General features: G+C 42.8%; 1 protein-coding gene across 1 annotated transcript; it reads left to right on the forward strand.

Moving 5' to 3' along the window:
* Window positions 1–14,442: 14,442 nt before the first annotated feature.
* ATP1A2 (ATPase Na+/K+ transporting subunit alpha 2) lies at window positions 14,443–60,068 on the forward strand. Its single transcript, XM_020979578.2, has 23 exons — window positions 14,443–14,597; window positions 19,148–19,252; window positions 19,448–19,507; window positions 20,573–20,776; window positions 22,019–22,132; window positions 22,392–22,526; window positions 24,326–24,443; window positions 28,466–28,734; window positions 36,849–37,047; window positions 37,519–37,628; window positions 38,480–38,614; window positions 40,081–40,270; window positions 40,433–40,608; window positions 50,307–50,443; window positions 51,068–51,218; window positions 51,876–52,044; window positions 52,794–52,948; window positions 53,323–53,446; window positions 53,815–53,960; window positions 54,431–54,561; window positions 56,869–56,970; window positions 57,166–57,257; window positions 57,988–60,068. The coding sequence occupies exons 1-23, from the start codon at window positions 14,586–14,588 to the stop codon at window positions 58,014–58,016; spliced, it is 3,063 nt and encodes a 1,020-aa protein (XP_020835237.1). The 5' UTR covers window positions 14,443–14,585; the 3' UTR covers window positions 58,017–60,068.
* The last annotated feature ends 12,021 nt before the right edge of the window (window positions 60,069–72,089 follow it).

The raw sequence follows: 72,089 nt of genomic DNA on the forward strand, positions 1-72,089 counted from the left end.
CATGTGGAAGGTTTCAGCTGCAAGTCAGATGGCAAAGTCCCATGGTCCTTAGGGTACAGTGGCAAAAGAGATGTTTAATGTCTCTTCTTTAATGTTATTTGCACTGATAAAATCACATCAGATTTTGATGTTGAGCTATTTGATATTGCCAAGAACTTTGGTGGCAAGAACTTTTTTTTTGGGGGGGGGTCTTCAGTACCTGACAATAGCTCCTGCAGGATGCCCACCTGCATCTCTACAGAGGTCTCCTCCCAAGATGATGTCTGAGGGCACTGGGTGGGAAGCATTGCTATTCTCAAGGCTTTGGGGTTCAAGGTCCTGGGCTGTCCCCATCTGGGTCCAAGGGGAGATAGTGGTCACGGACTGGCATGCCTGCCACAAGCTGCCACATATCTCTCCCTCAGGGTGCCCCCCTGCTTCTGCTAGGCTAGTTTTCCTGCCTGGCATGTTGCAATTGGTTAGCAGTTGGTAGGGATGGCTGTTTCCCTTTTCCACTGAAGTAACTTCTTCAGATGATAGCCATGTGGGCTGGACTAGAAGTAGGAGTGGTGATCTAAGTGGTGCTGCCGCTCCCAGGACTTCTGTGCCTATTGATGACACAATTAGTTAGCGATTATTCTTGGTGGTGAGGAGGAAGATGGACCCCCTCCTCATAATGATTTCTTCCCTTAATGATGGCTATGGGGCACATCTGGTGGCCTGAGGACACTGCTATTCCTAAGGTTCTATGATTCAGGACCCTTGGCTGTTCCCAGAAGAGTTGGAGAGGAGATAGCGGTCAAGGTGGTGATGGAGTTTTAACTTACCTGGCACATGCTGCCTCCTGTCTTACCCTAAGGGTGCCTTACTGTTTCATCATGTGATAGCCCCTTTTCTGCCTTCCTTTCCCTATTTGGGGAGAGGGTGTGGGGAGAAGACAATTTCTGGTTAGACAAGTGGTTAGATAAGAACATGGGTGAAATCATCTAAAGCTTCGCAGCAACCAAGAGGCTTCCTGATTGGCCGAGAGTGATCCCAGCATTGGAAATTAATGAAAGAGCTTGGTACAGTGAACCTATGCAGGCCAAGCCCAAATGGCAAGTGGGTCCAGGTCACTCAAACTGTTTGATTTTTTTTGGGGGGGGTGGTCACAAGGGAGCAATATACTTAGTATGTGTTTCAACCTAGAAAGGATCAGGGGACCAGTCTGGGCCTGCCAAACTTTACAGATTAAATTAGCTGCTTTAGACAGCCTGCAGTCTAGACTAGAATATTGTACATACATTTTTTTATTGCATTTAATACTGACCTTATGGCAGCTAGATGGCACAGTAGATAAAGTGCTGGGCCCAGAGCCAAAAACATTTGAGTTCAAATCTAGCCTCAGACACTAGCTGTGTGACCCTGGGCAAGTCACTTAATCCTGTTTGCCTCAGTTTCCTCATCTATAAAATGAACTGGAGAAGGAAATGGCAAATCATTCCAGTACCTTTGCCAAGAAAACCCCAAATGGGGTCATAAAGAGTCAGACATAACTGAAACAACTGAACAACAATATAATTTCTGGATACATCTTTCTTTTTGTGAATAAGTCATATTCTTGTGGTTTGTTGCATGTGGTGACAGAAAGAGAAAGGAAAAGAAGGAGTGTATGATTGAATGAAGCATCTAGTTACAGTATCAGTAGCAGAATATTGGGCTTGGATGTGACAGATCTCTGAGGCTAGTGAACCCAGGAACATGTCCAAGTCTAGGGAGGAATATGTCCAGGTCTGTAGGGTCCCAAGACCTCTGACCTAGGTATACCTGGCTCAGAAAGTATTGTCAAAGAAGTAGCTGTCACTGATTCCAAAACACAGAGTTCCCACTGCCCAACTCTGTGCCTATAGCTTCTCGATCTCAGCACAGCCCAATGCATAAAACATTCCCCAGGGAACAGCTGGAACATGGAAACACACACAGACTCACAGTGAAAATTATCCTAATGATCAGACTTCCCCACATTGCACTGCTGTGCTCTTTCCAACAACATCCCCTCTCCAACGACAGTCTGAGGACCAGTTTAAAGAGCACCGGTCTAGATCTGCGGCCTTCATATACTGCCTACAGCCACCTCCAGAATGGGAGAGAGGTTGGTATCCTTATTAGGGCTACTGGCAGTGATTCCTGCCTTCCTCTCCAACTGCTGTGCTGCTTCTTGATTGGAGAAAACAAAGCAGGAACAGGGAGTTCCATCAGTCTAGCCAAGTGTAAAAGATCCGGGATGTTGGGAAATCCACAAGACAACAGCACAGTTAGGTGGATTCTGGACTGGAAGAATGTCAGAATAGTATCAACCTAGCTAGAGGTCTCAAGTGGAGTGCCCCAGGGATCTATCCTTGGCCATGTGCTGTTTAACATTTTTGTCATTGACAAATTTGGCTAGCATACAAGTCAGATTTGTAGATGGTTAAAAAAAAAAAGGGAAGGAAAATGAACACACTGAATGACAAAGTTAGGATCAAAAGAAATTTCAACAATGTTTGAAAGAACTAAAAAGATAAAATTTAATAGGAATAAATATAAAAACTTATACTTGGTCTTTTTGTTATCAGTCAGTCATTTTCAGTCTTGTCTTACTCTTCATGACTCCATTTGGGGTTTTCTTGGCAAAGTTACTAGAGTGGTTTGTTTTTTCCTTCTCCAGTTCATTTTACAGATGAGGAAACTGAGGCAAACAAGGTAAAGTGACTTGCTGAGTTCACACAGCTAGTAAGTATCTGAGGCCAGGTTTGAACTCAGGAATATGATCTCCTGGCTCCAGGCCCGGTGCTGTACCACCTAGCTGCTGCTTAGTCTACTCCACAAATATAAGATGGGAGCACAGTGTCGAGAGAGTGGTTCATCTGAAAAAGATCTGGAAGGGTTAATGGAAGTGTCTGTCCTAGGCCCTATGCTTTCTCCTCTGTGCTATCTCCCTTGCTGATCTCATCAGCTTCCATGGATTCAATTATCATCTCTATGCAGATGCTTCCCAGATCTATATATTGAGTCTCAGTCCTAGTCTCACTTGAATTCTAGGCCTGCATCACCATGCCCCACAGACATTTAAAACTCACTTTGTCTCTAACTGAACTCGTTATCTTTCCTTGAAAACCCTCTTCCTTCTGAATTTCTTCCCACTAACCTGGGTGGCCAGCCTTGGTGTCAGCATGAACTCCTCACTCTCCCTCACTCCCCTCGTATATCCAATCTATTACCAGATTTTGTTATTTCTACCACCCTCACAACTTCTCTCGTAGGTGTCCTATTTTTTCCATACACACACAGCCACCGCCCTGGTTTGGGCCCTCATCGCCATCTCTCATCTGGACTATCACAACAATTTTCTAATCATTCTCCCTGCCTCAAGTCTCTTCTCATGCCAATCTTACCTCTATTTAGAGGCCAAAATGATTTTCCCAAAGCAGAGGAAAATCTGACTGTATCGCTGCCCAACTTAACTGACTCCAGTTGCTTCCTATTATTTGCAGGATCAAAAATAACATCCTCCATTTTGCATTTAAAACTCTTCACGAGGGGATCAGCCCCCTCCTATCTTTTGAGTAGGCTTATGCTTTCCTTTCCTTTTGGTGTACGGGCCTACTCATTGTTCCTCTCTCACAATATTCCATTGCTGCCTCTTAAAATCTCTGGATTCCTTCAAGATTCAACTCAAATGATACCCTCTGCAGAGAAGCCTTTCCCAGGCCCCCTGACCTGCCAGAGGCTTACCTTATAAGACTGCTTTTCTTATACTCTCTATGTATCTTATATGTACTTGCTTACTTACACATTGACTCCCCCATTAGAATGTAAGCTCCTTGAGGGCAGGGTCTATCTTTGCCTTTCCTTTTAAATCCTCCCTTCCATGCCCGACTCAGCCCAGTGTCTACACATAATAAGCATTTAATAAATGCTTGTTGAACACCGAATGAATAAATACTCAATTTGAGTCAACTGTGTAATATGGCTGCCAAAAAAGCTGATAAGATCTTGGGTTGAATTATGATACCCATGGTGTTCAGAACAAAGGAATCTATAGTACCACAATATTTTGCCTTAAAGATAACCTCTGGAATATTGTGTTTAGTGGGGAGCCACATTTAGAAAAGACACTGCTGAGTTGGAGAGTGTTTGAAGAAAGGTGTCTCATATAGTGAAGGAGTCCCATTATCATGGCAAACAAATGTCTGTTGAAAGAACTGGAGATGTTTGGCCTAAAAGAGAGAAGATCAGGGGGCGGGGAGGGGGGAATAATAGCTGTTTTCAAATATTGGAAGGCTGCAATATGGAAGAGAGATTAGGTTGGGGTTTTGTTTTGTTTTGCTTTGTTTTGTTTTTGGCTTGGCCCCAGAAAGCAGAACTAGGAATAACAATCCATGGAGAGGCAGATTTAGGTAAAATATGAAGAAAAACTTCCTAACAATTTGAGCTGTCCAAAAGTGGTACGCCTGCCATGGGAGAAAGTGGGAACCTCCAGCCTGGAGGGCTTCAAGCAAAAGTTAGGTAAACATTTTTTAACAGTATTATAGAGGAGATCCTTCTTTTAGCATAAGCTGGATTCAATGACTGTTGAGGTCCTTTTCAGTCAGATTCTGCGCACTGATGAATGGGGAGCCATCTTGGGAATTCTTCCCTACCCCCAAGTCTTTCCTCCTTAGAGGCCTCACCCAGAGTTTCTTCTTGAATATCTCAGAACATGCTTCATGTCTAGTTTTCTACTGATGGGAAGTAAAAGGGCACCAGTTCCTGCGCAAGTACTCAGGGTAACATTGTATTTATTTAGGTACATGACAACCTTTATCTCACCTTCACAGGAAACATAAAACAACAGAACAGTAATTCAATAAAGGATCAATATAATGCTCCTTTAACTTCATTGAGTCACAGAACCAGAGCCAATATTATGTACATTACATTGAGTCCCTTTCTATCTCTGTTTCCCTTGTCTGTGGAATGGGGAAAACTGGCGTTGTTTTCTATGGGAGTCAGGCAAGGAGGCAGAGCCCAACCATCAATTACTCTAGGTTGAGGCTGCTTAATCTGCCTAATCATACACATCAGGGGCTCGGGATGTATAAGACAGAAAATGAGAGGATCTTGTTGGGATACTAGGAAGAATTAGGGCTGAGATATATGTAATGTTTTTGCATTAAATAAATCAGATACAAATAAAATCTTCCCCTTGAAACCTCCTTGGATTATGGAGGAGGAAGCGACCCTGAGTTTTCAAAGGTTATGCCAGAGGAACTCAAGGGATGGCAGATCTTAACAACTTGGGAAGAGTCACAAGACCATAGAATTAGTACCGGAAGGGACCTCTCAGGGGCCAGCAAGTTCAGTCCCATCATTTTATGGATGAAAAATCTGAAGCTCAGACTCACAAAGCATCAGAGAAGAGATTTGAACCTGATTCCAATTTCAAAATGTGATCCTGAGACAGGTGGTGACAGAATAGATAGAAGGCTGGGCCTGGAGTCAGGAAGATCAAATTCAGCCTCAGACACCTACAAAATGTGTGACCCTGCGCAAGTCACTTAACCTGTGTTTGCCTCAGTTTCCTCAACTGTAAAGTGGGCATAATGAAATGGGCATAATAATAAACCCTACCTCTCGGGGTTGTTGTAAGGATCAAATGAGATAATAGTTATAATGCACTTACACAGTGCCTGCTACATAATAAGTGCTATATAAATGCTTATTCCCCATCCCACCCCCACCCCCACCTCCATCTGTGCTACAGCAATTTCATGGGTTGGGCTGTGTGTCTGCTATATGAGAATCAGCCTGGCTGCATCTTGGAGAGGCTCCCAGATGATGAGTTTTCCTGGTCATAGCTACTTATTAAAGCAGAGGTTCTTAACCTGGGGTTCATGAACTTTCTCTTTAAAAAAAAATTAATGACTTTACTTCAATAAATTAGGTTCCATTTTAACCTTAGGTGTTTTATTTTATGCCTTTTAAAACATTCTGAGGAGTCCATAGGCTTCACCAGACTTCCCAAAGGGTCCATGACATAAAAATGGTTCAAGAATCCCTGCTTTAAAGTATCTACTCAGATATCAGAGGGTGGTGAAGTATTTGTGGAGAGAGAATATACAGTGATAAAATCACAGAAGGAAGGAAGGAAGGAAGGAAGGAAGGAAGGAAGGAAGGAAGGAAGGAAGGAAGGAAGGAAGGAAGGAAGGAAGGAAGGAAGGAAGGAAAGATGGAGGGAGAGAAAGAAGGAAGAAAGGAGGAAAGGAAGGAAGGAGGAAAGGAGGGAGGAAGGGATTTATTAAGCATCTACTGTGTGCCAGGTACTTTACAAATATTACCTCATTTGATCCTTACAACAACCCTGGGAGGTAAGTGCTATTATTATGTCCATTTTAAAGATGAGGCTAGCAGGGGTTGAGTGACAACACAGCTAGTAAGTGTTTTGAACTCAAGTCTTCCTGATTCCAGGCCCAACATTCTATTCACAGTGTCACTTAAATCGATACACTTTAAAATTAACTAGTTTTTTTTGGACTCCTAAGAGAGTGGCAGGTATATAGAGAAAAGAGTCAGAGGTGAGATGTATTGTCCTCTCTCTGATGAGAAAATGAAGCACCAATTAGGAAACAGGCTCTAGCAATGGGACAAGAAGGCCATCTTCCCAGCTCTCAGCACCCCTTGGGGAGGGTCCTATTCTTTGAACTTGAAGTCCAAGATCCCAGTCAAGAAAGACAAATGAAGTTGTATCCAGGGCTCGAGCTTGTGTGAGGCCGGTGGAGGAGCGGAATAAGCCGGAGGGAGACAACAGAGCCTCCTGATAGGAGGAGCAGGGGAGGCGTGGTGCTCTGGGCCAGCAGTTGGGTCAGATCTCTGGCCAAAGCAAACCCTCCTCAGGGGTAGGGATGCCGCTCCCTCCCTCTCCCCTCAGATATAATCAAAGGCAAACAGGAACCCTACAGGGACCAGCTGTATCCCTTGATCCCCATGCCCAGCATGGACCATTAACCCCATCTTTCCTGCAGCTGATACCATGTCTTTCTTAGCTTACAGGAACTTTGGAATCAAACTCAACCAGTGTTCATTGTTATATGAATCACTTAATGTCGGAATGCACAAAAGGCCTCCAGTTCCACCCCCTCTCATAGTGTCCCTCTTCCCTCTCAGTGTCCCTCTAACTCTTTTTGGCCTGACCTGTGTACTTTCCCTTCATTATGCCCCTAGACTATCTCCCTCTCTCCCAGGGTTCCCCTCCCCCTCCTCCAAGTGTCTACCAGTCTCTGCCTCTTTCCCTTCAATGCCTCTCCAGCCTTTGACCCCCTACTCCAGTTTCTCCCAGTCCCTGCCTTTTGCCCCTTAATGTCCCTCCAAAGTTTATCACTTCTCCCCCGATGTCCTCCCCCAAGCCATTCTCATCTTCCCCTGTATCTTCCTGGCTTCCTTCCCCAACCACAGTCCTCCTAAGCCTCTAATTTTCTCCCCACAATCTTTGTTCCTCTCCTCTCAATATTGTTCCAGGTCTGCCTCTGCCCAAGCTCCCTGCCACTGCCAGTTACTGAAACTAAAGATTAAAAGGTTTCTCAGAGTCCATCTAGTCTACAACATTCCTGACAAGAGCATTATCCCAAAGACCTCCAGTGAAAACTACCACCTGTAGAGGCAGCCATTTTACTGTGGGACAATGGTAAATTATGAGAAGTTTCCCTTTCTGTTAAGCAGAAATCTTCATCTGTACAACTTCCTCCTACCAGTGACTCCTCATTCTGCTCTCTTGGGCCAAGGAGAATAAATATAATCTTGCTTCCATGTGACATCCCTTTGAATACTTGAAGACAAAGATCATGGTCCCCCAAATCTTCTCTTTTATATTAAATCAAGGACTTTCACCATCCTGTTACGTTCCTCTGACTGCTTTCTAGCTCATGTATGGCTTTTGTCCAGACTTACGATTTTATCAGGAACTTCTGGTGTGGAAACTCCCTCCAATAAGACCAAAACTTTTATCCATCTATAGGTCGTATCAATTAACAAACATGTATTAAGTGCCTGCCTGTGCTATGTGCTAACCACTCTGTGAGGCCTTGGGGAACTTATACTCTTGTAGGCTTGCCTGCCCTGCTAAGGAATTAGTTGAAGTAACTTCTTGTGGTCACAGTTTCTATGTGTCAGAGGCAGGATTTGAACCCAGATCTTCCTGACTTCAAGGCAGGCCCTCTATCTGCTAGCTTATCAGTATCTGCAGTTAAATATGTCACCCAGTACTTTAATATGCCTTGAGTCTCTGTCTCTCTCCGATCTGGTTTCCATCCCAAAGACAGCTGCACCCACTTCCACAGATTCTCCCCTTCAATGACAGTGCTCCAACCAGCAAATCTTTCGCGTTAGTACTGTGCCTACCAGTCTCTTCCTCTTTCCCTTCAATGCCTCTCCAACCTTTGACCCCCTACCCCAGTTTCTCCCAGTCCCTGCCTCTTGCCCCTTAATGTTCCTCCAAAGTTTATCACTTCTCCCCCAATGTCCTCCCTACATAGTAGGTGCTTAATAAATGCTTGTTGATTGATTGATTCAGGCAGGCTAGGAAATGGTTCCAGGATAGGCCCTCTATTTTAGTAGCAGAGCTGAGCATTAGCATGAGTGGTGGGTAGATGGGGAAATGGAGGCATTATTCATGTCAAGCCCAAGGGAGCAAGTTTGCCCTGTGGCCATCATGACTCCTGAGACATTGGAGTTTACCTTTCCCTCTGTCTCTGTCTCTCTGTCTGTCTGTCTCTCCCTGTCTGTCTCTCTCATTGTCTGTCTCTCTCACACTCTCTGTCTCTTCTCTGTCTCTGTCTCCCTCTTTTATGTGTGCCTAAAAGGAGAAAAATAACAGAAAGAGACTGAGACATGGAGAGAAAAGTCAAGGATGTAAACAGAGAAAAAGTGAGAGCCAGAGAAAAATAAAGATATTTGGAGAAGCAGAGATACTATGGAAAAGACTGGGGAGACAGTGAAAAGTAGAGACAAAGAAGAAAAAAGGAGAACAGGAGAGAGGCTGTGACAGAGGAAGTACAGAGAGACACACAAGAGACAAAGGAGAGGGAGAGGAGAGAGAAAGCAAGACAGATACAGGCAGCAAAAGAAGGGTAAGAGAAGAAAGAAGTTTAGTCTAGGCCTAGGAGGTGGGGGTGCGGATGATGGCAAGACCAAAGATGGGTGAGACTGGGGGAGGCTGGGTTAAAAAAGGCTAGAAGAGCTCCCTGCACTCCGTTCTTCCCCAGCCCCACCTCTTTCCCTCCCTCTCTCCTTCATGATCTTGAAACAACCTTCAAGTCTGGGCTGGAGGCCCCAGGAGGTCAGTCACTTAGGAAACAAAACTGTTTCTTGGAGACCTCGAAAGCCCATCTGCAGCCGATGCACGTCCCCAACCCCCGCTTCCCTGGTGTGTGCCTGCACACACATACACATTCTCTCATAGAATCTCACGTAGACACCCAGACTCTCTCACAATCACTCAGCTGCGCACACACACACACACACACACACACACACACACACACACACACACTTGCCCACTCTACTGTACACACTCATCCAGCATCACAGATTCTCTCATATTCCAGCACATTTAGACTCATACTCTTACATAATAACACAACATACACACACACACACACACACACACACACACACACACACCGCATTACACAGATTCTCACATACTCCCGCACATTAGGCCCAGGTTTTTACATGCTAACACACACACTCATACTCACACTCACACTCACACACATAAGTACACATACATACACACACTCCCCTTGTATTATGAGGTCTGGCTACAAAGTGGAGGCAGTGGGACATATAGCAAGCACTGAACTGGACTTGGAATCAGGGGATGGGGTTCTAATCTCAGCTCTGCCACTTACTACCTATGTGACTCAACCTCAGTTTCCTCCTATGTAAAATGGGGGTAAAAATACTTTTGCTTACTTACCTCAAAAAGTTGGTGTGAGGAAAGCATTTTGTAATGCCTAAAGTACCATAGAAATGGAAATTTATTTTTAGTAAGTATTTTGACTTAGTGCTTGCTAGCAAATGAGTTTTCTTCTCCTTCAGAAGTAGTCCCCCTTGGGAGATCGCAAACTTACTTCATTCAGATTTATAATCATTGCTCAAAATCCCTTTGACCTCTTCTGACATTGCTATCTCCTGTGTGAATACCTCCCTTGATCCTCCCTTTCTCCTCCACTCACCTATATTTTAAAATTCTCTTCCATATTCACATATTAATACGTTAGTAAGCTAACATATATGTATGTCTATGTACTCATTCTCACATATGTTCTCATTCACACTCCCAGTTAGCTCATCTGCTCCTTAGCTCTTTCCATAGCAAGTCAAGCAAAGATGTCCCCCATCCTATCCTTCCTCCCTCTACCAAACCAAATACCCTTTTCCCCCTTTCCATTCCTCCCAATGCAGAGCTGCCTCCTGTCCTGGTTTTCTCAGCTCTGCTTCTCCTTCCAGCTTCAACCCACCCCCCTGTCATTCTGGACCTTTCCCTTCCCCCCTCCTCTCACCATAAATTCCTCCTTACTCTCCTCTAGAATCCTACTTTGCCAAAGGACCCAGTCCAACCAGATGCCCAAGGGGAGAGAGTAGACTGAGCCAGGTAACCAGACTCAGGACGGTGAGAATGCCCATGCTGTAGTCCCAGATCCTGGAGACTCTGTCGGGGGCGGGGGTGAAGGGATCCCTCTGAGTAAGGAAAGAAGGATACCGAAGTCCAGAGCAGAGAATATAATCTCCAAAGTGGAGACTGGGAGCCAGGAATTCCATACTTAGACTGCAGGACTCCATGCCCATGGTGACCCTTCTCATCAAGTGCCATAGAAGTCCATGTGAGCGGCAACACAGAATCCATTGGATTTGCTTTGGGTTTGAGCTGGCAAATGTATGGGATGATGGTGCTGACCCCTAACAATGTCCATTGAGCAAACAGGAGAGGACGTAGCCCTAGCCTTTAAGGGGGCAGTTAAGAAAAGTCAGTTTTCCTTGGGGTCATTATTACTACTATAACCCTGGGAGATAAGTAATACAAATATTATTATTTCCATTTTACAGGTAGGGAAGCTGAGACTCCTGGAAGTTTAAGTCTTACCGATGGTCATATAGTTAGCTGCAAGTAACAAAATGAGGATTTAACCTAGGCCACCTAACCAGCTCTCTTTTTGTTATTCCATACTGTCACTAAAGGATGTAGGCATTGCAGGGTTACAAGTGGGATCACACTGGTTCTGGTCTCAACACCTGGGCCTAATGTTTTTTGAGAAGAAGTATAGTACGGTGGAAAGAACTCTGGTGTTGAGAGTTGGATAACATGGGTCTGTGGCCTACCTCTTCCTCTCACTAGCTGTGTGACCTTGGGCAAGTCACTTTCCCAATTTGGGCCTCAGTTTGCTCATCTGTAAAAGGAGGTGTATAAACCAGATGAACTTCTTTTCCAGGTCCTATGGTTCTCATGGGGTTATTTTTAACAGTGGGAGAGATTCTGAGGCTGGAGATCGCCACTATCTTTATTCTTCACTATCCCCTCAAAGTAGAGAAACAGAGGTCTAGAGAGAATGAAGGACAGAAGAGAATCCTAGTGCCCTGTTGTTCCCAGTGAAAGGCCCAGAAGCAGAAGACATTTTAACCTAAGCTGGTCATTTAGTGTCTTCCTCTAGACAAGGTGATTTCTTCAATCACCCTAGTGACTGTAATACAAAAGCGATAGCACCTGCAATGTGCTAAGCATTATTCTTGTTTCCCAAATATTATTTCATATTATGCTCTCAACAACTCTGTGAGGTTGGTGCTAGTATTATTCCCCTCTAACAGCCGAGGAAACTGAGGCAGACGGAGGTGAAATGACTTGCCCAGAGTCACACAGGTCCCACCACACAGCACGCTATGCCACCATCTGCCTCTAGTTCTTCTCATTTCCTTGTTGCAGGGTCTCCTCTAACAAGATGTCCTTCCTGGTGTACAATATCTGTCCCTTCATTTTCACCCTCTCCTCATGCACCCATAGATAGCTCTTTAGAGAGCTAAAACTAAGATTCCATCATCCCTCTGCACCTCCAACCTTCTTTCTTTTCTTTTCTCTTCTCCAGGCTATATTACCGGGAAATCATTTGCCAGGGAAAGGGAGGGCACCAAGTAGGGGTGGTGCAGAGGACTTATGGGTTCTGCTCTACCTCCAGCAGGCATGTCTGTTCGGAAGTGGGCTGTGCCCCCACCGGATCCCTGTAATGGAAAATCCCAGCGGCATAGCAGGAAGGGGGGGCAGTTATTTGGGGAATTCAGTCAGGGGCCTTGAACACAGAGATCGGATTTGCCAGAGAGAACAGGCGATAATCTCTCTGTGGGGAGCTCCCCTCTGGAGTCAGAGACAGACTGACTCAGCCTTGGAGGGGCCCATGCTCCCTAGGACCTCAGCCCCTAATGACATACTCCTCCTTGCTTTCTTTCTCACTGTTCCCTCTCCCTCTGCCCAGAATGCAATCATTTTCTTTGTAGGTATCTCAGTCTCTCACTCTATCTGGAAAACCAGGGATATATTACTATAAAGTCTTGCCCTATCACAGCCCCTCTCCCCCTCCCTACTTTCACCCAACTCCCACTCCAGAAGAAGGAAAAGTCTGTCAGGGCACAGTAGGTATTCTTTTACCTTCTTTCTCTTCCCCTCTCAGCTCTTTTCTTCATCCGTCTCTCTGTCCCCCTTAAAGCAAAAATGATGTTACCAGACTCTAGGAGCCAGTGGTCTTTAATCTATCCTGTCTCTAGAGTTCACACCATCAGCCTTGATCGAGTTAAAGGCATGCCTACCAGAGATTACTCACTCTCCGTCAGTAAAGACAGCTGGGCTCAAAGACTGGGTTCAGATGACTGTAAGCAAGTCATCTCACTTCAGCATTGTAAAACTGCATCGGACGAAAAGACCTCTAAGGACCCCTCCAGTTCTAAATCCTCTGACCTGTTGCAGAATCTTATGTTACTCCCTAGTAGGAAAGTCTTAATGTCTAACCTCAGTCATTCAAGCTGTAGCATTTTAGCTTTTTCTCTGACGGGATCCTCACTGGAAATAACATAATAGTGATAGTCAACATTTTTATAACACATTAAGGTCTGCAAAGCATCTTACAAATATCTCCTTTTATCCTCATAAAAACCATAGGAAGTAGGTGCCATTATTATTCCCATTTTACAGATGAGGAAATGGAGGTAGATAGTGGTAAAGTGACTTGTCCAGAGTCACACAACTAGGAAGTGTTTGAGGCCACATTTGAATTCAAGGCTTCCTGACTCTAGGTCTAGTACTCTATCAATTGTACCATTGGACTGCCTCACTTACCCTTGTGCCATTTTGTAGATTCAAAAGCTGTTATCAAGTTGATTTTCTGACCCCCTTCCTATTCTCCATTTCTCCTTACTCTTTAGTGCCTCCTTCCCATCCCCCTTCCTAACTCCCCTCTCCAAGCATTCTCTCTCCTCTTGATTTTATCCCAAATGCCAAAACAGGGACTGAGCATTAAACTCTTGGTTTCTAAGAGAAAGGAACAGGAAAAGAGGTCTACCTCATATGCCACCCAACTGAAATGAATCCAGGGGCACCCAGGTATACTTTGTGGCCTTGGTCTGCCCTTTCCACATCATCCCTCCATCTTGAGTCCTGCCTGCTCCCCTGGGAAGATTAGATGCAGGATTTAGAGGTCCTTGTCACTGTTTCTGTAGCATAGTATTTAGCTTAGGGACCTGGTGAGGAAGGCAGATGTGTCTACTTTTCAGCCCTTGAGAGAGGGCTGGCGAAGCCCTTGCTCCCCAATCTCTAGGCCTGGGGCAACTTCTCGAGAGGCTGCTCCAGTTTCCATATCTGGTCTTTCCTTCAATGTGCAAAGGCATCTCATGATCTAATGAACAGAGTGCTAGATCCGAATTCTGATCCTGACCATACCACTAACCTGCTGTGTGAACTTGGGCAAGTCACTTAGGCAGTTTCTTCTTTTGTAAAATGACTAGCTTCAGGCTAGACAGTCTCTTCTAGCTCTAAAATTATTTAGTTGTATAGACTCCTATACAGGTGAGGGCTCTGGGTCCCCAATTCCTCTCTCCCTCTACACCCCACTCCTCCACCTTTCTCTTCCCTTTTCATGGGGCTTGAGGGTTGAGGATCTAAATGAACAGACCTCCCCCTCCAGTCCTTTCTGTTCTAGGAGAACTATTTTGAAGAAGTTCCACCTTCTCCTCATCTCCAACCCCCCCCTCCCAAGATCCCCCCACTCTCTTGCTTCTCTCTGTTGGTAGCTGCCAAAGGCAAGTCGGGGAGACAGAGAGAAATTGGGGAGGGAGGGCAACCATCAGGACAAAGGCACTAAGGGGCTGGGGGGAGGAGCCCTCAGGGATCCTATTTCAACAAGCGGCTCTTTCCCGAGCAGGAGGGGGGCGAGAGGGGGAGAGAGACCTATTTAAAGCTACCCTGTTACTTCGGCTGTCTCTGTGCTTCTGACTCGATCTCCGCCTGTCCGAGTTGACGATCCTTCCCATTGGCCTCTCCGTTCTCAGTCCCAGCACTCCTTTGCCCCAAGATGGGCCGCGGGGTGAGTACCCCTGAAAGCTGAGCCCACCCTCTCTGCTACCATGTCTCTTACCAAGCATGGAGCTCTGAGGAGGGAAGGCTGGTAAAACGGGGACCAAGGATGGGGGTGGAGAAGAGAGAGTTGGATGTGGTAAAGAAGACTCAGGGAGGCAGTTCAGAGGTGGGCACACACACACACACACACACACACACACACACACACACACACACTGTCTCTCTCTCTCTCTCTCTCTCTCTCTCTCTCTCTCACTCTCTCTCACAGATACTCACACAGACACACACACACTCACACATGAACTCATCCCCTTCACACAACTCCATTCATGTTACAGTCCTAGACCTCATCTCCCACGCTCCAGTCCACCCCGAATTAATCCTCTTCTTAACACTCCTGTATCCCCATTCACTTGCTGTTCTTCTTTCTCCCACCCTAAGTAGCCAACTGAAAGGTCATCTGGTCCGGTTTGTTCCCAGGACCCAAAAGACAGCCCCCTGGGACTGCCAGTCAGAGAGGGTAGAGAACACTTTGGCTTCTTGAGGGCTGGGAGGGGCGGAAGCTATAGGGATTCAGCATCTCATTCCCTGGGTAGCCAAGCAGCTCTGGACACCCCGTTCCCTGGGCACTGAGTGCCAGGGACAGCTGGGAGACGTGGGGGGGAGGAGTGAAGGCCCCCCCCGCCATGTCCTGGGCAGCATTGTCCTTGGGCTTAGGGCTATGCTCAGCAAGGATTTTTCCAGTGGTTAGTGAGAGGAATCTGCCCCCTTGTCTCTGCCCATGGCATTCTCAGGCAAAAAGAATGCCTGCTGAGCAAATTAAAGACCTCCTCTGGGCACTATCTTTTGGACCCCCAAGGGAAACATGGTCCAAGTTTGGTATAGTTAGAAGTATAATTTCCATCTGTGGAGAACTGACTCTACCCCCTTATACATCACAGCACTGCCAACCCCTTTCCTCTGGGAAAGGGCATAGTAAAGGATGGGAGGCTTCTAGAGAAAACCCAGAGTCAGTGAAAGGGTCTCTCTCTGCTGAGACTTCCCAGAGGACAAGGGGACCATGAAGGGTCACACCAGGACACATCTGAGTTCAACAGCTGAGAAAGCTGTGGGGTGGGGACACCAGGGTTCCTGGGCTTGGATGAGGGCTATAAATAGATAGTGAGGGAATCACAATGTGTGTGTGTGGCCCTGTGTTTCTATGTCCATGAAAGCATCTGTGTGTGTATATGTGTATATGTGCTTGTACATGTGGGAGGATGCGCATTTGTATCTGAGTCTTTGTGAAAGTATGTCAGTGGAACTCCGCTTGTGACAAGGCCCAAGTGTAGCTGCTATCCTGCCTTGGTGTGTGAATGAGTGTGTGTGTGTGTGTGTGTGTGTGTGTGTGTGCTTGCATGCACATTAGTGTCTCAGATACAGAGATGTCTTTGGGACATTAGATGTCTTTGGAAGCTTATGTAGTCCTGAGTCCTCAGCTGAGCTTTGGATTCTATAATAACAGGAGGAATAAATCTTCTGGAGGAATGAGTTCCAGGGAGATTGCCAGGAGTATTTGGTGTAAAGAGTGGATGGGAGATAGTTCAAGGATGGGGAGAGGGTAGGCAATAGGCCTCACAGGCTGGGGAGACAAACTCTCCAAATGATTTTCATATTAGGACGCTCGAGTTTCCTTCCAGTCCAAGAGGTACTGCTAGGAAGACTGGGGACCCAGGAATACCAAGTTACAGGAAAATGGGTTTTATGGAAGCTGTACAATTAATTCTACAGCCCAGCAACTAGCCCCAGCTTTATTCCCTCACCTCCCCAGTGTCTCTGGATGACCCTAAAACTCCCCCTTTAGTGGTTTAAGTTATGATAATAGCCAGGTGGGGAAGGAAAACAGGCTCTGTTTGAGCTGAAAGAGGCAGAGTGAGATGAAGGTGGCTGCCGCTTGGATTCTAGCCCATCTGGAAGGACCACCCTATTCTCTGCAGTAGAACAGACTCCCCCAACTCTGGTTTCTAGGGTGCTGTTCCCCAGTCCAGAATTGTCAACTTCCCATCAGTCCTATAAGGGGAGGGTCCTACTGGTCCCCAGCCCAGAGCTGGTCTCATCTCATCACCCCACAGCCATGAGGGATGGCCCTGGAGGTGGGGGAGGGATAACAGTGTTGGGAGGGGGATGCCGGCCTTCTCCAGCTGCAGTGGGGAGGTAGGGTGGGGGAGCAAATTGGGCTGATTTCCAGCCGCCCCCGCTCTGTCCAAGCCTCTGGCTTTCTCAGAAAGAACTCTCTGTTCTCCTTCCGCATTCAGGACCCTGAGAAGGGGAGAGTGGGTAAAGGGGAGGGGGGGGTTAAGAGGCAAAGGGTCCTTCCTTCCTCTCTCCCTTTCTTCCCTAGGCTGCCGCTGGCCCTGGCTCTCTGCGGGCTCCTGGCTCCAGAGCCTGAGATGCCTGCCAGGACAGGAGGAGGGGGGAGAGGGGGCAGTCTGTCCCAAGCTCAAGGCCTGCTGGGGAATGGAGTGGGATGGTGGGGGAGAGAGGAGGAGCTGCTAAGAGCAGACTGCATCCTATGGCCAAAAGTTTCTAGACTGGTGATTTTTTTAAAAAAATATACACTTGAAACTAATTATTTCTTTCATGTCAAAATAGGTATTAAATGTCCCTAACCTCAGTCTTTGTCTCTCCACCCCAAGTACTATCACCTTTCCCTAAAGAGTTTGTCCAGCCTAGAGAAATTTCTACTACCTTAATCAATCCTTAATCAACGCCCTCTTGCCTCCCCAGCCAGCCACCTGCCTCCCACAAAGTATAAGGTCAGAGAGTTCAAAGAACTAAGGTTCTCATTTATAAAATCAGTCCAGTTTGATAAGTTGTTCACAGATCTTCCTAGGAAATATGGGGAAGGTAAAGGTAGGACTAAGGGAGAACCAGTCACAAACCCCTCCACAGAGTGCTGAGGGAGGAAACTGAGGCATGAAGGTGGAAAGAATCTGGGTAGCTTCTTAATGAGGTTGGATCAGTCCCCTAGAATGGAGCCAAGAAGTCCTGACTTCCAAGCAAGCCTTCTCAGCCCAGCTTTCTCACCACGAGGTCACTGTGTCCCTGAGTGAGGGTGGGGAGAACAGAACGGGGGAGGTTGAAGTGAAAAAGATCCCTTTCCGGTGAGTTCTTGTGCCCACACCGGAGCTGAGTCATCCCATATACTCTCGCTATTCCAGAAATATGCCAAAGTGGACTTTTGGGCCGAGGCCGCCTGGGAGGGAAATGTTTCTGACCTTGGGACACAATCTTTTCAACTTGGACCCCAGGAGCCCCGTGGATCCTTCTGTGACCAAAGCCTGTTATTCTAAAGACCAGTCTACTTCCTGGTGCCTTCGTTCAGTACCGGGCACAGAGTGCTTAATACACACTTGCCGGTTTGACTGTCATTTGACTAATGGCTTCCCACAGGCTGGATCCTGAATCTGGAAATTCTTATGTTTGGGGAATATCAGGGCTCATTTCTCACACTGCTCTTGTCTATGAGTAGAAATGTGACTGACTGAACCAAAATGAGGGCACAGGACTTAAGAGACTCATGGGTGTTACCATATCCCAGGAAAGGGAGGTGAAAATGGTAGCCAAGGGAAGGCTTTCAGAGGAAACAGGGCTCCCAGAAGAAATACCCTTCTCTGTTCCCATTCCCCAGATTCCACTCCTCCATTCCTCAGACCTCTCACCCCTCTCATATCACTGGACTGCTCTCTCAGACTTGTCAATCATAAACTCTGATCCTCTTTCCCTGTAACCCCACAGACAGAACTTCCCACTCTACTCACCCTTGCTTCTCCCAAAGCCTGTCTCTTCTCCAGCACTCTCACTTCCCTTGTTTCTCTCTCAGATGCCCCCAGATAGATCCGGTCAAAGGACAGAGAAACCCCAGGGCCAAATACAATCCTCTTTCTTGCCACCTTCTACTCTTCTCCTAAACGGCAAAGGATTTCCTCCAGGCTCGGTTTCAAGACTAAAAGATTACAAGTGCTTTGAGGACAGGGACTTGGCCATCTTTATCTTTGTAGCTATCCCTTGTTCCTTGCTCGTAGTAAATACTTAATAAACCTTTATTGAATTGGATTGAATTCATAGGATTGTAGAGCTAGAATGAACCTTAGATATCACCTAGTACAAATGACCCCTTTATTTTAACAGGTGAGGAAAACCCACAGGGGTAAAATGACTTTCCCAAGGTCACATATGTAATACATAGCAAAATCTGGGATCAAACCCAGCTCCTCTTGACTCCAAATCCTGTACTCATTCCACTGTACTCTACCTCCTTCTGAACCTCATAGAAGGGCAGTTAGGTGGCAAAGTGGATAGAGCACTGACCCTGGAGTCAGGAGGACCTGAGTTCAAATTCTGACCGCAGATACTTCGTAAGTATATGTAAAGAGCAAGTCAATTAACCTGGACTGCCTCCAAAAAACAGATTCTCGTAGAAAATCCCATTTTTGGATCAGCATCTTTATCCTTAAAGGAAGCAGTCCCTCTCTCCTTCCCTCCTGATTCCCTGGAATCATTTCACTCCTATCCTAGGCTGGCCGAGAGTACTCACCTGCTGCCACCACCACAGAAAATGGGGGTGGCAAGAAGAAGCAAAAAGAAAAGGAACTGGATGAATTGAAGAAGGAAGTGGCCATGGTGAGGACAACTGCCTGCCCTGGGATCTGGCCTGTTTTTTCCATCCTTTGAGATGGTTCCTTCCTAAAGGGGGGAGAGCTGTGTCATTCTGAGGGATGGCTACTAGAAAAGTCCTGGGTTCCTTTCATGCCCACAGGTCCCTCACTTCCCTGAATTCTTTTCTTCCATCATAGTAATTGCCTGCTTTCTCCTTAGGATGATCACAAGCTGTCCCTGGATGAGTTGGGCCGAAAGTATCAGGTAGACCTATCCAAGGTGAGTTGGGGGATTTCCTTGGGGGTAGGAAGAGGAGCCCCTGCCTTTGCTCCTGGTCTCCCTCACTCACTTAGCATAAGATGGTCTCTATCCTCTCAGGGTTACAGTCTAGGAAGGGTTCACAGAGTGTTAGAACTAGAAATGGAAAAGGCCAAAGAGATTGATCGACTTGCCCAGAACAATTGTCTCTGGTCTCTTGATTTCAGTGCCCTTCCCACCTTGCTGTCATTCCATGTATGAGATGATAGTAGAACAAGGAGGTATTGGGGAGAATTTCAGAGGCAGATTTAGTCTTGAAGTAAGGGCAGGGGAATACCCTAATGATTAAAGCTAGTCAAAAGTAGATAGGGAAAAAAAATTAAAAAAAAAAAAGAATTGTTAAAAAAAAAAAGTAGATCGGGCTTTCCTAGGGAATAATGGATTCCCCCTCATAGGAAGTCTTCTGGCAGAGGCTCAGTGATGTTCCATTGGGCATGCTATAAAGGGGATTTCTGTTTAAGTCCAGATTGGACTATGTAATTCCTGGAATCTCCTCTAGCACCCAGATTCTGTAGTTCTGTCAAATGACAAACTGTGCAGTCCTGACTCTGTGTACAACAGATTTCTCCTAAACTTCCCTGGTGAGTGGAAAAGAAGAGCCAAAGGGAGAAGTCTCTTGAGCTGCCTTCCCTGGGAGCCCTATCCTGCAGGTCTTTGGTCCCATCTATGGCTGTCCCAGATCTGGCCCTGACTCTGCAGAGGGCTTGGAGATCTTTACTTCTGAGAGCATTAAACTAGGGAATAGAGGTGGGAAGAAAAGAAGGGATTGGGCCTAACAGGGAAATCCAGAGATGGGGGGGCAGAGAGGAAAGGGAGAAGGGAGGATGAAGAAAGGAGAAAGGGTAAGAGTCAAGAGGAGAAGTGATAGGAAGTGGTAAGGTATATCTCTTGGCATCTCTAGTGACTGGTTCAATACCAAGACAGCCTACTCCACTCTTCAATACAGAATCATATAGAATAATTAAACAGGAAAGTACCTTAGAGATCACTTAGTACTTTTATCATTCTTTTATCACCTGTCCACAGGGCCTCACCAACCAGCGGGCACAGGATATCTTGGCCCGGGATGGGCCTAACGCTCTGACTCCGCCACCCACCACCCCCGAATGGGTCAAATTCTGTCGGCAGCTCTTTGGGGGCTTTTCCATCCTGCTCTGGATTGGGGCCCTGCTCTGTTTCCTGGCTTATGGCATCCAGGCAGCCATGGAAGACGAGCCCTCCAATGACAACGTGCGTGGTTGACCCTGCCTTTTAGCCCTTCTTCTCCTGGAACCCCTAAATCCCCAAACTCCGGCACTCAACCCCATAGCAGAGTTCTTCATTTACAGAGTCTGGGACCTAGCCGGGCAGTGACTTAGAGATGAAGCTGGCTCCTGAGCTGATGCTAAAAAAAACCTTCAAAACAAGCCTCATATTCTTGTGGTCAGCAGCTTATAAACCCTACCACCACTGCCAAGGCAAAGTGATAGGAATAATAATAATGGTATTAATAATAATAACAACAACAACAAATATGACATTATAGCATAGTAGGTAAGGCACAGGACTTGGAATCAGGAAGAGACCTGGTTTCAAATGCTACCACAAATGTTTACTCATCTGTGTGACCTTACGTGTCATTTAACCTTTCAGCTTCATTTCATCTGTAAAATGAATATAAAAATAGGTGATTGTGAAGATTAAATGATGAATGTAAAGCCTTTAGGAAAACTATAAAGTGATATAGAAATGGAAGCTTTTAGTAATAACACCTCACATTTCTACAGCACTTGAAAGTTTGCTAAGCACTTTTCTTGCAATATCCCTGTTCAGTAGGTAGAGGAAATATTATTTCCATGGAAACTGAGGCACTGAAAGGTTAAGTGATGTGCCCAGGATCACACAGCTGGGAAGTAGAAGAGGGGGTCTGACCATCCATTATGCCCTGTTGCTTCTAGGATTTCCCCTTCCTTATATTCATTTGTTGCTGATTCACTCCTTAGCCACAACTTTGCTCTCATTCCCTTTATGTCTCCCCAGCCCTATCAACTCTCCAGGCTTAGGGTCAGGAAGGGGAATTCCCTCTATCCACACTCCCACCTTCTGAGGTAACCCACTCAGTGAGAACCAAGCAAGGGTATGCTGGTAAATATTTATTTAATGACAGGCTCTCCAGTGGGGAAAAATTGTACTCAGGACACATTTTTAAGTTGAATCTGCATTAACATTTTTCTATCACTTTAAGTCTAGACAATCAACTAAATAATAAATCAAGACCTGATTTGTAGCATTTTCTGTTTTCCAAGATGTAGTTACTCATACTGAAAATTTAACAATCTCTCACAAACCCAAGCTGCCTCCAACACACCCCCAGAACCAGAAACCTTATGCTTTGCATAAGATGATTATATTCTGCAAGGCTATCTGCTCCTACCCTAAAGCAGCTGCTTTTCCTGGGATCAGGTAGAAATTAACACTTTTTTCCTGCTCTAGTTATACCTGGGTGTGGTGCTGGCAGCCGTGGTCATTGTCACTGGCTGTTTCTCCTACTACCAGGAGGCCAAGAGCTCCAAGATCATGGATTCCTTCAAGAACATGGTGCCACAGGTAGATAGATGACAAGGTTGAATTTAGGATTGGAGAAATGAGTTTCTGAGGGATATGATCCCTTCCCTGTTTGCCCTGCTCTCCCATATGGTAACTTAGTGAGTGGAAGCCTCATTATTTCTTTAAGTCATGATAAAGTTCTGAAGATGGATGGGGAGTAGGTGGGGTAAGGGTGTGGAAAGGCAGGAATGGGGAGGAAGGGAATAAAGGAACAAATGGAGGTCTGGATGGCACAGATGCCCTCACTCTCTTCCCATAGCAAGCCCTAGTGGTTCGAGAGGGTGAAAGAATTCAGATCAATGCAGAGGAGGTGGTGGTAGGAGACCTGGTGGAGGTGAAGGGTGGAGATCGTGTCCCTGCTGACCTCCGGATCATCTCTTCCCACGGTTGCAAGGTGAGTAGGTGGGGACCAGGTTGACTGGGAATGGCCGTGTTGATGTAGAGTTGAGTGGATCACAGATGATGGAGATAAGTCAGAGTTAACCAACTGTCATCCTATCCCATCCTATCAGCGGAGTGTCTTATTCTCCTGTTGTTTATTCTATCTCTACAGCTGTGATGACTAAATATTAATGATATCACCTCATAGGTTCAAATCCTGTTTAAGGGTTACTACCTACTCCACTGAGATCTTGTGAAAAAAGCACTTTGTCAACTTTAAGATACACTATTAAAGTGAGCTGTTAGTACATTTTAAATTATTGTAGTGAAATAAACATGGCCTTGTGGCTATAGAGAGATATGGGCTGGACAACAGTAATATTGGTGGATATAGTCAGACCCAAAGATCATATCATAGATTTGGAGCTGGAAGAGATCTCTGAGACTGCTTATCCAATATTCTAACCCAGGTCTCTCAATTCCAAGGCCTGGAATTTAACAACAGAATTCCAGAATTGGAAAAGACCTCAGACACTATCTAGTCCCACCTACGCCTGAGAAATAATACTGTCTATAACATAACTAACAAACAGGAATCCAACTTTGCTTAAAGACCTCTTAATGAAGAGGAAAATACTGCCTTCTGGGGGATCCATTCCACTTTAGGCTAGCTAGCCCATTCCACTTTGAGAGAGCTTGCATTGTTAGGAAGTATTCCTTACATCAAGTCTAAATTTGTCTCTTCAATTTTCATCTCTACCACTTAGTTTTGCCCTTGGGAACCAAGAAGAATAAGTCTAATCCCTCTTCCATATGACTGTCCTTAAAATCCTTGAAGACAAATATAATACTCTTCCTAAATCTTCTCTTTTATAAGATTCTCAAGATAATCTTTCTATGCAATTAATCATGAGACCCCTTTAACCTCTCCAGTTTATCAGTGTCCTGAATCATGGTATGAGAACTGAACACAACCTTCCAGATGTAGTCTGACCAAGATCAGATGGTGGCCCTGCCATCTCTCATCAGGCCTCTTAATTCAGCCAATGATCTCATTCAGTTCCTTGATTTTTATATCACAGTGCTGACTCATATGAAGCTTGCAATCCATTAAGCATGCTGATCGTTTTCAGAATGTTTTTTACCCCATCTCATACTTACAAAATTGATTTTTTTAACCCAAATGTTAAGATTTTACATTTCATCTGATTAAACTTCCTCTTCTTGGGACCCTTTTGGGATCCTGACTCTTCAACTTTTGTATTCGCTTATGCTTCCTAGCTTTGTTTCAATAATGCAAACCAAAGACAGGGGAACAAGCACAGTTTCCTGGGGAACTCTACCACTGCTACTCTCAGGGAGACAGAGTGGAAAAATGGAATGCAAGCACAGGCTTTCTGATTACAGACCTGGTGTTCTTTTTGCTGAATAAGGCTGTTTCTAAGATGTCTTTGGCTATGTGTATCTGTGACTTAGGAGATTTGGGCTTTTATCTGTGTAAATAAGGGCAGCTAGGTGGCCCAATAAATAGAGTGCCAGGCTTGGAGTCAGAAAGACTCATCTTCCTGAGTTCTAATGGCCTCAGACAGTTACAACTGTGTGACCTTGGGCAAGTTACTGAATCTTGTTTGCCTCAGTTTCCTCCTCAGTAAAATGAACTAGAGAAGGAAACAGCAAACCACTCCAGTATCTTTGCCAAGAAAATCCCCAATGGGTTCAAAAGAGTCAGACACGACTGAAACAAGTGAACAACAATAACTGTGTAAATGCATGTCTATCTGATGAGTCTTCTCATTGTCTCTTTATCCTCAGGTGGACAATTCATCCCTGACAGGCGAGTCAGAACCACAGACCCGTTCCCCTGAGTTTACTCATGAGAATCCCTTGGAGACTCGAAATATCTGTTTCTTCTCTACCAACTGTGTGGAAGGTGAGAAGCATAGCCAGAATGGGTGCCCTAGAAGCTTCACAAAGAAATATCTGACAGGAGAGAGTGAATAGTACTTCCAGATGAGCCCCATCCCAATATCAATGAGGTTGTCCTTACCCCCTAATAAACGAGTAAAGAAAGCCTCACAGAGAGTGATCTGGGCTCAGCTATGACACTGCCCTCTTCCTCATCTGGGATAGTTCTTTACAAGTGGTAGAACTGTGAAGTGAGAAACAGAGAAGAATGGACCTCCATAGCTTTGGGGAACCAGCAGAGGGAACAGCAGCATAGGACAGTGGGGGTGACTGCTGGTCTTTGAGTCAGGCAATCTGACTATGGACCCTGGCTTTAGCACTTAACAACTGTGTGATTGTGAACAAGTCACCTAGGTTCTCTGAGCATTATCAGCTTAAAGGTTTAGAGCTGGAGAGGATGTGAGTTCATCTGTTCCTACCCCTAGGTGAGGGAACTGAGGCCCAGAGAAGTGAGATTATTTGCCTAAGTCATTCAGGTAGTAAGCCACAGAACAAGGATTCTAGCCCAGGTACTCAGAACTCTGGTGCTCTTTCCATGGAACTACATTGTGTCCTTAGCTTTGACATCTGTAAAATGAGAGTGATAATACCTTCACTACCTCCCTAATGGGGAGGAAGTGCTTTGTAAACCATGACGTACAATATAAAAAGGAGCTAGAGATTGAATCCAGAGAAGGGGACATCCCCAGCTCATAGGAAATAGAACTGGGAGGGATCTTGGGAATTATTTAGTCCTGTGGTGTCAAACTCAAATAGAAATTGAGGCCACCAATTCATACATAAGGATCTCTGCAGAAGGCATACTGACTTCATTTTAAAATGTAATTTTTTTTGTTTTATTTTATTTCTATTTACTTTGTTAATTATATTTAAATTTGACTCTGTGCATTTGGGAAGTTAGTGGGCTGTGTCTTTGACGTCTCTGATCTAGTCTAACCACCCTCATTTAACCCTGAGGCCTAGAAAAGTAAAATGACTAGTAATGAACCAAATCTCTGACTCTGAATCTGTTAAATCACATCAGAACTGGCTCAGTCTCTTTTGGTGTCTGCAGTCTCATTTCCTCGCACCTGTGGCCCCCTTATCTTTGCCAGAAACATGACCAGAAGTAGAATCTGGTTTCTCTAGGCTAAGGGACAGCCCAGACAGAGGTGAACATAGTGAGGCTGACATTGTCTGGGCACAGACAGCTAAGCCTGTGGAGGGGGTGGTTAAAGCAGGAAAAGACCCAGGATGCTTTCAATTATTGAACCCAGTAGGGGGCAGGAAAGGCTCACCTGGGAGGCAGGGCAGGAGGGCTGACTCTTACTCTCCTGCCTTTCACCCTGAACCTTTGGTGACTTTTGAGAGCCTCTAGAAGAAAGGTCATGAACACTGGGGACCCAGAACCAAACATATCCCAGGGGATCTTGGGTTTGTCTGAGGTTATCTCTTTTCTCAACTTGAATCTATGCCCTTGTCCTAGAGAAAGTAACAAAAGTGGCATTTACCTCTTTCCAATTTAATCAGAACCCCAGGCCAGAAGGGAGCCATAGTTGAGGAGGGGCAAGGAGCAGCTATTAGATTGGGGAACCCTTCACATATCAGCTGAAGAACTCTGCATCACTCTAGGCTATATCCAAGTTATTTGCCAAACCCTACTGGCTTTTTCCCTCCCAAAGAAACCAGTGTCTGGTATAGAGATACAGATTGTGTTCATTCTGTCTTTGAGACCAAAGATCATAAGATTTAGAAGAATTTGAGGGATCATCTAATCCAACCCCCTCATTTCACATCTGAAAAAACTGAGGGCCAGAGAGGGGAAAAGCCTGCTCACGATCATACGGTTTAGTACATAGTAGCTGAACCAGGTTTTAAAACGAATCTCCTGACTCTGAAATCCAGAGCTCCTCCGGAGATATCAGATGTGAAATTAATCCTGATAACTTCTGTGCTCCCAGCCTAGATCAGCTGCTCCCTAAAAGCCCCAGGGGACAGAGGGTCCAGTCCAGACTTAGCGGTTTTAGGAATTTGTGACCTCACTGACCATCCAATCCTTTTTATTCCAGTGTGATAAGAGGGCAGAGGGAAAGGTCACTCTAGGAAGGATTAAAGGTATAGGAAGAGGCTGGAGAAGGAAGATGATTGGACCTTGGGCCTCTTAAAGTAAAATTCGGTGGCATATAATTCTTTCCTGATCCATATATTTCATAGAGATACCTGGAGTTCATAGGCTTATTGGTAGGTAGGTAGTATAGTGGTTAGAGAAGTGTATCTGGAGTCAGGAAGACCGTAGTTCAAATTCAGCCTCAGACACTTGCTAGCTGTTTGACACTGGGCAAAGGCACTTAACCTCAATTTCCTTATTTATAAATTGGGTATAAAAATAGCACCTGCCTCCTAGCATTGTTGTGAGGGTTAAACAAGATAATATTTGTAGAGCAATTTGTAGTGCAATCCTTAAAACTCTATATAAATGCTATTATTATTATAAAACAGGAAGGGACCTTAGAAGTTATTGAGTTTTCCCTTCCCCCTCATCTTACAGATGAGGAAACTAAGTGACCCCCAAATTCATACAATGATTTGTGGACGTAGACCCAGACATTTTGACTTTATATCCTCTTTCCCACTGTAACACAAGCTCTGTTTATATTAAACATCATTAACTGATTTTGCAAAACACACTAGTAGGCAAAACACCAGGGCAGAGGAACATTATAAATTTTATGCAGGGGCAACTAATTAGTTGAGCGCCATTAGAGCTGGGCCCCACGACTTTTGGACCACAATGTATCAAAAATTTTATTGCAAGGCAATGTTAGTTGAGGAAACATTATGCAGAATATGCCTAGATTCAGTGTCTCTGTATGGTTTTATCTTGAAGAAGGATTCTGGAATTACAGTGATGACCCTTAACACAATTTGTATTTTTTCTCAATCTATACCTTCCCCCCTAGACCCAGTTAATAGCCTGTTAATGCACTGAGTTTTTGCCATTTGCACTGAGTCTACTGTAGTTTGTGCTTATTTGTTTTTTTCAGAAAAGCTTGGCAGAATATTCCCCCCCCCACCTCCTTTTAAAACTTTGGCTTAGTAGAACAGGCAAAGGTTTCGTAGACATTCATCTAGTGAGTTCTTAGTACTGCCTATGCGGCGCCTGACTTCTGACAGCAAGACCCCTCAGGAAGATTCCCTGGTTTATCTGAGGCTTGAGGAAAGGCTGTAATAATTACTGCTGCCAATGTTGTTCTGTTATTATTACTGACAAGCAATATTCAAGCTTAACTTTCTAAAAAAATCTCCCGCAATTTACAACTTTTCCATTATTTGCAACATTTCTTTGTAGGTGCCAGAAAAATGTGTGTGGGGGGCTACATTGAATTTAGCTAAGAGGAGGTAGGCAGTTGTCAGCACCATAGAATCTCAGAACTGGAAGGGGCTCCAGAAGCATCCTAGTTCAATCAGTACCTTTCTGCTGTGATTGATTAGTGAGGGCAGGACTGGAGTATACCTCCCGTCCACCTGACCTCACTAACCAGTTGCGCTATAAGGCAGCAAGGTGCTTACAACCCCCTTAGGAAAGTGTAATGGAGGGCAGCTAGGCGGTGCAGTGGACAGAGCGCTGGGACTGGAGTCAGGAGGACCTGAGTTCAAATGTGACCTCAGACACTTACTAGCTATGTGACCCTGGGCAAGTCACTTAACCTCGATTGCTCTCAAAACAAAAAGGAAGGCTTGATGAAAAGATCCCTGTAATAGAAGGCAGGAGACCTGGGTTCTCATCTCAACCCTGTCACTGACTCACTGTCTGATCCAAGGCAAGTCATTTTCCCTCAGCTTCTTCAACTGTGAAATGATTGGAGCAGTTGATTTCTAAGTCCCCTTCTAGCCCTGATGTTCATTTGGATTGTTTTTTTGTATCTGAGTAACACCCCTAGTAGGAAGCCCCCTGCCCCCATATTGTGTCCTGATGGCCCGATCCACGTGTCCCCTCCTTGTATGCAGGCACAGCCCGGGGCATTGTGATAGCTACCGGTGACCGGACTGTGATGGGCCGCATTGCCACGCTGGCCTCAGGCCTGGAGGTTGGTCGCACACCCATTGCCATGGAGATCGAGCACTTCATCCAACTGATCACTGGAGTGGCCGTCTTCCTTGGGGTTTCCTTCTTTGTGCTCTCCCTCATCCTGGGCTACAGCTGGCTGGAGGCTGTCATCTTCCTCATTGGCATCATCGTGGCCAACGTGCCCGAGGGGCTTCTGGCTACTGTCACTGTGAGTGGGCAGGGCTGGGGAGGGACAGGAGTGTGACTAGAGATGGATCGCCATTTTACTAACAGGTGTGGGTGCTCATGCACGTATTGCTCTGTGAGTCTTTGTTGATTTGACTTGAACAGAAATTCTTTCAGGCACCTGGTACAGCAGAACCTCTGGCGCCTAAGTTGAACTCCACAAGCCTTTGACAGAATAGCAGGAGTGTGCATTTACCTAGCAAATTATAGTTACAAAGGGAAGAGACAATGCAGTGTTGTGAAAAGCATGTTGGATTTTCAGTTAGAAGACCTGGGTTCTAATTTCAACTCTGACATTCCTCTCTGAGACTTTTTTCCTCATTTGTAAAATGCCTAATACCTCCCTTCCCTTCACACCTTTCCAGAGGAAGGAAATAAGCATTTATTAACCACCTACTGTGTGCCAAGCTAAGCACTTTACAACTATTATCTCATTTGCTTCTCACAGCAGCCCTAGAGGGTGGATGCTGTGGTGATCCCCATTTTATAGTTGAGGAAACTGAAGCTAGCAGAGATATAGTGACTTGCCCAGAATCACACAGCTAGTATGTGAGGTCAGACTTGAACTCGGGACTTTGTGACTCCAGGCCCAGTACTCTATCCACTGTACCACCATATATTTATTTTGTATAGTGGAAAGAACCTTGGATTTAGAGTCAGGCAGACCTGGAGTCAGATTCAGCCTCTGATAATTACTAGCTGTGTGAACAAACATGGGCAAATTACTTTGCGTCTCTGAGCCTCACCTGTAAAAGGAAGATGATATTTGTACTACCAACTTCACAGGGTTGTTATGAAGAAAGCATGTTGCAAACCTAAAATTCTGTATAAAAGTGAGCTAAAAATATAGAGATGCTATGTGATGCTTTGCACCCCAAATCAAAATATCTGAGTTAGGCTCTTACTTTGACAACGTACAAGCTGCACAGGCCTGGGCAAATTCACTTCATGGTCCCAAGTCTCCATGTCTTTATCCTTAAAATAGGGATAAAAAATAACTTGCATTCTTTCCCTCAGAGGATTGTTGATAAAGATCAAATTAGGGGCAGCTAGGTGGTGCAGTGGATAGAGCTCTGGCCTTGGAGTCAGGAGGACCTGGGTTCAAATGTGGCTGCAAACACTTGACACTTACCAGCTGTGTGACCCTGGGCAAGTCGCTTAACCCCAATTGCCTCACCAAAAAAAAAAAAAAGATCAAATTAGATCATATAGGTAAAATGTATTTAAATCATGCATCGCTATAGAAATGTGAGATATTATACCTCATTGTTATTTAATTTATCCTCATCATCAATATCAATATCTCATTTTGTATTTTTGTATCTTTCAAGCCTGTAACCCCATGTGCCTGGCACATAATAGGCACTTAATAACTGTTCGATGGATTGATTATTATTTTTATGAGGATTCTAAGGCTCAAGGGTTAAGTGGTTATTCATAGCCATATAATTAGTAAGTGCTGGAAGCACAGCCCAAATGCAGGTGTTCCAAAACCTTCAGGCTGGGGACCTGTACCATCAGGGATAGGGTAAAAACAGGTAGGACCTGAAGAACAGCCTCAAGGGTCTCTCCTACAATAATTTAAGCGAAGTGAGTCAGGGGTGAGGGGGTGGAGCCTGAAGTGAATGGTCTATCAGCTAGTATCATCTTGTTATCATTTCTAGACTGGGCTACAGCAGCCATGCTAGAGGCACCATAAAGTCACCTTGACCTCCAAGTGATGGTGTTTGTAAGGCTGAAGTCTAGAGGGAAGCTCACTTGGGGAACTCTAGGTTCAAGTCTCAGAATCAGAGGAAATATTGTTCTGTTCCCATGGAAGGAGCAAGGAGTGAGTAGAAGCATCTGAGGAGATGTTGGTCCCGGGTAGTCAGTAACCCTTAGCATTTACTTCCTGGGACACAGAGTGGGGATATCCACCCTCATCCCCAAACCTTCCCTAGCCTTGACCTAAGCCTCCTGGTCCACACCTTGGAGAGGAAAGGAAGGGTGACTCTGCTTATTCTCCTTTGCTCTTTACTTGATGTCTGAGTGGTATAGAATGAAGAATGTCTAGCAGCAGCTACTCATCCCCAAGATAAGCTGAGGGTAAGGGGGAAAAGAAATATTTTGAGGAGGGGAGTTAAGAGGCAGCATCAAGCCTTACCCACCCACATATGCATTCCCTCCAAATGGAGCTGGGGGCCTCTTGAACTTAGGGAAGAGGGGAACTGTTAATCCATTTTGTATACTTAACCTTCCTACTACCCTTTTGGAATCTTTGAGCTATACATACAGCCTCCGTTTTCTCATTACTCATTCACTCCTGAACTCTCAGCTTCAGCTGAAGTTGTTCTCTCAAAGGTCACCAGTGACCTAATCACCAAATCCATCAGCCTTTTCTCACCCCTCTTGACCTATCTGTGGCATTTGATACTGACATTTCCATTCCTTCTTAAAATTCTCTCCCTTGGCCTCTAGGATACTACACTTTCCTGTTTCTCCTTTTTTCCCTTAATTTCCTTCACGGCTCTTCTTCCTCCTACCACCTAGGACCATCTTGGAACCCTGTGGGTGTTCCCTAAGGTTTTCTCTTTAAAATCTTTTCTATTCACTGCTTTTTTAAATTCAGGTGGTTTTTTTTTTTTTAGTTTTACCAACATGTACATTACTTCTAAATCTCTTACCTTCTCCAGAATTACAGGAGCTAATATCCACCTATCTACCAGACATTTCCACTTGGATGTCCCCATAATCACCTCATCTCAATACATACCAAACTGAATTATCTTTTCACCAAAACCAGTACCTGTTTCCGGCTTCCCTTGTTTTTTCAATAGTAATGTTTTCCCCACAGAGGCACCCTCTGACTCATTTTTTACTCTTATCTTTCCCTTATCTGCACAATCCAACCAGCTGCCAAATCCTGTAGATCCTGGCTTGGAAATGTCTTACATGTTTCATCTCTCCTTTCTATTCCTACTTCTCCTGTCTTGAGAAACTGACTCCATATCTAGAGCTCATTCTAAATGTATCTACTGTATCAGGTGATGCAGGGGAATTAAGTATTAATAAGACAAAATACAGGCCAAGGCCTTGAGGAGCTTCTGATCTAGTAGATGAAATAAGACAAAGTGCACGAATAAATACAGTAAAGGCCAATGATGTGCTACCTATCTTTGATACTTCAAGGAACCCTGATTTCATCTGTGTTTCCACTCCTAATGCAGAATACAATCTCTCTAGGATCAGAGAATTAACAATGTACAATGGAAAGAATACTGATTCCAGAATACCTAAGTTTAACTCTTATCCCTGACCCTTCTTCCTTCAATGATCTTGGGCAAGTCACCTAAGTTCATTAGGCCTCAGTTTCTCCATCTGTAAAATGAGGGGGCTGGACTAGAGGGTATCTGAGGTTCTTTCCAGCTATCAATCTATGATCCTATATGACCCAGCCACACCTACAGTCAGGAAGACTCATCTTCCTGAGTTCAAATCTGTCTTCAGACGCTCACTAGCTGTGTGACCCTGGGCAAGTCACTTAACCCTGTTTGCCTCAGTTTCCTCATCTGCAAATGAGCTGAAGAAGGAAATGGCAAATCACTCCAATATCTTTGCCAAGAAAACCCCAAATGGGGTCATGAAGAGTCAGACATAACTGAAAAATGACTGACAAAAATGCTAAGATATTGGGGTTGCATAGGCTCCACCTGGGGATGAGTCTCTCTAGACTTAGATAGGTTGGTTCTTGGACAGTAGACAGGATCTATGGATGCACTCATACTTGAGGCCTTTCCAACTTGGCAAGAGCTGTTCCACTGGTATAGCCTCTGAGAGTCTAAAGTCACTTTCACATTATGATAAGATCTAGGAGTAGAACTTTCAGACTACAAGATATAAAACATAAAATGCTATGAGGTACAGAGGCAAGAAATATTGAATCTTTCTTAGAAGAGGTAGCTTTTTGGAAGTAAGGTAGGAATGACAAGATGGGGCTATATTTGATAGAGTTTAGACTTCATTCTGTCCTTTGGCAAGGGAGAGCCATTGGAGATTTTAGAGCAGCAGAGAAATATGATACTTTGGCACTGTTGTCTGAGATGAATTGTAGAGGAACAGCCTAGAGGTAAGGAAACTCAAATCATAGATTTAGGACAGAGAGAGACCTTAGAAACTACAGAGCCTCTTCATTTTGCTTAAGATTCTCCATTTTACTGGAGAAGGAAAGAGGTTTACACCCGGGTAGTAAGTAGTAGAGTCAGGATTTTAACCCAGGTCCTCTAATTTCAAAACCAGCATGCTTTCTACTACACCATACTGCCTCTAGACTAATTAAGAGTCTACTTTAATAGTCTAGGAGAGAGGCAATCCTTATTATTTATTAATATCATGTATAATATTAATTATTATTAATTATTAATATTAATCTTAACTAGGATGATTGCAGTGGGAATAGAAAGGAAGAAACATACGGAAGACATTTGAGATGTAGAAGCAAAAGGGCATTGCTTCTGATTAGTTATGAGGGCAAGGAATAGAAATAATCAATGGTGACTCTAACATTCCAAGCCTGGATAACTTAAAAGAAAGGTGGTACCATTCACAGAAATTGGAATATAAGGAGAAAGACTTGCTTTAGAGATGATAGGTTTGGTCTTAGATATGTTGAATTTGAGGTTCTGGCAGGACATCCAGGTGGAAATGTCAATTAGGCAGTTGGAAACATGGTGCTTAGACTATCCTGGAGCTCAAGATAAAGGTCATGACTGAAGCTGTAGATTTGGAAGTCAGTAGCATAGAAATGATGATTGAACCATGGGAATGGTTTAAAGTCTAATTCAAATAAGTGTCTGTCATGGATGTTACAGGTTGCAGTGTGTGGGAGACTGGATGAGAAGAATTCTATGTTCCTTCCATCTCGAGGACTTTATGATTTTACTTGAGCCAGACTGGTTTGCTTGTTATTTCCAAGCAAGCTGGGCCTATCCCTACCTTCACATCTTTGCTTAGGCCATTTCCCTCCATATGGAATGCCCTCCCCCTTTCACCTATTCACATTCTACTCATCCATCAAAGCCCAGCTCAGATTTTCCTTCATAATTTCTCTCCTAATCACTCCCACCCTCCACTGAACTCTTGTAACATTTATTGTCTGTTCCATCCATCTGACACTTAAAATGTACTGAAACCCACACATATACATGCAAATGTGGAAAAAATGTGTAATTTTGTCAATGTGGAAGATTCCCAGGTAGAAATTCCTTCCATCAATGCAGATTATAACCCATCTATAACTTAGTATCTGTCTGTCTAACTATCTCTATCTTTAAACATGTGTGTATTGAGAGAGAGAGAGAGAGAGAGAGAGAGAGAGAGAGAGAGAGAGAGAGAGAGAGTGTGTGGTGTGTGTGTGTGTGTGTGTGTGTGTGTGTGTGACATGGAAAATTGCTTTCACAGAAGGATTGAGAACAGACCAGAGTGGGAAGAGATGAATGAAAGTAGAGAAATTCTATAAAGAATTTGATAAAACTATCCAGATTAAATCAATATACTTTAATACTTAATGACTTTAAAGCAAAGGTGAGTGTAGGGGAGGATGGCAAAAAATGTGTTGTAAAACATAAGCAATGGATCAGGAAATTAAAGAAGCCAAAGAATTACAGACTACACAGAAGCTTCATGCCTAAATATCAAGACTACTTTAGTCAAGATGACAGTCTGGAGGCAAACTCAACAGAATCATTTTTTTAAAAATGAAATTGATTATAACTTAACAGACAGAAAATTTCTGCCTACTGATACAGAAATCATTTCTGAGTCAGCTGTTTATATAGAATCAGACTATTGATGGTTAGAGCAAAGATTTTTTAAAATCCATGCCTAATTAAATGAAAGAATAAAAATGGGAAGAAATTATAACCAGCAATCAAACCAGTTCCAACCTGATCTATCTAACCTGCTTAGATGAGTTAGAGATAAAGGCATGGACTATCACTATTTCCTATAAAAAATGTAACCACTCTAAAGCAAGGTGTCATGAGGCAGTGTGCCAGAGTGTAGAGAGATCTGCCCTCAGAATCAGGATGCCATGGATTCAGGTTTCGTGGCTGACACAAACCGTCTGTCCGATTCTGAACTTCTTGGTTCTTCTTGCAACTGCTTACAACCATAAACTGCAAGAAGGTGCCAATCTGTATCAGCAGAAGTTCCCCCCTGGGTACTCCCTACACCGATGAAATCAAAAGCAGGAGGGTTTTTTTGTTATTTTTTAGTTGACACAGCCATAAGGTCAAAAGCACGAAGAAACTTCCTTATCCAGTAAACACTTGGTCCTCTTGCCAAGAGAAGAGATGTAGCAGCCAAGAGCAACACCCGTTCAGAATATAAACTCACTTGCAAAATTTTGCAGAGAAGGATGGCAGAAGGTTATGAGGGGTAATACCTCCCATGAAGTGGGAGGAAAAATAAGCTTACAGAAAACTTGAGTTAAGACCCAATTAGGCCAGATCATTCTGAGAGCATTTAAGGATGAAACTAGAAGGATAACCAGAGACGACAACAGCAGCAGCAACAAAATGAAAGAAAAGAGGAAAATATTTGGCAAAATAAATCTTTACCAATTGGGTTCTGATTATTAATATCAAGCAAGACATAAAGCATGATATGCTTGCCAAAGGCATTTGTCACCATCATGGTTTAGTGCAAAGTCCAAGGTGAAGAAACAGTCCTTGTAGATAACACCTAGCATATGTAGGGTACTTTAAGGCTTGCAGAGCACTTCACGGGTTCTCATTTGACCCTGATAATAACCCTGTGAAGTAGATGTTGTTATTATCCCCATTTTACAGATGATGAAACTGAGTCATAAAGTGGTTTGCTCACAGTCTTAGAACTAGTTTAAATGTCTTAGACATGACTCAAACTCACGATTCTCTGACTCCTGAGTCCAACCCCTCTACAAACTGTGCCAGAGAGCTGTCATGGGGAGGTACTGTAGCTGATCCTGCTTTAAGATCACATTGTGCTGACTATATCAGACTCTGTCAAAGCACAGAGCCTCCTAAATGATACCCATAATCATTAAAAAGAGTTCAGTACAACCATCCACTGGAGAAACTAAGTCAACAAAGACTGTCTGTCGTCCAGATTAGGACATGCGGTTGGTTCATAAACTGGTTCATCAGTATATGTATCTTGGATAGAAATGGCAAATGGAGGGGCAGCTAGGTGGTACAGTGGATAGAGCACCAGCCCTGGATTCAGGAGGACCTGAGTTCAAATGCGGCCTCAGATACATAACACTTACTAGCTGTGTGACCCTGGGCAAGTCACTTAACCCCATTTGCCTAGCTTAAATTAAATAAATAAATAAATAAATAAATAGAAATGGTAAATGGACGATGAACTGGGCCCAGAATTGAACAGGAAAAGGAGAGATTGTATTTGGGAAATTGTGTAAGGCTTTATTGATCCCAAGCCTCTTGAAACAAAATTCCATTTTTAAAATACCAATGTTCTTCCAATGAAGTTACATGACTACAAATCATGGAATACCACAGACTTTTAGGAATGAAAATTGTAGAACACCCAAAGGGCAGAGAAGAGATTCATGCTGGGTCTGAATAGGCTGCAAGATATTAATGACAATTAATTGCTTGTGTGCCTGGAGGAGGATTTATGGGAAAACATGGTCAAGAGTCACACAGTAGGAGAATGGATTGTGGACAAATTATAGTCCTCACCAGTGAAAATCGCAGATCTGTGTATGTGTACCCACATGACAGCTAATCAAAGTATTCACAGTTCTGAGGTGCATTTGTGTTTTATTTCCCCATTTGGAGTGTTGGCTTATAGATATGGTGGTGTCCGTGTCTTGTACATCTTTGTATCTTGTGGTAAGCACTCAGTAAATATTTATTGAATAGATTTGTTGATGAATTAATGAAATTCAGTAGTAGGGTTAGAAGTAGAATTAAGGTTAGAAATTAGGGACCATGCAATAATAAGAGAAAGACCATGCCTTCAGTGTTAGTCAAAGATAGCTCTCCCCAACACCAGACTTAGTTCCTTTTCTTGCTTCTCTTCTCTTCTCTCCCCCCCTTACCCCTGCCCCTATAGGTGTGTCTTACCCTGACAGCCAAGCGAATGGCCCGGAAGAACTGTCTGGTGAAGAACCTTGAGGCTGTGGAGACCTTGGGATCGACCTCCACCATCTGCTCAGACAAGACAGGCACCCTCACCCAGAACCGGATGACTGTGGCCCACATGTGGTTTGACAACCAGATCCATGAGGCCGATACCACCGAAGACCAGTCTGGTGATGCAAACACTGGGACGCTCATTGGCTGGGAGTGTTGGGAACTGGGAGGGAGCTGAAGGCACTAAGAGGAAATGGGTAGGGGGTAAGGAAAAAGATAAAATGGAGGACTATTTGGGTGAGAGGCATTGAAACGGGGGACCTTGTTCATGGCTCCACCGTATGATTGTCAGGCACCATGGGGTGAAGTGGAAAGATCTCTGGATTTAAGAGTCAGGAGACCAGGGCAGGGTGTAAGGTCACATCTCCTCAACTAAATGTAAGATTTGTGTAGCCCTGGACAAGTAACTCAACCTGCTTTGAACCTGTTTCCTAATCTGTAAAATGGGCGTAACAATACTTGAACTCCCATGCTCACCAGGGCTGTATGAGGCTTAAATAAAAATAGAACACTTTATAAAGATCATATAAAATTCTGTATAAACATAAGCCATTGTTATTATCATTATCATCATCATCATCATCATCCAGGCGCCACATTTGATAAACGCTCTCCAACCTGGACTGCTTTGTCTCGAATCGCTGGCCTCTGCAACCGTGCAGTCTTCAAGGCTGGGCAGGAGAACATCTCTGTATCTAAGGTAAAGGGAGCCAGGATTGAAGGGGGAAAAGAGGATGTCAGGATTTTGGTGATGACTGTTACTTCAAAAGGCTTCCCTTATCCTTGAAAAGCCACCATGGCTTCTCCTAGCCCCTTACTTTAAAAAAAAAAAGCCATTTTTATTGAAATACAAAAAGTGCAAATGGTGAAATACATAATTGGAGCAGAGGAAGTCACTAAGTGTGAATGTGAACTCATTTCACAGTGGAGCCCTCCCACAGAGGCAGACCGGTGAGAAAAGGCTTCTGGGAAGAAAGGGATGAGACAGGCCAAAAAGCCTCCCCATAACAGGAAGGGAGTTGGAGAGAAGGGTTATAGGCAAATGCAATACACAAATGAGGACAGAAAGCAGAGAGGGGCAGATAGGGACAGGTGACAGCTTCCAGGGCCCCAGTCCTCACACTCTACCTGTAACCTTAAGAGGAAAGAGCTCAGCACTGTCAGTGTGCATCCTGTCTCCCAGACAGTGGTCAGGAAGGGCTGGCTTGATCAGGTCAGAAGAGAGAGCAAGAGGTCAGCAAAGGCCACAAGGATGCTGAACTCCGGGCAGATCTGCTCCTGCCCAAGGATGTGGGGGCAGAGGTACAATGAACAGGAGCTCCCCCAGGGCTGAGGGGGAAGGGGAAAAATAGGAAAAGGGGCAGATTAGCTCTGGACACATAATAGTGGGACAGGTCATAAGGAACCCAGCCCCCTACTTCTATAATTTGCCTCTCCTTTCAGCCCCTTCAGTGAGGTCTCAGTGATTACTCTGTGACCACAGTAACTCCATGCCCCTTTCCTCCATCCCAACCCCTAACAAACCCCCTGTGATAACTCCTGTTCTGGCAGCGGGACACAGCTGGTGATGCCTCTGAGTCTGCTCTACTCAAGTGTATTGAACTATCATGTGGCTCTGTCAGGAAGATGAGGGACAGGAACCCCAAAGTGGCTGAAATCCCCTTCAACTCCACCAACAAGTACCAGGTACAGAGATGGTCCCAAAATGACATGGGGAGAGGGATGGGACAAATGCAGGGAGGACAAGGGGGCAGAAATAGCCTTTATCTTCAGCAGGAAACGAGGGCTGTCAATAACTTATAAGGATCTGTGGGTGGAACTGTGTGTCAGGCTCTATGGAAAAGAACACTTTTGGAGTAAGATGGGGCTCCGTTTAGGACAGAGTTAAGACACAGATAATGAATTTTTTTTATCGAATCACAGATAATACTAAGATATACTATTAGGTGGTGTAAGAAAGATACAAAATTAAAGTTCATTGTGTAGTAGGAGGGGTAAAGTATCTGTTAGAGATTGAAGCAAATATTCACCCTCTTCTGCCTTGTATCTCAATGACTGCAAGTCTCAATCACCGCCCCCCATCCTACCATATCCCTCCAGAGAAATATACCAAAATGAACACTAGACTTCTGGTCAGAAAGGAGATGGCTTCACACCTCAGCTCTAATATTTACTTGCTATGGGACCCTGGACAAGTCATTTGTCCTTTCTGGTTCACTCATTTGTAAAACAGAAATAATAATACCTGCACTCTCTGAATCATGGGGTTGTGTGTTGTGGGAAAATTGCTTTGTAGACCTTAAAGTATCATAAAAACGTGAATTGTTACCTCTAACCAGGACACTGTCCTCATTTCTTTTTATAATAATAGCTGCCATTTCTCTAACACTTTACAGCTTACAAAATGCTTTTCTCACAACAATTCTGTGAAATTGTTTAAAATAACATTTAAATAGCACTTTTAAGATTTAAAAGTATTATTATTTCCATTTCACATGTGGGAAAACTGAGGCTGAGTCACATGACTCCTTGGGAAGGCATAGAATAGTAAAAAAGGAGAGAGAGAGAGAGAGAGAGAGAGAGAGAGAGAGAGAGAGAGAGAGAGAGAGAGAGAAAAGAGAGAGAGAGAGAGAGAGAGAGAGAGAGAGAGAGAGAGAGAGAGAGAGAGAGAGAGAGAGAGAGAGAGAGAAGTGGATTTGGAGTTAGAATATTTGGATTTGAATCCTGGTTCTCCCATCAACTACTTGCATTTCTTCATCACCAAAATGAAGGGATTGCAACTAGATTCCCTCTGAGGTCACTGCCAGCTCTAAAATCTTACAATCACTGCTCACACAGCGAGGGCATGATGTACTGGTTCTAGAATGGGAGGATCTGGATTCAAATCCAGCTTATGATGATGCTTGCTCTCTGTGTGACCCTGGAGCAAGTCAGTTAGCTTCCTCTGATCTGTTTCCTCATCTATAAAATGAGTGCTTCCAAGGCCCCTTCTAGCTGGAGACCCATGATCCTGTGATCCTAAGGGCTGTGTCTTCTAATTTTAAGTCCACTCTACCAAACTGCCCCTGCCCCAAGTCTTCCATTTTCCCATTGACTTTGCCTGCCGTTGCCTCCTCTGCCTTCCCTGACATTGCCTTTGTCCTCTCTCCCAGCTATCCATCCATGAACGGGAAGACAGTCCCCAGAGCCATGTGCTGGTGATGAAAGGGGCTCCAGAGAGGATCCTGGACCGATGCTCTTCCATCCTTGTCCAGGGCAAGGAGATTCCTCTGGACAAGGAGATGCAGGATGCCTTCCAAAATGCCTACATGGAGCTAGGAGGCCTGGGGGAGCGTGTGCTTGGTGAGGGATCAAGGGGACTTAGGGATCAAGGGAGGTGGGGCTCAGAAAAGCAGTAGGGAGCCTCTCTGTTGGTATCATTGAGTAGAACCTGCTTGTAGCCTGTATACATTCCTAGCTTTCGGCCTAGTCTCTCCCTCATACCTCCTTTTCCCCTCCCTCCAGGGTTTTGCCACCTCAACCTACCCTCTGCAAAATTCCCTCGGGGTTTCAAGTTTGACACAGATGAACTGAACTTCCCCACAGAGAAGCTTTGCTTTGTGGGACTCATGTCCATGATTGACCCTCCCCGAGCTGCTGTACCTGATGCTGTGGGCAAGTGCCGAAGTGCAGGGATCAAGGTACCAGTCCTCTCCCCTCCCTTCCCCATCCCCTTCCTTTCCCCTTTCCCCTCTCTTCCTTTTTCTTCTTTCATTCTTCCCTTAGAACCGAGGATCTCGAGGCTATTGCATGGAGAAATTCAAGACCGTTGTATTAGAGACACACTCATTGCTCCTAACCATTCATTCTCCAAGCCTTGAGTGCTTGTACTCTCCCCACATAGATAATGGAATCACTCCCTGGAGGAGGTTCTCACAAACAGCTTGTACATAATCTGGGAAGCTATAGCTGCACAAGCTAGGGGTACTCCCAGCTAGGCTGACTCTCTTCACTCTGGGAGGAAACATCAACCCCTTGGGAGTCTACCCCTAGACTAGTCCATAGACTGTGAGTGTGGGCATCAGAACATCCTCTTGCCATTCACTCTCACTGACCACCACTATCTTGTCTTTCCTTCTAAATCACACACTGTTCCTAAAGTCACTCAGACCATACTAACTGTGTATTTTATTCATCACACACTCTGTACTCTACCCTTGACATTTTCAGTCCCAATCATCCGGGAGCCAGATCTCCCACCATCATGCCAAAAATTGTCACCACCATCAAAGAGACATTTTAATTCCCTAAATAGCCAGGGAGTTTGGAGGCATCATTATCAACGGCAAGCAGCTATGTGCCCCCATGCTGCCTTCCCTGCACCGCTATCTGCTTTTCAACCCTCATATACCCCGAGTCTGCTCTGGGGTCGAGCCCTTTAGTTGTTCTTTTCTGCAGCTGAGAGGAGGCTCTGTCCTTCCATGCAAAGAGCACTGGCTCCAAAGTCAGAGAACCAAAACCCACCTCTGATTCTAACTCCTTTTATGAGCTTAGACTCATAACTTACATTCCTTGGCTTTCAATTTCAACTGTAAATGAGATGGTTGGGCTAGATGGCCTCTGAGCTCCCTTCGTTTTGAATAGAAAGGTAGGATAGGATAACGTATAGAAGGATGGATTAGAGTCAGAAAGATCTGGGTTCTAATTCTGCCTCAGTTACTTACTATCTGTGTGGGCAAGGCAATTAACCTCTCTGTATCTCAGTTTTCTCATTTATAAAATGAGATGGTTGGGCTAGATGGCCTCTGAGCTCCCTTCATTTTAAATAGAGAGGTAGGATAGGATATATAGAATATATATATATAGAAGGATGGATTGGAGTCAGAAAGATCTGGGTTCTAATTCTGCCTCAGTTACTTACTAACTGTGTGGGCAAGGCAATTAACCTCTCTGTATCTCAGTTTTCTCATTTATAAAATGAGATGGTTGAACATAATGACTTCTAAGGTCTTTTCAAGCTCTAAATCTATGATTTTATTCTCTATTTATCCCTTGATCTTCCTGTGGAAAGTTAACCCTTGCCTTTGCATTCTCACTCCAATCTCTTTTACTAAAATAATTATTTTTTTTCCTGAACCTTCTCCATCTCTACCATAATTTATTGTGTAGACTCATATATGTTTAGAGTAGGAAAAGACCGCTGGTACCTTCCTCTCTGCTTATAACAAACATTGCATGAAGAAATAGGAGGCTACTGGGGCAGCTAGGAGGCACAGGGAAGAGAGTACCAGCCCTGGAGTCAGGAGGACATGAGTTCAAATCCAGTCTCCGGCCAGACACTTGACCTTACTAGCTGTGTGACCCTAGGCAAGTCACTTAACCCCAATTGCCTTGCCAAAAAAAGAAAGAAAGAAAGAAAGAAAGAAATAGGAGGCTGAGCCAGGAAATAACCTGTCAGATTAAACATGTGTTAGAGTCTCTTCCTGTTCTCTGGTTGACCTCTACTTTTAGCAGTCCCAAAGCTGTTGGGATGAAGTCCCTTCCACATTTTTCTTCTAATGCCACTGGCCTTTGTCTAGCCCAGCCAAAAATCCTCTTCTTTCCTCTTAGTCAGTGAAGACACAGGTTAGGTTTTTCAGTAACATTATAGGGAAATTAAACTTAGCAGAACATGGTGGGAAGTGCTCTGAAATACCATCATCATCATCATTGCCATTATCATCATCATCATCATCATCATCATCACAGCTTATATTCCTATATTGCTTTAAGGTTTATAAAGCATCTTATATATGCAATCTTGTTTAATTCTTATAACAGCCCTGTGAGAAGGGTACTACCATCATCCCTGTTTTACAGATGAAGAAACCAAGGTTCCCAGAGGCTTAGTCACTTGGTTACATGGTCAGTAAATGATAAGATGAAGACTCAAAGCCAGGTCTTCTGCCTTCAAATCTAGTGCTCCATTATGTATAAGAAAGTCCAGGGCACAGATGAAGTTTCCTAGACTCAGATCTTGGGAATGTTTTTCTTTAGTGGCTAAGATGGAGAACTTTGAGAAAGGCACAATAAGACAATTAAATCAACCATTTCCTGCTTGGATCAAATCCAAATCCCTTAGTGTAGGGATTGTAGTATCTTCCCCTTACAGCCTTCTCATTTCTTATTCATCCATTAAGGCAAACCTATGGCTTGTCTACTCTCTATGTCTTACACTGTCACCTGTGAGCTACTATGTGTAGAAATCACAGCATCTCCTTTGGTTCACCAGCTCCATCCTCCTTTGTATTGCATCCTCATGACTGAGCGGGCTGGATCTCTTCTAGCTATAGTGTGGCACAGTGAATATAGCACTAACCAGAGAGTCAGGAATACCTGGGTCCAAATCCTACCTCTGACATTTATTCTACCAGTCATATAGACATATAGACATAGGTAAATCACTTAACCTCTCTGAGTCTCAGTTTCTCTGTCTGTAAAATGGAGATTATAATACCTGTGGTACCTTTGCTATTCTCTGTGGTCTTTCAGCTAGCATAGAAAGCAGCTCAACTACCACATTTACCAGTTCTTTCAACACCTGAGGATGTAGTTCTGTGGAGTTGTAAGGGTGGGTGGTTATGAGGCTCAAATGAGATAATCGTATGCAAAGTGCTTTGCAAATTACAAAATGTTGTATGAATGTCAATTGTTGTTATTGTCTGCTCTGGGGAATAATATATGTATATTTATGTAGCATTTGCATATACATATAGCACTTTATGATTACAAAGTAGTCTTATATACACATACACATATATGTATTTAAATTATATATGTATTTATATTATATGTGTATTTGTATACATGTGTGTACACATAGTATATATGTGTTCATATGTATACTTATATGTGTATTTGTATGCATATGTGTGTATGTATAATATATGTATATACATATACACAACATATATGTATAGTATATATTGTATAGATATAGTATATATGTGTATTATATGTATGTTAGTGTTTGTATATAATCTCATTTGATCCATGGATTAATCCTGTGAGATAATCAAGGTCAGTATTATATCTTCATTTTAAAAATGAGGAAACCAAAGCCGAAAAAGTTAAGTGAGAGGCACCCCATGGTGTCATGGAAAATAGAGATAGAAGGCAGTCGTAAAACTCGTGGCCTTAAGCAGCAATATACAGAAATGCACAGTCTAGGCAAGAAACAGAACTAACCAGAGCTCCAATGCAAGGAGTCAAATTGGACATTATGGGTATTACTCAGACTTGGTGAAATCAGGGACTGGAATTCATAAGAGTATGCCTTGGAGGGACAATGTGTGATAATGGCTAGAAGGCTGGCCCTGAACTCAGGAAGACCTGAGCTGCTTTGGTCATATGCTGGCTATGTGACCACAGGCAAGTCGTTTAACCTTTCATCTGTCCAAGTGATTCTGTAAGTTGCCAATCTATATCAATGCAGAAAGTTTTCACACTAGGAATTCTCCAAACCATTGTGATGACAGGTGTGGAACAAAAAAGTAAAAAGGGTAGACCGTGGATAAAAGAAAAAGGAGAAATGAAAAGAGGGAGATACGATAACATTGAATATTAAAGAGATAGATTCAAGTGAGGAAATTTAGGAACTAGAGAGGAGAAGCATGATGGAGAGTGAAGGCAGATGGAGGGAGGACCAGAAGAATGTTATCATCTGACCACCTGGACAGACAGAGGAAATAAAGGAGGAATTCAGGAAACAGATCACAAGCCTGGCAGAGATGCATGATTAAGTAGTGTTGGAGGCCTTCAATTATCCAGACGTGTTTGGAGCTCTCTCTCTCTCTCTCTCTCTCTCTCTCTCTCTCTCTCTCTCTCTCTCTCTCTCTCTCTCTCTCTCTCTCTCTCTCTCTCTCTCCCTCTCTCTTTCTCTCTCTCTCTCTCTCTCTCTCACACACACACACACACACACACACATAGTGTAGCTGATAACTTCTTGACTTGCCTTAATTACATTTTCATCCTTGACAAAAGGTAGAGGAATTTTTAAAAGGGAAAATATATTGAAGATTTGATTCTCACTAATAAGAAGGAACTTGTTTCTGGGGCAAAAATGTTGGGAACCTTGGGACGTTGGGAGCAGTAAGCACTCAAGCTTAGAGTGTGTGACAGAAAAGCAGCAAGAGGCCTGGGTTGTTCCGTTATGCATACTACATTATGGAAGAACATATTTCAAAGGGACCAGAGGAAAGATAGGATGCCATTAACTAAAATTTCTCAAGGGAAACCAACACAGAATGTATAGGGAAGCTTTCAAGAATGAAATTCTGAAGATATAAAAAGAAAGAATTTGAATGAAGAAAAAGAGGAGTTGTGTCAAGAGACTGATGTGAATGCCTAGGGAATTCATCAATCAACCTAGATTTTTAAAGAATATGTATAGAAAGCAGAAGCAAGGGCAAGTCTGTCCCAGTACTCTAAGATCAGTGTCAGGAGTGCTAATGAATGGAGTTCAGAATGAACTCGGGCCAGTGAGGAAAGCTAAGGACAGAAAAAGGGGGCGAGGAGAGAGGGATTTGATTTATCTTCGGCAAAAGAGGAGGATTAAAGAAGGGATGGGGACACTGCTCTGGATGGATGGGACAATAATAACTGTTGGCAGCGAGAGGCAGAGCTGCTCAGTTGTCATTTTGCTTGTTTTCTTTGCCAAGAAGAATCATCTTTGGACTAGGAAAAACAAAACCAAAAGTGGCTAATAGGGAACTGATAGCCAATATATTTAAAGAGATAGTAAAAGAGCACCTAGGTGCCCTTGATCAAATGGGATACTATTTGTAAAGAACTTAGCATAGCACTGGGTACATAGGAGGATCTTAACAAATAGTTGTTGCCTTCCTTCCTTGATGAATTCGAATCACTTGGCCCTGATGAACTACTTCTTGGAAAGATCTGGCAGGTGTGATTATTGAGATTTTGTTATTGGTTAGTCACTTTTCAGTTGTGTCTGGCCAATTCTTTGTGATCCCATTTGGAATTTTCCTGGCAAAGATACTGGAGTAGTTTGCCATTTTCTTCTCCAGCTCATTTCACAGATGAAGAAACTGAGGCAAATGGGGTTAAGTCACTTGCCCAGGGTCACAAAGCTAATAAATGTCTGAGGTCAAATTTGAACTCAGGTCTTCCTGACTCCAGTCCCAGAACTCCATCCACTGAACCACCAAACTACCCTTAATTATTATTGAGATATTGTCAGTGATATTTTGAAAATCATGGAGAATAAGAAAGGTATCGCAGCATTGGAGAAAGGCAAATATCACAATTAAAAGTAGGAATGGAATCTCCAAACTATAGTCTAGTGAACTTGAATTAAATTCTTGAAATAATTTTAGGGTATATTATTAAAGAGGTGGTTAGTGAACTATAACTAGGAAAGGAAGTAGTGATCACAAAGAGTCAATGTGGTTTCATTAGGAATAAATCATGCCAGACTAATGTAATTTCCTTTTTTTTTTTTGACAGTATTACTGAACTGGTCAATCAGGAGAATGCTATGATACAGATGTAGGAAATATCTAAAAATGGAAGCCAGGTGGAATACTGGATAGAGTGCAGGGCCTGAAGGCAGGAAGAATCATCTTCTTGAGTTCAAATCCAGCCTCAGACACTTACTAGTTGTGTGAATCTGGGCAAATCATTTTACCTTGTTTGCCTGAGTTTCCTCATCTGTAAAATGAGCTGGAGAAGGAAATGGCAAACCACTGTAGTATCTTTGCCAAGAAAATCCCAAATGGGGGCAGCTAGATTGCATAGTAGATAGAGTACCGGCCCTGAAGTCAGGAGAAGCTGAGTTCAAATGTGGCCTCAGACCAAACACTTGTCACTTACTGGCTGTGTGACCCTGGGCAAGTCACTTAACCCCAATTGCCTAAACAAAAAAAAAAATTAAAAAAAAAGAAAATCCCAAATGGGGTCACAAAGAGTCAAACAAGACTGAGAAAAGACTGAACAACAACAAATATCCAAAAAGCTTTTAGCAAAGCATTTAATAGACTATCACACCATTTTTGTTGGAAGGAGGCCTTTACAATCTGTGCTTAGCTTGTGCTACTTAACATTTTTATTTATGATTTAGATAAAGGTATATATAGCATGCTTATCAAATTTGCAGGTAACACAAAACTGAAAGAGTTGGAAAACACAACAGATGGCATATCTATGATGGCCAAAAAATGTTGACAGGCTAGAACAAAAGCAAATTGCTGCCAGAAGCCTGCTTTTGTACGACCCACAAGCTAAGAATGGTTTTTACATTTCAAAATAAAGTTTTATTGTATTTAAAAATGTTAAAAAAAACATTCTTAGTTAGCAGGCTATATAAAAACAGGCAGCAGGCCAGATTTGGCTCTCTGGCAGCAGTTTGCTGGCCCTTGGGCTAGAGCATTAGGTCGAATCAAATAGGATGAAATATAATAGGGAAAAGTAAAGTCTTAAACTTGAGTTCAAAAAAAATCCATTTTCACAAGTACAAGATAGGGGAGGTATGGTTAGATAACAGTTCATCTAAAAAAAAATAGGAATTTCAGTGGACTGCAAGCTCATTATGAGTCAGCTGTGTGATATAATAGCCAAAAAACTGTGATCTTGGGCTGCATTAAGAGAGCCATATTTCCAGGAATAAAGGAAATAGTCCCACCATCATCCACCCTGGTCAGACTTCATCTAGAATGTTGTGATAAGTTGGAGAGTGTCCAGAGAATAGCAACCATGATGGTGAAGGCCAATATAACTTCGTGCCATATGAACATAGGTCAAAAGAATAGGGGATGTTTTGTCTAGAGAAGAGAAGACCAGAAGAAGAAATATGATAATTGTCTTCAAGTATTTGAAGGGCTGACACCGAAGAGAAATTAAGCTTATTTTGTTTGGCCCCCAAAGGGAAGAATTGGGGGCAATTGGTGGAAGTAGCAATAAGGCAAATTTAGGTTTGATGTAAGGAAAACATCTTTTTAAGAAAATCAATAGTATTTTATTTTTTCCAATTACATGTAAAGAATTTCAACATTCATTTTTAGAAAGATTTTGAGTTCCAAATTTTTCTCCTTCCCTCTTTCCCTCCCCTCCCCCCTCCCCAAGACAGCAAGCAATCTGATATAGGTTATACATGTGCAATAATGTAAAATATATTTTCACATTAGTCATGTTGTAAAAGAAGAAATAGGAAAAAAGGGAAAAAACATTAAAAAAACCAAAAGTGAAAATAGTATGCTTCGATCTGCATTCAGGCTCCATCATTTCTTTCTCTGGATGTGGATAGCATTTTCCATCATGAGTCAAGGAAATACATCTTGATGCTAAAGTAGAATAGGCCTGTTTCTGCAAATAATTTGTGTAATATGGGAATTGTTCCTTAAATATTAAGTTTATACTTTTCCTATATTAAGCCAACTTTATGTTCCTTGTATAAATTCAGTCTAGTCATAGCATATAATCTTTATGGTACTTTGTTTTACCCTCTTTGCTAGTCATTTATTTCAAATTTTTGTATCTGTGTTCATTAGGGACATTGGTCTACAGATTTCTTTTCCTGTTTTGATTCTCCCTGGTTTATATATTAAGACCATATCTCTGTCATAGAAGGGATTTGGCAGGATTTCTTCTTAATCTGTAAATGTAATGTAAAAACAAAACACATTAATAAAACTTTAAAAAAGAAAAATAATAATTTTTTAAAAGTAGGCTGGACTGCCCTGAGAGGAAGTAGTTTGTCTTTGGAGATCGTTGAGCAAAGACTGGATGACCACTTCTCAGCAACATTAGAGAAGGAATTCTTTTGCAGGGATGGGTTGGACTAGATCACTGCTGTAGTCCTTTCCAACTCTGAAACTCTGTGTGTGTGTGTGTGTGTGTGTGTGTGTTTACATGGGGGAGAGGTTGGGGGGGTGTAAGTATATGTGGGGGCTGGGTTGGGTGTTTCTGTGGAGAAAGCACTGGACTGGCAGACGGGAGAGACCTAGATGTGAGTGCCAGCTCTGACACTAACTGGCTGTCTGGTGTCTCTGAGCTTTGGTTTTGTCATGTGTTCAGTGATGATGTTAAGATTTATGCTTTGGACCTTGCAGGCTTATAAGGAAGGTGCTTTGTCAACTTTGAAGGTTTTTGTGGTGGGGAGGAAGAGCAGAGCAGGACGGACCCTTCTTATTTCATTAGTGTGTTGTTGTCGTTGTCGTTGTTGCTGAGGTGTTTTCAGTCCGTTTAGGATTTTCTTAGCAAAGATACTGGAGTGGTTTGTCATTTCCTTCTCCAGCTCATTTTGCAGATGAGGAAACTGAGGCAAACAGGGTTAAGTGACTTGCCCAGGATCACACAACTAGTACATGTCTGAGGTCACATTTGAACTCAGGAAGATGATTCTACCTAACTCCAGGCCCAGTGCTCTGTGCACTATGGTGTTACCTAGCTGCCCCAGTTGGTATAGTAATTCCTTATCAGGAAACACCCTCTAGTGAGACTGATTAGCAACTGTTCTACAATTTGTAGTCTTAGGGGGTTGCCTGAGGGTACTGAGAAGTCAAGGGACTTGCCCAGGGTCACACAGCTAGTGGATGTCAGAAGTAGAACTTGAACCCAGATCTTCCTGGCTGCAAGCCCTGTTCTCTCTAACTGCTATAGCAGTGGTGTCAAACTCAAATAGAAGTGAGGCCACTAGCCTTTACTTAAGGATCCTGTGGACTGACTTAGGTTTTGGAGAGTTTTTTGCTTCTTTTTTTTTTTTAGGCAGTCAGAGTTAAGTGACTTGCCCAGGGCCACACAGCTAATAATTGTCTGAGGCCAAATTGGAACTCAGGTCCTCCTGACTCCAGTCCTGGCATTCTATTCACTGTGCCACCTAGATGACCCCTGACTTAGTTTTAAAATGTGAGATTACCTATGCTCTATTGTGTTTTTATTTCTTTTATTCAATATTTCCCAATTATATTTTAATTTGTTCCTGCTGCTCTTGGTAGTGCTATGGGTCACAGGCAGCCAGGAGTCTCCATAATCATTTACACCACCCTCCACGTTAAACTTAAGCACATTGACTTTAAGAACAAGCAAGTCCTTAGAGATGATCTTGTCCAATTCACTCATCTTAAGGATGAGGAAATTGAGGCCTCTAAGGGGTATTACCTTGCCCAGCATCATACAGCTAGTGAATGTCAGTCTGGATTATAACTCAGGTCTCCTGACTCCCATTTCAGCATTTTTTCCTACTATACAGGGCCACCACGGTCACATGTCTAATAAGTGATGGGAACCAGAGTAGACTCCACCTTAGTATGGTGCTCCTCTGTTCCCTCCCTTGAGCTTCCTCTTTTGGGACTCAAATGAGGTTTGATAGCATCTTCCTGTGTCTTCTTTCTTCTCCTTCTAGGTGATCATGGTGACTGGGGACCATCCTATCACAGCAAAGGCTATTGCCAAGGGTGTGGGCATCATCTCAGAGGGGAATGAGACAGTAGAAGACATCGCTGCCCGGCTAAATATTCCTGTCAGCCAGGTCAATCCCAGGTGAGGTCCCTACTGGGTGCCCCTGACCAAGGATATGCTAGAAATGGCTGAACTGAGGGCAAAGTGTTAAATTTCCACTGTGAACACTCACACCTTGGAAACTGACAAACATGACAAATCAGGGCTTGATTTTTTGTTTTGTTGATTGTTTAGATATAAGAAAGTGTTGGAGAAAATGTGCAGATTAAACTTAAAAGTATGTCCTGCGTACACTTTTTTCTCCTGGAAAGCCCATTGCTAAACATTTACCAGCATGCCACTACCCCTGACCAAATGCCATCTTTATCTGCTGCACTGGGTGGATACCTCTCCCATCCTATATCTCTACTCAGAATTGAGTGCCCCGCTGTGGGGCTTATAGTGCACATCCCTGTGACCTCTAAAGCCCCAATGTTTGGCCTAATGAGTGACTTGCTTTGACTGCCTTACTTCCTTCATGCTGAGGTTTTGAGTCTTCGTGGTGGGCATTTACTCCTTCCCCAAAGGACAGTCCCTGAAAGGAAATGGAAAAAGCTGAATCCCAGAGAGTAGCAGGACATGAGAACTGAGGGATGAAGGGAGCTAAAGTCTGGGATGTGGAGAGAAAGGTCAGCCAAATTGTGTGTTGTTCCCTAACCAATGCAGAGAAGCCAAGGCCTGTGTGGTCCACGGGTCTGACCTGAAGGACATGACATCGGAGCAGCTGGATGAGATCCTTAAGAACCACACAGAGATCGTCTTTGCTCGGACTTCTCCACAGCAGAAGCTCATCATTGTGGAGGGATGTCAGAGACAGGTAGGAAAGCTGAATGGGGTGAGACAGGGCAGACTTTTGGGCTATCAGGGATGAGTAGAAGGCCTATCAGACATGAGTATATAAGATGGGGGAACCAGGCCCAGGAGACAGAGAACTGTCAAGGGAATATCTAGGATGAGGGACCAGGATGCCTCTCCAGGAGAAGTGATGAAGCAGAACCGTCATAGCATTCTTCAAGTATTTGAAAGACAGATCAAAATTGTTCTGCTTGGTCACGGAGAACAGAACTAGTAGTTATAGACACAAGGTACATTTAAGCATCCTATCTATCTAAATTATCTGAATTAGAACTTTAAAAAACAGAATGGGCTACCTTGAGAGCAAGTGAATTCCTCATGACTGGAGTTCTTCAAACAACCCCTTTGTTGGGATGTGATAGGAGGGATTGTAGAGAGGTAACATGGTGTGTAGTGGAGAGAGCATCGAATTTGAAGTCAGAAAGACCTGTGTGCCTCATTTTCCTCTTGATAGGATGGGGGTTGGACTTGGCCTCCAAGATCCTGTCCAGCTCTAAATATCTGATCCCATGATTCTCATTACAAGACAGGTCAGATTAGATGACCTCTCAGGTTCCTTTTGACTTGGGGATCCTGAGGCTTGGCAGAGCCTCTGCCTCTGATGGTGTGTTCTCTTCAGGGTGCCATCGTGGCAGTGACCGGTGACGGTGTGAATGATTCTCCTGCACTGAAGAAGGCTGACATTGGCATTGCCATGGGCATCTCTGGCTCTGATGTCTCCAAGCAGGCAGCTGATATGATCTTACTAGATGATAACTTTGCCTCCATTGTCACTGGCGTGGAGGAGGGTGAGTAGGCTGCCCATGGCTGCTCTCCAGTTCATTCTTGGCACATTTATCCCAGTTGAGTCAGGTGCCAAACAGCCATCAGGAAAACATTCTTCACTAAGATCTCACACCAAAGGCTGGGGGGAAGGGGAGAAGGCTAGATTCCTGTTCTCCTTGGACCGTCTTCTTCCTGACATTTCATTCCAGTTTAAATCCTCTGCTCTTTCAGCCAGGATTGTGGGATTATAGTATAGATAAGATTTGGAACTGGGAGAGACCTCAGAAGTTTTGTCCAATCTCCTCATTTTACAGATGAGGAAACTGAGGCCCCGAGAGGTCAAATGTCTGAAGTACCATAAGCGGTAAAAAAAAAGCAGAGCTAGAATCGGAACCTAGGACTTCTGACTTCAAATCCAGTGTTCTATTCACTATATCATATATATCTAGTAGTTCAAGCAGCTAATTATTCCAGAACCTGCCTTGCCTCTCCTCAGCTTCAAGGTTTCTCTCTCTCAGGAGATCAATAGAAAACATGAGGCATATAGGGAAAATAGAGACACAGAACCAGAGACATGGTCATTGACAGAGTATTTTTTTCTCTTACTCACACTCTGCTGACCCAGGTCTTATGCAGGCTTCTTCTCAATGTCCTCCTGTTTCTTCATTGACTAGTAGACTACAATGCAAGGGTCTGGCCTACTTTAGGGAGTGGTATGAGGGGGAGGGGTGGTCTCTCTGATATCCCTGATGCTTTAAGGACCTACCCACAGGCCGCCTGATCTTCGACAACTTGAAGAAGTCCATTGCCTACACTCTGACCAGTAATATCCCAGAGATCACCCCTTTCCTGCTCTTTATCATTGCCAACATTCCCTTGCCTCTGGGCACTGTAACAATCCTTTGCATTGACCTGGGCACTGATATGGTAAGTCCAGAGATGTGGCTGGGGGAGAGCAGGATGTGAAGTGGGGGAGGGAGGGTGGAACCTAGGGCAACTAACTGTCCTAGCTGTAGCTCCCGTCTGGTAGAAGGAATACTTAGTCTGAGAATTTTACCTAGGAATTGCTTCATCAATCTTAAAATTCCACAGGAATTGTTAATATTATTGAGTCTACCAGACTGTGAGCTCAATAAGGGCAAGGACCCCGCTCATCTAAACTTCACATATCCTCCAGTGCCTAGCATAGTGTTTTGTATACAGTAGGTGCTTAATAAAAGTTGGTTGAATTGAATTCCTATCTCCTCCCCACCCCTCACCCCCTTTCTTCTCTGTTCAACGTCATCCATTCCCTACTCCAGGTACCAGCTATCTCCTTGGCCTATGAGGCAGCGGAAAGTGACATCATGAAACGCCAGCCTCGGAATCCACAGACGGACAAGCTGGTGAATGAGAGGCTCATCAGTATGGCCTATGGTCAAATTGGTGAGGTTCAAGGGGACTCCTTGCCTCAGAGTGGGATTAGAGTGTCATAGGATCGTAGATCTTTGGAAGGGACCTCAGAGGCTGTCCGGTCCAACCTCATTTTGCAGCTGAGGAAACTGAGACCATGAAGGTTAAGGGTCTTGGCCATGGTCACACAGGTAATGTCAGATGCAGGATTTGAACCCAGGTCTTCTGACTTCAGCACCAGTGCTCTTTGTAGTGTGCAGCTCTGGCTGTTTCCCAGCATTTGAGAAAGTTAAGCTCTCAGAATTAGCTCAAAACAGGACCCAGTTCTGTGCGGAACCTGCCCTTCTCCGTCCAGGGCGTGTCTTGTTTCCTTCTCTAACTGTGGCCCTCCCTGCTCACAGGGATGATCCAGGCACTGGGTGGCTTTTTTACCTACTTTGTGATCCTGGCAGAGAATGGCTTCTTGCCCTCCCGGCTCCTGGGCATCCGACTCGATTGGGATGATCGCTCCAAGAATGACCTGGAAGACAGCTATGGACAGGAGTGGGTGAGTGACAAAGCAGCAGCAGCTGTCAGGAAGTGAGAGATTTGAGGGACACTGGGTGGTTACTGGGGGTTTGCACAGGTATCCCCTTGACCTGGCTTTTTCCTTGGTCTCTCATCATTCTGATCCTAATTCTTGACTCCGTCCTCCTCTCTGTCTCCATTCTGCTGCCTAACTCCCTCTTCTGATGCCAACCTTCTTTTTGACTAAGCTTTCCTTCCTGACAGCCCTTCCCTCTTCCATTTGACCCTCCTTTCTGACTAATCCTTCCTTTCTGACTGAAGCATCTCCTATGCCTACACTCTCCCTGCTAACATTCTTCTTTCTGCTCCCTGACCTCTTCTCTGACTCCATCCATCTCTCTACCTGGACTCACCATTCCCTGTCCAGACCTTACCTTCTGTAATCCTACTCTCCCTTCTTTGACCGTACCTTCCCCTCTCACTCTAACCCCATCTGTGCCCTTTCTTCAGACCTATGAGCAGCGGAAGGTGGTGGAGTTCACGTGCCACACAGCTTTCTTTGCCAGCATCGTAGTTGTGCAATGGGCTGACCTCATCATCTGCAAGACCCGCCGTAATTCTGTCTTCCAGCAGGGCATGAAGTGAGCTCCCCACCACAAAGCCCATTTCAGCTCCCCAAGTCCTGGCATGATTTTACAACCCTGATTCACCCTGACCATGAGCTACCCCACCATCCTCTGTAGCTATTAGGATCAGATTTTAATTACTCAGCTCTATCCATGGTATTGCTTGGAGGTGGGGAGGAGAAGGAGGAGGAGGAGGAGAAATTTGGCAACTTTAATTCTGTTTCCTGATTCTGGGTGGGTACAAATCTCTGGAGAGTGCCACTCCTGTCCCTTCTTCCCACCCGTTCTGTTCATTTCTCTTCCCTTACTCTACTTAAAAACAACAACAACAATAACACATAGAATGTTAGCTCTGGAAAGGACCTTAGACATCATTTAGTACTGCCCCCTTCATGTTACAGATAAGGAAATCAAGTCTCAGAGAGAGAAAGTTGCTTGCCCAAGTGAAAAGTCAAAGCCTTTTCCAACTGGATCCTAGATAGCAGACTTGACTCATGTTACTTATATAACCCTTACGGTCAGGGAATAAGACATGGTCTCTGGCCCAGAGAGCTTCCAGACTATGGAACAAGACATGATTAGAGAGTAAAATAAGACAATATACAATAAAGTACTAAGCTGCTGGTGAAATTCAGGAAGATTAAAAGAAGGCAAAATGAAAATATTCTTCAGTTATAGGGGACAGATGAGAAGGGGGAAAGAATATGTCTCTTAGAAACATTCCACTTTCTCTGACAAATTCAATAAACATTTTAGTGGCTGCTATATCAAGACACTGTGCTAGGCTCTAAAGAAACAAGATTACAAAATTATATAGTCCTTGACCTTAAGGAATTAGGTAGAGGGAGGAGAAGAGGGGGAGGGATATAACATACCCAGGAACAAGGTCGGGTGTGATGGAAGTGTGAGATTCAGACAAAATGTGAGAAGGAAGAACTCATTTTCAGCTGGAGGGATCAGGAAAGATGTCATTGAGAAGGTGGCGCCTCAGCATAGCCGTGAAGGAAAAGAAAGATTCTGAAAGTGGGAGAGGAGGAAGAAAGTTCATACTCAACGTAGAGGGTAGCCTGCTGAATATGTGGGGAGATAGATGGCATCAAGTTTAGTGGACAGTTAGTGCTGGAATTTAGAGCTCATTAAGGAAAAGACCTAGTAAATGGAAAGAGACTGGAGAGAGAGGGAAAGAGACAGAAAGAGAGAGAGAGAAAGAGAGAGAGAGAGAGGAGAAGGAGGAGGAGGAAGAAGAAGGAGAGAAAGAGAGGAGGAAGGAGAAAGAGAAGGGAGGGGAGAGAGAGAAAGAAGGAGAGAGACATAGAGGAGAGAGACAGAGAAAGGGAGAGGAAAGAGGGAGAAAAAGAAAGAAAAGGAGAAAGGAGAGAGAAAAAGAGAGAGGAAAGGAGGGAGAGAAAAAAGAGAGGAGAAGAAAGAGAAAGAGAGAATAGATGTGTAGGCAATATGCCAGAGAAGATGGGATGGGATGAAATCAAGGGTACATGTAGGGGAGTTGGCTTTGTCGAAGAGAAGGGCCAGAGAGATTGGAGTAAAAGGTAAAAGAGTGGGCCATGGTGTCAAGAGGTTGTAGTATGTAGAGAAGGGGAGAAGAGGGAACTTACTGTGAAAAGCCTCCATTTTCTCAGTAAAGTGATTTCACAGTGAAAGGTAGGAAGGATCTAAGATGATATCTTGAGGAGATGGCAGGGTTAAGAGGTTTTGGGAGGCAATTGGGGTTAAGTGATTTGCCCCCAAAAAAAGTTAGAAGAGGCATATTTGTTTGTTTGTAGACGATGAGGAAGGAGTGAGTAGATAGGGAGGACCTGAAGATGAAAGTGAGAGAGCCAGAGAGAGCATGATTGCTGGGGAAGTTATATAGGCAGTAAGGGATGGGATCCTGGGTGCAAATGGTGAAGTTCACCTTTGAAAAAGAGAAGAGCCAAAAAAAAAAATTTAAAAAAAGAAAAAGAAAAAGAGAAGAGCCATCTCAACCCCTGAGGTTGGATCAGAGTAGACAAAGGTAGGTAAAGATGTAGCAAGGGATGTAGGAAGGGAGAAGAGAGACTTCTTAAGGAATGGCCTCAATCTTCTCAGTAAAATAAGAGGTGAGGTCATCTGCTGAAAGAGAGAGAGAGAGGGTGGAGTGATGATCCTGAGGAGAGGAGAAGGTGTTGAACAGCTGCTGTGGGGGGGGGGTGCTGGGGAATCAGTAAGAGATGAATTAAAACGATTGCTGTGAAGTCAGGCTGAAGAGGATGACTGTGAGTAAGCACTTAAAGTCACTGAGACCAGAAAGGAAGGTTCTCCTATAACTATCCGTTTCTTTGCTAGAAACAAGATCTTGATCTTTGGGCTGCTGGAAGAGACAGCTCTGGCCGCCTTTTTGTCCTATTGTCCAGGCATGGGCCTGGCCCTACGAATGTACCCACTCAAGTGAGTACCCAGGAGGAGGCGGGGTGAGACAGTCCTCTACGCAGAAGCAGAAGGAATGTGGGTGGTGTGTGTGTTTGGGGGGTGGGGTTGTTCCTGTAATCATAGCCTGGATTGCTCTGGGTGTCTCTCTTTGTCCATTTCTATGTCTTCACTCCATATTCTGATCCCACTCTCTTTCTCTCCCATTCTTTGCAGGGTCACATGGTGGTTCTGTGCTGTCCCCTATAGTCTCCTTATCTTCATCTATGATGAAGTCCGAAAACTCATCCTGCGGCGCTATCCTGGTGGTGAGTTTCCCCTAGCCTCAGCAACCCAGCTGGTCTCCCAATGCCCTAACTACATCCCAAAATCCAGATGCCTGCCACTGACTTTCAGTGTCCTCAGACCGTGGACTTCCAGAGAGTTTGGGGCACTGTTCTCTTTCTAGGCCTTACAGCCTGAAATCCTGGCCCCTAGAGGTCAACATTCTTCCCCTGAGTTGTATAATCGATGGAGGGCTAGACTTGAAGTCTACTCTTACTTCTGACACTTAGCTGTTCAACCCTGGTCAAATCATTTCACCTCTCATGGACTCAGGTTCCTTATCCTTGAAACAAGGGGGTTGTACTCAATGATTTCTAACGTCCCTTTGGACTCTGAATCTATCATCCTATGATCACCGTTGTTTCTAGACTTCTTATCTCTCCTTCAACTATAATTACAGCTTTTCAGCCCCTCCAATCTCTTCCTGATTTTCAATCAACCAACAAATGTTTACTGGGTACCTTAGATGTTCTCTACCCTGTGCTAGATACAAAGTTTTCCCATTCTTCCATTCTATTTATACCTAGTCCCTTCTCCTGCCCAGCCTTTAATGTCTGTGACCTCTTCCCTCCCACCTCCTTCTTTCCCCCCTTGTTATTTCCAGTCCTTTGCTTCCCCTACCTTCTAAGGTCCCTTCTATATAGTCATTGCTGTCCTGAGTCCCTCAGAAATCCATCGATTGTCTCCCTCACTCTGAACTTCTCTCTCCAACAGGCTGGGTGGAAAAGGAGACATACTACTGAGCTGAGCAGAGGATGAACCAGGCACCAAACAGATAGGGGTGCCCTGTTGTGGGGTGGGAAGGGGTGGGTACATCTGAGACAAAGTTGTGGGAGGGTTATGGGGAGGTGGGGGGTCAGCCCAGCCAACTGAAGTTTGGGCCAGGGTAGGGTAGGAATGGGGTTTAGGGTGATTGCCCTGTAGACCTAACTGTGAAAAATCAGTTTAGACACTAAATGTTGGGATCCCCTCCCCAGATCCTACCCCTACTGTGTTCATTACTTCTACTCTTCATGGAGGCTTGGAATCATTCCAGCCCTCCATAACTCCCAGTAGAGATCAGGTTGTAATGGCAGATATGAGTCTGAGGGTGTTCAGGCTTGAGAGAAGAGAAGACTGTTGAGGTCCTCAAGGACCTAGAACCACTATGTTATCTCAACACACTCCATTCTCTGTTACCACCTGTTCATTTTCTCTCCATCCAACTCTGTCCCCAGTGATCCCCACTTCCCTGTGCCAGACCTCAAAATCACCATCTACTTCTGCTAGTGAGAAACAGGAGTCTGTGAAACAGGAACCTGAGAATAAGTCTTCCCTGTAGGGACTCCACAAGTTGGGGACAGTGTGAAACAGATAGAAATGCTCTAATTCAGAGAGAGACAAGGCCAAATAGAGAACAAAAGAAAGGGAGGAACCAAAAAGGGGGACTCTAGGAGACAGTGTAGGAATAGGATTAGCCATTAATCGATTAAAGAAACAGACAAGGAGATAGACTGAAGAGGGATGAGGACAGTGGCTTTTGAAGCATTTTGACAATTTTATCAATAAGCCTTGTCCCAGATCTGTGTCCCTGTTGTAGAAGAAGGCAGGAACCCGATCAGCAGACATCCAGATTGTAATTTTTTAAAAAGTTGTAGCAGGTAATATTAGAAAATTCAAAAAACCAGCCACACCATGAGCCAGCCGTTTCCAATGAATATAAGGGGAACTCTGGCTTCTCCCTTTGTTCTTTGGGGTGGGATGCCGAGTCATCAAGATCCTCCTAATCATGTGGAAGAAAAATCCTACCAGGTCACTAGTCCTTGAGCCCCTTTGAAACTATTCATGCCCTGTCACAGTAAATGTGCCTAGCATTCCAGGTCAACATAGCCCTCAAGAAAGAAAGAGCCCAGATTTTCAGAATACAATTGTGGTCCCAAATATTTGACAATCCAAGGCAGGTTTAGTGTATCCCCTTGGTTCAGGGTATTTATACAAAGAGGGGTAAAACCACTGCTTTAAAAATGCTCTTTGGAAAAGAGCAAGACAATTTCTGACCAAATGCCCTTCACATAGTCTGAGCACTGATCAAACATTACACTGAAATGGAGGGATCACCCTCTGGTCCCTATGATAATTGAACTCCTTTCCGCTACTACTGCTAACCTAGCACTTTCACTCTTTGGGCATTTTCATCCTTTTTGTCCAGCTGTAGCTCAAGGAACAAAAGCTATGCCCTATAGAAAGATTCAGAAGCATTGAGCAAGTGAGAAAGAGAGGGAGACCAAAGGGAAAAGGGAGAGAAAGAGTGGCTACAAAGGGGTAAAAACTAATAGGTAAGGAAGAGAAACAGATGTAGAGCAAATCCCATAACAAAATCCCAATTGATTGTCCATATTCTTGAGTTGCACCAGATAATACTTAAAAACAAACAAACAAACAACAGCAGTTGGCTGGGGTTTGAAAATCTTGTTTGTGGAAAACCACTTTAATTTGAACTCTACTAGTTTGAAATTCATGAAAATTTGGACAAAAGTCTTTTCATTATCTATGGAAAAATAAAAAGGAATTTGCTAAGTCAAATTAAATAATGGCATAAATAGGATTATTGGGGGACATATTTAGTAGTCAAAGCAAATTATAGCCACTTAGGAGCATTTATTTACGATGAATTATTCTGAATTTGCTAATTACAAATGATTTTTATCTATTCATTAAAGAAGTACCAAGAGACTTGGGGAACCTTTGTTAGCCTTTAGTTTGAGTCACTGTATGTACTTTAAAAGTAATAAATGCATTTCCTTTTTAAAAAAATACTCTTCAGATATCTCACTAATTCAAACTCATCTTTCCCCAAAAGAAGTCATTTTAGCCTATTTGTTGTTATTATAGCTGTATTTGACTTGTAGAGGGATGGAGCTAAAGGAAAAGATTCCTTCATTCAACAGACATTTAGAAATTTCCTACTCTGGTGCAAGACATTGTGCTTAGAGCTAGAGAGATACAAAGTCTAGATAAGACACTATCCCTGCCTTCATAGAGCTTCCAGCTAGCTGTGGGATAAGGCACAAACATGAAGAACTAGAAGATACAGTATTACATGACAGTGCATTATTTCTGTTCACTCATTTTTCAGTCATGTCCAACTCTTTGTGACCCCATTTGGGGTCTTCTTGGCAAAGACACTGGAACGGTTTACCATTTCCTTCCCCAGCTCATTTTACAGATGAGAAAACTGAAGCAAAAAGGATTAAATCACTTGCCCAGGGTCACACAACTAAGAAACATCTAAAGCTGGATTTGAACTTAAGAAGATGGATCTTCCTGACTCCAGGCTCAGCACGCTATCCACTGCACCACTTAGCTGCCCCCCTGTAATTTATTAGAGAATTATAAAACAAGGTGGTTTGTGAGATTCTTAGCTGGAATGGTCAAGGGAAGGTAACATTTGAACTGTGTTTTAAAGGCTGGTGAAGAAGAAGAAGGATAAGGGGAAGCTAGGTAGCGTAGTGGATAGAGCACCAGCCCTGAAGTCAGGAGGACCTGAGTTCAAATCAGACCAAACACTTGACACTTACTAGCTGTGTTACCCTGGGCAAGTCACTTAACCCCAATTGCCTAAAAAATAAATAAATAAATAAAAATAAATAAATAAATAAATGAATGAATGAATATAATGAATGAATGAATGAATAAATAAATAATAAATAAATAAATAAGAGGAAGGATATTGGAGGCATAAGGAAAAATGTGAGAAAGGTACAAAAGTGTGAGTATGTGTACATGTGTTGGGGCAGAGGTCCATACAGAGAATAGACTGGTTTGGCTGGACCATAAAATATGTGGAGGGGAATAATATGAAATAAAGTAGGAAAGGTAGGATGGATGATGAAGGGAGGGAAAGAAAGAGTGATAGGGAGAGAGGCAAGGTGTGGTGGATATATGGAAGCACGGAAGACTGAGCACTGGTCTTGGACTCAGAAGACCTGGGTTTCAGTCCTGGTTCTGCTGTGTACCAGCAATTTGACGGCAACTCCTCTGAATGCTAATTTCCTTATCTGTAAAATGGATATAAAGATATTTACATTACCTACCTCAGAAGGCCTATTGTGAGGAAAGTGAAAAGAGTCAGGAGAGAGCTAGCTTCAAATCCTACCTTGGACCCTTATTCACTGTATGACTGTAAGCAACAATAGCCTGTTTGAGCCTCAGTTTCTTCAGTTATAAAATGGACACAATAATAACACTTATCCCATAAGTGTTATGAGGAAGAAATGAAATAATGTATGTAAAACACTGTGTAAATCTCAAAATGCTACTTAAATGTCTTCTACTACTACTACTACTTCTACTACTACTTACTACCACTACACAAACATAAGTTATTATAGAGAAAAAGCCATTAGTTAAGAATTACCTCCAGGAGCATACAGCAGCAGCAGTTTCCTTCCTCAATACTGATAATCCCAACCCTGGACCCCCACCTCAAAGAGAACTGAGTGTCAGGGCTCATCATGCATCTTTTCTGAGTCACTCTGGGCTAGGCCTAGAAGTTCAATTGGGAACAGAATCCCACAGGACTGCCTTGCTTTATATTGTTCTATAACAGGATGTGAACAGTCTCAAGGTTAGCAAGATTCAAAGGGCTGAGGGGGAGGACCAGTTCAATCAGCAATATTGATTTGCTACTCACACTGTGCTATAAATATTGGAGGGAAGATGACAATAACAATAATGATGATGTTTCTATTATGGCAATAGCTCCCATCTATGGAGATCTTTAAGGTCCATAAAATGGTTGTCCATCAACCTGTGATGCAAATAGTGCAGGTGTTATCACCTCGATTTCACATGAGACAGATGTGATTCATAGGAGTTAGAGGTAGAAGGGATATTCAAGATTATCTGGTTCAACTTCCTCATTTGACAGATCTGAAGAAACGAGGTTCAGAGATTAAGTGAATAGCCCAAGGTCATCCAATAACAAGTAGCAGAGTCTAGGTTTGAGCTCAAGTCATTTGATTCCAAATTTAGTACTCCTTCCACCATGTAGGGAAGCAATATGGAACAAGGATTACTGTCCTCAGCTTGGAATAATGGAACTGAGTTCAAATTCTGGTGCTGCTGTTTACCAGCTATGTCATGTTAGGCAAACTACTTTCCTCTCTGGGCCTCAGTTTCCTCATCTGTAAAATGAGAGGGTTAGACTAGATGGCCTCTGAGATCCCTTCCAGTGCTAAAACTATGATTTAGATCTCTTTTTTGATTCTGTATCACATCCCAGTGACTTCCTCAAGGTCACAGAACTAGTGTCAGAGCTGGGACTTGGACCCAGGTTCCTAAATCTCCTGCTTCAGATCCAGTAATTTTTTCCAGTGTGCTAACTCTATGGTCCCCACTTCAGTGTTGGACCTTAGAAAAGAGATAAGACATTTGTCAATAAAGGTCAGGACAAATTGAAGAAGAGCCCTAGATTCAAATCCCTAGAAGGTAGAGTAGAGGCAGAATTCGGGGAGGGCAAGTTGGGGAAAAATCTGTGGTCTGGTGTGGGGAAGTATGACCCCAAAAATATTGGGGAGGGGGGGTCAGAAGAGACAGTGAATAGTAATCATCTCCACAGAATCATGGATTTAAAGCTGGAAAGTACCTCTGAGGCTGCCTAGTCTTAACTCTTCTTTTTATAAATGAGGAAACTAAGATCCAGGAAAGTTTAGTGACTTTCCCAAAGTTATTCAAGTAATGAACAGTAGTGCCTGAAATTGAACTCAGGTTCTCTGACTCCAAATCCAGCATTCTTTCCATTGCACCCCACTATGTCCCACCTTTACCACTCTCCCTAAAGGCCTTAGGATGGTAGAGGGGAAGTTGCTTACCCTTACCACTCTATCCCAGGGTCTTTTAAGAAGCTAGGACATAATAGAAATTCGTGGTTTCATACGTAATCATCTTTTTACATTCTGCTTTGTATGTGAGAACATGGGGGGAGGAGTGTTTGTTAAATACAGAATTAAGAAAACAAACAAATAAAAAATAACCTAGGGCTCATAGAGTTCAAGGACCACAAACTTTTTAAAGGTGGGAGTAGGGGACAGTGTTACCAGGGCCTAGGACATACACAGCCCTTACAGATTTGCTCAGCTGATGCTACTGCCCTACTTTTGGGGTCTATTTCTCCCCTAAGACCAATGTGGTATGAGGCAGAGGAATGTATGCTCCTTAGGTACTGGGGAAAATATTTGTATATTTGTTCTTGCTATGATTTTGAAGTAAATATCCATTTGTAAAAGCTTGAAAAAAAAAAAGGAAGATCTGGGGCAAAATGGTTAGAGACTGTAATGATTCTCCACTTTTTGCTCATTCTAAATTGAAATGGCAAATAAAGCCAAACCAAAATAATATGTTTGAATCAAGGGAAACCAGTTCAACATAGGAACCTTATGGCTAAGTGGATAGAGACTGCCATGTCATGAGGTACATATTGCTAGAGACTACTTGAGCAGAGGGTACTGGAGATGAGGAACAGAAGAGCCTCAGATAACTGCGTTGGGAGACAAGAGGAGGTTCTTAAAGATCAGACTGGAGGCCTGAGAAAAGGAAAAATGATTGGACAATCTGAGGAAAGAGGTAAGGGAGAAAAAGATTATAGATCGAGGCCCACTTGCCCAAAGCGTGGGCATAGAGCTGCTGTGATGATATCAAGAAGCAAGGTAGTGACCCTTGCAATATGTGTCATCATAGGATCATAAGATCCAGAGCTGAGAGGGATTTCGGGGGTCATCTAGTCTAATATCTAAACAAGAACCTGCTATGAATATCCTTAACAAGTGGTCATTTAGCTTTACCTTGAAGATCTCTAAAGATGAGAAATTTACTACCTACTGGGGTACCTCATGGCACTTTGAGCTACTATCCTGGTCACCCACCTCTGAATAGCCTCCAGTTGGTTAATATTCTTCCTAAATGTGGCATGTGGAAAAGAGATCTCCAAACTCCAAATGTGATCTAACTAGGGAAGAAGATGGAAGAGGAGAAGGAAAAGGAAAAGAAGAAACTGTTCTTTACATCCATGGGACTTTATATACATAGGATTTTCTGGCACACTTGTTTTGCTCCTTAGTAAATATATTGGGGGTTTGCATTTATAGATTTTTTTAAAAATTTTGATACAGGTTATGAATACTTTGTATGCAGCACATGAACACATAATTGGTCTTTATTTGAAGGTGTAACTGGTGTTCTAATCTTTTGACACTAGATTTGTCGTAAAAAGCAACTTATTGATTCAGTAACTATTGAACAAGCTGCCCCAAATCACCATAACACAGCAACTGCCTTTGTTGATTATCACAGGGACCTTGCCAGTTCCTTATTCATGGTTTATTTACGTCTTGCAGATATGTAAAATACACCCAAGTATAGTGAGAATGCTAGAGTATTTGATGTCTGCATAGAATACTATTATCTATTTAAAGTGTGCTATCAACACAATAAGAATTGCAAGAATAATTCATATCCAATGTGCCATTTTTAGGGAAACAGATACATCTATTATGGTTTTGCCTAGCATTAATCCTGTTGTCATCTCTTCTCAATAGAGTTAAGTATGGTTTCCAAATTAAATGAGATGAACCCAAAACCTTAATAAGCACTTAATATATGTGGATAACATCAAACTATGTGACTCCACTGGAAAACAAATTAAACAGCTCTTACATTTTGTGGAATCTTTTTCCAATAATGTCACATCATTTGGACTTGATAAGTATAAAATTCTTAATGTGTGCCAAAGAAAGAGAGAGACAGAAGGCTTTAAGCTTAAATCCAGATGTGAACCAGTGGAAGAAGATGATACCTTGGTCTCTTCCAGGCATGACTCATCAAGCATTATGATACTAAGGAGTAGGTTAAAAGACTTACTGGCGTTCTGAAAACAGAAATAAATGGGAAGAACACATTTAAAGCAATTAACCCCTACATAATACCAGTTTGTATGCATCTAGAATTGTGGAAATGGACTGTCAGAGATTCGGAAAGTACCCCAACAGTATTTACAAAAGATAGGGCCTAAGGTAGCTATAGGAATATGAGCTCTAATATGAAAATAAAGGAGGGGATAGAATTGATAGACATTTTTAGAGCACATGATAAGCCAGTCAGAAATACTTTTGGAGTAAATAAATATCACTTCCCTGAGCACTAGTAGGAAACTGTTGATAGATACACCTCATTGGCTTTATGAACATAACCAAAAGTGATTTATGTCCAGATGGGGCCTATGAAATAACTCAGATCCAAGAGTAGAAGCAAAAGGCCCTCCATGCTCAAAGAAACAATGAGCAAATGGCTGTCATGTTAGTCAACAAGTATTTATTAAGCATTTACTATATGCCAGATGCAGCTATGGAAATGAAGGGGGTTATCAGGAGCATCAGGAATGGAATACAAGAAACTACATAAGGGTTATTCATAAGGAGTCCATACTCAGTGATCAGTGTAGATTATTCTGCCAAACACATCACTATAGGCTATAAAAATTTAGCACTTCCCAAATATCTAGTTAGATTCTGTTATTTCCAAAGGAGACAAGAACATGAACCATAACAACACATTATCATTATTATTATTCTTGTTGTTATAGAAAACCTTAAAAATTAAACCTAGTTCACCTGTACCTAGCAAATACCTCTCAAATACCTAACCTGGTGGCTAGGTGTTCATTATCTTTTATAAACTAAATGATGATAAATCTCCATACTACAAATACAAACCTTAAAGTAACCTTGATTACTCAACAAATAATTTATGCTGGAACCTAAGCATTATTACAGATGAAACTGTGATCCACAATCACCTGAATATAACATTGATCCATGTAAAACTTTACAACAGTATTTTAAATTAGACACTGAATAGTCATAATCTCCAAGCCACGTGAAATGAAAAGCTTTCAAAATATAGAGGCCTGACAGAAGAAATCAAAACTATGTGGGGATAGAATGAAGTATATATCATCCCTGCTATGATGTCTGCTAATGAAGTTGTCCCAAGAATGCTTTCAATGAACTTAGAGAAGATGAGTATGCATCCCAATCTGTTTATTCAGTTACAAAAAGCAATTATTTTATGGCCCTGTGTAAGAATTTGCAGGGCATATATGAAGGAATAATGTCAGGATAGCAACTTATTCTAGGACCATTTCTATCTGAACTCCATAAAAAATAATAATAATAGCTAATATTTATATAGCACTTTGAGGTTTGCAAAATGCTTTACATCTATTATCTCATTTGATCCTCACACCAACCTTAAGAGATAGATTCTATTATTATCCTCATTTTATAGATGAGTAAACTAAGACAGAAAGAGAATACGTGACTTGCCCAGTCTAAGAGCTGAGATGACAGAACAGAGGAAGCACTCATCCAAGCTCTCTCAACATTCCTTTCCAAACAACTTTAAAATAATGCCTTAAATAGAATTTGGGAGTGGCAGAGCCAGCAAAAGGTCAGAGTGAGACATTCTTCCAGCCCAAGACAACATAGAAGATTAGAAAGAGAAATCTGTGACACAGAGGTAGAGACTGTCCCAGAGCCCACCAATAATGGGACTAGGGGCAGGCAACAGAAGCAGAAGCAGCTTTGGGAGCTCTCAAGCCAGAGATGACAAGGACATCTAGCAACTAGTCAAAAAGAGATTACAGGGGAACATCTGTGCTAGCCCTGGAGCAGAACACTGTTTGAGGACTCAAATGCGTATACCCACTCTGGGTCACAGTTTAAGAGCAAAGAGCAGTTCTGTTGGTCAAAAAGGAGCAGGGACCGTGAGGAGCAGTATCACTTCAGGTAACAAGGGAGCAGGAGCCCTTAGGAGCAATATAGGTTGCAATCCCAAGGGAGCAGGGGCCCTTCTTGGGTAAGTAGCAGAGTGCAGACCAGGAGAAAAGTGACTACACTTCTCCCCAGATCACATCACCTTGCAAGCACCAAAAACTTTTGAACTCCTGGAACTAGCTCTGAAAATAGTAGTGCAAAAAAGCCTGAAGCGTTGGAGAGTACTCCTCCTCCTTCCACACCAGGACTAGAACCCAACTTTAACATAAAGTTCCACATAAAGAAATAGGGTGGAAAAATGAGCAAACAACAACAAAAGACCCTGACCTTGTCACTATAGTAACAAGGAAGATCAAGACAAAAACTCAGAAGAAGACAATAATGTCAAAACAGGTACAAAGCCTCAAAGGAAAAAAATGTTAGGTGGACACAAGTCCAACAAGAATTCCTATAACAGCTAAAAGAAATAATTTTCAATATCAAATAAGAGTGATAGACAAAAAAATAGGCAAAGAAATAAGAGCAAAGGAAGAAAATTATGAAGAGACAATTAACAGCTTGGTAAAAGCTGCTGAAAAAATATTGAAATATTGAATTCAAAAATATTGAAGAAAAAAACACCTTCAAAAAAGAATGGAAAAAGAGGTACAAAACTTCACTGATGAAAATAACTCCTTAAAAAATATAATTGATTCTTTTTATGATATGAATATGGTACTGATACCTAAACCAGGAAGAGTCAAAACAGAGAAAGAAAAGTATAGACCAATTTCCCTAATGAATATAGAGACAAAAATTTTAAATAAAATATTAGCAAAAAGATTACAGCAATTTATCATGAGAATAATACACTATGACCAGGTAGGATTTATACCAGGAATGCAGGGCTGGTTCAATATCAGAAATATTATCAGCATAATTGATCATATCAACAAAACTAACAGAAACCACATGATTATCTCAATAGATGCAAAAAAAACTTCTGACAAAATACAACATTCATTCCTATTAAAAACACTAGAGAGCACAGGAATAAATGGAGTCTTCCTTAAAATGATAAGTAGCATCCACCTAAAACCTTCAACAAGCATTATATGTAATAGGGATAAGCTAGAAGCATTTCCAACAAGATTGGGGGTGGAACAAGGATGTTCATTATCACCACTGTTATGCAACATGGCACTAGAAACATTAGCTTTAGCAATAAAAGAAGAAAAAGAAGCTGAAGGTGTTAGAATAGGCAAAGACGAAACAAAGCTATCACTCTTTGCAGATGATATGAGGCTATATTTAGAGAATCCTAGAGAACCAAGTAAAAAGCTACTTGAAATAATAAAAAAACTTTAGCAAAGTTGCAGGATACAAAATAAACCCACGTAAAATCGTTGGCATTTCTATATATTACTAACAAAGCCCAAAAGCAAGAGATAGAAAGAGAAATTCCACTTAAAGTTACTGTAGACGTTATAAAATATTTAGGAATCTACCTGCCAAAACAAGCCCTGGAACTATACGAACACAATTACAAAATACTTCTCACAGAAATAAAGGCAGATCTAAATAATTGGAAAAACATCAGTTGCTTATGGGTAGGCTGAGCTAATATAATAAAAATTACAATTCTGCCTAAATTAATTTACTTATTCAATGCCATACCAAACTACCAAAACATTATTTTATAGAGCTAGAAAAAATAGTAAGAAGATTCATCTGAAAGAACAAATGCTCCAGAATCCCACACCAGATATTAAATTGTATTATACAGCAGCAATCATCAAAACTACTTGGTACTGGCTAAGAAACAGAGTGGTGGATCAATGGAATAGGTTAGGTACACAAGACACAGTAGTCAATGACTAGAGTAATGTACTGTTTGATAAACTCAAAGACCCCAGTTTCTGGGATAAGAACTCACTATTTGTCAAAAACTGTTGGGAAAACTGGAAAAGAGTACGGCAAAAACTAGGAATAGACCAAAATCTTATACCATATACCAAAATAAAGTCAAAAGGGGTATACGGCCTAGATATAAAGGCTGATACTATAAGCAAACTGGGAGAGCAAGGAATGGTTTACCTGTCAGATTTATGGAGAATGGAAGAATTTATGACCAAACAAGAGACAGAGAACATTACGAAATACAAAATGGATGATTTTGATTACCTTAAATTGAGAAGTTTTTGTTCAAACAAAGCCAATGCAACCAAGATCAGGAAGGAAGCTACTGGGAAAGAATTTTTACAACCAGTATCTCTGATAAGGGCCTTATTTCTAAAACATATAGAGAACTAAGTCAAATTTATAAGAATACAAGTCATTCCCCAATTGATAAATGGTCAAAGGATACGAACAGGTGGTTTTCAGATGAAGAAATTAAAGCTATCTATAGTCATATGAAAAAATGCTCTAAATCACTATTGATTAGAGAAATACAAATCAAGATGACTCTTGAGGTACCACATCACACCTATCAGATTGACTAACATGACAAAACATGAAAATGATAAATATTGGAGAAGATTGTTGGTGGAATTGTGAACTGATCCAACTATTTTGGAGAGCAATTTGGAACTATGCCCAAAGAGCTATAAAAATGTCCATAACCAGCAATACTACTTCTAGGGCTGTATCTCAAAGAGATCATAAAAATGAAAAAAGGACCCACATGTACAAAAATATTTATAGCAGCTCTTTCTGTGGTGGCAAAGAATTGAAAATTGAGAATATGCCCATCAATTGGGGAATGGCTGAACAAGTTGTGGTATATGAATGTAATGGAATACTATTGTGCTATAAGAAATGATGAGCAAGTGGACTTCAGAAAAACCTGGAAAGACTTGTATGGATTGATGCTGAATGAAGTGAGAAGAACCAGGAGAGTTGCACACAGTAACAGCCACATTTCACAATGACTAACGCTGATAGACTTAGCTCTTCTCAGCATTGCAAGGGTCTAAGACATGTCCCAAAGGTCTCACAATGGAAAATGCTATCCACATCCAGAGAAAGAACAATGGAGCTGAATGCAGATCTGCTTTGCTTCTTCTTTCTTGTGGTTCCTCCTATTGGTTCTAATTCTTCTTTACAACATGACTAATGTGAAAATATGTTTAATAGGAATATATATGTAGAACCTGTATCAGATTGCACATCATCTTGGGGAGGGAGGTGGAGAAGGAGGGGGAGAAAATTTAAAACTCAAAAACTTATGGAAGTAAATGTTGAAAACTAAAAATAAATAAATAAATTTTTAAAAATAATCTGTAGATAATATTAAAAATATAATTGGCCAAATGGAAGAAGAGGTATAAAAGCTCACTGAAGAAAATAATTCCTTAAAAATTAATATTGGGCAAATGGAAGCTAATGATTCCATGAAACATCAAGAAACAATAAAACAAAGTCAAAAGAATGAAAAAAAAGAAGAAACTATGAAATGTCTCATTGGAAAAACAACTGATTTGGAAAATAGATCAAAAAGAGATAATTTAAGAATTATTGAACTACCTAAAAACTATGATCAAAGAATATGTCTAGACATCATATTTCAAGAAATTATCAAGGAAAACTTCCCTGATATCCTAGAACCAAAAGATAAAATAGAAATTAAAAGAATCCGCTGATCTCTTGGAAGAGATACCTAAATGAACATTCCCAGGAATATTATAGCTAAATTCCAGAGCTCCCAAGTCAAACAGAAAATACTTCAAGCAGCCAAAAGGAAACCATTCAAATACTATAGAACCACAGTCAAAATCACACACAATTTAACAGCGACTACAGGAAAGGAGCAGAGAGCTTAAAATATGATATTCTGGAAGGCAAAAGAGCTAGGAGTACAACCAAACATAACTTGCTCAACAAAACTGAGTGTAATCCTCTGAGGGGGGAAATGGATATTTAATGAAATAGAGGAGTTTCAAGCATTCCTGATGAAAAGACCAGCGCTAAATAGAATATTTGACATTTAAATACAAGACTCAAGAGAATCATAAAAAGGTAATCATGAAAGAGAAATAAAGGACTCAATAAGTTAAACTGTTTACATTTCTCTACAGGAAGATGATACATCTAACTTCTAATAATTTTATCATTACTAGGGCAGTTAGAAAAATTCTACATAGACAAAGGGTGCCAAAGTGAGTCAATTTTGTAGAGTTGACAAAAAATAGATGGGCAAGAAAAAAGGAGATCATGGAAGAAGGGAGAAGAAGAATGAGGAAAACCATCTCATATAAAAGAGGTGCACACACACACACACACACACACACACACTCAGTTGGGTATAGAAATCTATTTTACCCAACTGGGAAAGGGAATAAGAGAAAGGGGGGATGATAAAGGGGAGGGTAGATAAAAGAAAGCAGCAGTCAGAAACAAAACAGACTTTTGAGGAGGAACAGGGTAACAAGAGAGAGAGAGAGAGAGAGAGAGAGAGAGAGAAGAGAGAGAGAGAGAGAGAGAAGTATTAACAAAAGAAAATAGGATACAGAGAAATGCACAATTAATAGTCATAACTATGAATGTGAATGGGATTAAGTCACCCATAAAACAAAAGCAGATAGCAGAATGGATTAGAAATCATAATCCAGCAATATGTTGTTTACAAGAGACACACTTGAAACAGAGAGACAAATGCAGAATTAAAATAAGGTGCTTGAGCAGAATCTGTTACGCTTTAGATGATGTAAAAAAGGCAGGAGTAGCAATCATGATCTCAGACGAAGAAAAAGAAAAACTAGACCTAATTTAAAGAGATGAGCAAGTAAACTACATCTTGCTAAAAGACACCATGGACAAGGAAGTAATATCAATGTTAAACATATATGTACCAAGTGGCATAGTATCCAAATTCTTAAAGGAAAAGTTCAATGAGTTACAGGAGGAAATAGTAAAACTATACTAATGGGAGACCTCAATTTTCTCCTCTCGGAGCTAGATAACTCTATAAAATAATAAGAAAGGCTTTAAGAAGATGAATAAAATCTTAGAAAAGTTAGGTATGAT

Source organism: Phascolarctos cinereus, unplaced genomic scaffold (genome assembly GCF_003287225.1).
Source record: "Phascolarctos cinereus isolate Bilbo 61053 unplaced genomic scaffold, phaCin_HiC Scaffold_5;HRSCAF=322, whole genome shotgun sequence".
Classification (NCBI taxonomy): domain Eukaryota; kingdom Metazoa; phylum Chordata; class Mammalia; order Diprotodontia; family Phascolarctidae; genus Phascolarctos; species Phascolarctos cinereus.

Excerpts from the sequence above, each read along its gene's own strand:
- ATP1A2 (XM_020979578.2), top strand. Across the intron at positions 37,048-37,518 it reads TACCACCGAAGACCAGTCTG|GCGCCACATTTGATAAACGC; the intron begins GTGATGCAAACA and ends ATCATCATCCAG. Across the intron at positions 37,629-38,479 it reads AGAACATCTCTGTATCTAAG|CGGGACACAGCTGGTGATGC; the intron begins GTAAAGGGAGCC and ends CTGTTCTGGCAG.